This window comes from Gobius niger (genome assembly GCF_951799975.1).
Source record: "Gobius niger genome assembly, chromosome: 5".
NCBI lineage: Eukaryota > Metazoa > Chordata > Actinopteri > Gobiiformes > Gobiidae > Gobius > Gobius niger.
In genome coordinates, this window is record NC_136856.1 from 40776615 (window position 1) to 40848703 (window position 72089).

Genomic DNA, 72089 nt, shown 5'->3' on the forward strand with positions numbered 1-72089 from the left:
CCCAGACACAAAGCAGAGGGTTTTGTTTCGCCCTGAAGGAGCTTATTTTCCCGATAATGACCAGCGTTCTTTACATTATCCGCTTATTATTCGGCCATTTTCTAACTGAACACACAACATAAACTTCGTACACTTTTATGAAGGTCCAAAGGTTTATTTAAGGTTAGCGCTGGATCGTCTGCTCCGGAGGGACGGTCTGCTGTGAGTTTGTACAGATCTATGAGTTGGTTTGTCTAAAAATACAAATTATCCTAATCCTTAAGGTTAACCCCTTAACTCCCGCCTGAACCGAGCACAGTTTCTCCAGTTTGGCTTTACCCCAATCCAAAAGCTGCTGGAAAAAAGCTGTGAAAATAGCGACAAAACTGAGACGAAAACAATGATGGAAATGTGACAAAAAAGCGACGAAAAATTGATGAAAAAGTGGCAAAAATGTCACAAGAAATTGACGAAAAAATGACAACAATGTGATAAAAAAGTGACAAAAATGTAACAAAAAATTGATAAATAAATGACGAAAAAATGACAAAAGAATTGATGAAAAAATGACAAAAATGTGACAAAACATGGATTCAAAATTGACGAAAAAATGACAAAAATGTGATTAAAATGTGACAAAAATTGGACAAAAAAATGACAAAAATGTGATAAAAAATTACAAAAAAGTTACAAAAATGAGCTGAACACCCAAAAAAAAATGTTGGAAAAAAAATGTGATGACGTGAGGAAAAAGATCCTCTCGGTTCAGGCGGGAGTTAAGAGGTGAACCATTTCCCTGCCCTAAACTTAATTTGTGTCATGATATCTCACGTTTTCACAGCAGACCATTTAGCACTAACCCTTATTTAATGACTTCCGCGACAAATAGTTCCCAAAAGTTTGCGTATGTTTTGCTAGGCTAGAAGCAGCAAGGCTAGCAGCTAGCCTAGCTACTTAGCTGAAGGTGCAGTTGGAGGAGGTGGTGAATCTCTGGGTAAGTTGAAAGTCAGACTCACGATTCCCCGACTTCTCTCTCAGTGACGGGACAGATAGTGTCGCTGCTACGTACGAGCGGAGTGATATGAAAGCACCAACTCAGAGGAACTTTATCAGGAAATAATGAAATCCCATTCAAATCAACGGAGCTTCTACTTACGCTGTGAAGAGCTGGATAATAAGGACAATTAACATGTAACAAACTACATTTCTGAAGGTTCTTGAGTCGTCTTCTGTTCGTGACATCACAGCATCGTGAAGAGCCGATAGTTTAAACTGAGGTGGTTTTGTAACGGTCAAAGTGCACTTTTCTCTGTCATTCCTGGACTAATTCACACAAAACAAAAACCGTCACAAAGTTGAAAGTCACGTCTCCAGCTCATGTGAACTACGGCACCTGCTCCGACCAGTGTTCATTTTGACGACATATTTTAATTTAGTTTTAGTTTTAGTCTTTTGACGAAAATGTAATTCGATTTTAGTCTAGTTTTAGTCGACTAAATTTAAGACTAATGTAGTGGACTTTGCATTGATAATATTGATTCTAATCATGTTTAATGTTGTTCCTCTGCTTCATGTTTCTGCTCCACATGAACAAAGCTCAGAGCTGATCCTTTAAACATGATCTGAGGCTCTTTCAGACGCTCAATACAAGTTTGGATGATTTTAGTCTCTCCTTTTCATTTTTATTTAGTCTGATTTTAGTCGACTCAAATATCTGGACATTTTAGTCTCAGTTTTAGTCTCATGAGAAACTTTTCATTTAGTTTTAGTCCAATTTTAGTCACAAAAATATCACTTTGACTAAAATTAAGACTAAATATTTTAGTCGACGACATTAACACTGGCTCCGACTGAAATGTGATTCTAGAACATGAGTGAGACCTGTTGTCCGTCCCAAGAAAGGCTTTGAAACAACCAGAAAATGCATATACATTAAAATGATTTTGACATTGTTGTTTGACACAAAGGCAGTGCATTTTGAAAGTAAAAAGTGTTTTGCACATTTGGTCCCTTTTATTAAAGCAGTGAGTAACGTGTTTACCTTAATAAATCCTTCCCGTGTTCCCTGTGGGGGTAATACAAGTGTTAATGGGATGATCGAGGTCTTTCATCTGAAGAAGAAGCTAACAGGCAAACGGGCGAAGCTAACTGCGGGCTAGCGTCACTTAAACAGTATTTACAGCCAAGTTTAAGTGAAAAATATGATCTCCATTGTGTAATTGGATGAACCATATCCCTCTGTCCCTTTGTCTTTTCTGTCAGCGTAGTGTTTACTTAACACTTAACACACCTGCAGTGGCGCTTATGGCCTCTAGGGGCAGGAGTTACCTAGTTCTGCTGTAAAACATGCAACACAAAGTTCAGCTCCGGGACAGTAAAGGCCGACTGCCCAGAGGTTGTTCTTCTGGGACACTTTGTTCACAATGTTTGCTCTAAACTTGCCCCTTCTTTCTAATTTGCTTTTTCCATATGAAATGTGATTATAATATTTGATGCTACGTCACGTGTATAAACCATGAGCTTTTCTCTGGATTAAACCTGCTGAGCTCTGACCTTTGTACCCGAAACTTTCTAAACCTGGTTTTAATCTGTGTCTGGAGCAGGAATCCCCGAACTGCACTAGCCCTACAATGGGCCCCCCCACTGTGAAACATGATTTCAGGGGCGAAACATTTAAAATCTGGTTTAGTGATGCTCGTTCGGACACTATATTGTGATTTTTTTTTTTTTAATAATTTGTATTTTTTTATTGAATTTATACATGGCACATAAATCACTGCAGTATAATACAAAACAAAAGAAAAAAAAGAAAAAGAAAGAAGAGGGAAAATAATAATAATAATAAAAATATTGAAAAAATGTAGATGAGAGAAAGATGAAAGAAGAAAAAAATAAATAAAAATAAATAAATAAATAAAAATAAGTAAAGAAAAAAAAAAAAAAGATTAAATAACTAAAGAAAAAGGTGGTAGGCAGTGGGGCTAATCCAAATACATAGTATTTAGTCAAGGCTTCTCACTGGACAAGTCATCACCTGAGAGTATTTGTTAACAATAATAATAACAGTAATATCGTTGTTGTTGTTATTATTATTGTAGTTGTTATCATTATTACTTATCTTTTTATCTTTTTCCTAAATGCTAGGCTGTTAGCATATTAATTGTCCTTAGTGCCTTGTTTTAATTCTATTGGGTTCTGCTATAGTGTGGCCTGGGGGCCTCACAGGGCTAGATATAGAGTTGGTCTATTGTGCCTTTTTGAGAAGCGTTGACGTGTACATTATGATACAGTTACTCCATTACTGGTTGTTTTAATGTATTCCAGGTAGTCCTTCCATTTTTCAGTGTAGCTCATATTCCGGTCCATAATATTAAATGACATGTGTTCATATGAGGCCACCTTGGTAAGTTCTGTAAACCATTCTGCAAAAGGGGGTTCATCCGCATCTTTCCAGTGACGCATTATTACTTGTTTCCCAATCATATTGGGATTTTTGACCTCATTCCACTAAAATATGCAGTACTTGCTATGCCACAATCAATATCACATCATATTCAACATCATAACTATAGAAAGTATTGTCTTGATATTAATCGTTTCATGCTGAGCCCCTTTTCTCTGCACGTCAGTAAAACCCGGTGTTGGGGCTCCGAGTCCGCACACTCCAGTAAAACCCGGTGATGAGGCTCCGAGTCCGCACGCTCCAGTAAAACCCGGTGATGAGGCTCCGAGTCCGCACGCTCCAGTAAAACCCGGTGATGAGGCTCCGAGTCCGCACGCTCCAGTAAAACCCGGTGATGAGGCTCCGAGTCCGCACGCTCCAGTAAAACCCGGTGATGAGGCTCCGAGTCCGCACGCTCCAGTAAAACCCGGTGATGAGGCTCCGAGTCCGCACGCTCCAGTAAAACCCGGTGATGAGGCTCCGAGTCCGCACACTCCAGTAAAACCCGGTGGTAATCCAGTGGACTCCGCACACTCCAGTAAAACCCGGCCGTAGTCCAATGGGCTCCACACACGTCAGTAAAACCCGGTGGTAGTCCAGTGGGCTCCACACGCTTCCGTCCGACGCTCGGGCCTGTTTTTTCTGCTAAATGACGGTGATTATGTGAAAAACACCTGGAGACAGGAAGCGGCTCAGCCCGTTATTACTGTCATTATTATTATAGGCCCGCAGGTGTGGTGGGGGCGGGGCCTGGGGGTGACGAGGGCGGGACTTAGGGCCAGAGGAGGCGGGGTCACTCGGGTTTAAAGTCAAAGCTGCAGGACGGTGGTAATTATGAGAGAGATGGAAAACCTGCTGCTTTACTGTGTCTGTGTCTCTGAGCCGGGAAACTAAACCAAAGCTAAACTAATATTAATCACAGAATAAAGATCAGCAGTTTACGATTAAGGGTTTCCTCGTCTCAAACTTATGAAGCGTGTGTTGTGTTACGACGGCTCTGAGTGAATGATTTGTTTCTGTGTTCCAGGTGTTGACCGGCTCCGACGGCGCCCGGAAACTTCCCGTGACCTTCAAAACCGACAGTGAGTGAAAACTCTGCCAGAGAGTTCGTTTGTTTATGATTCTTTCTCTTCACAGTAAAAGTCTGAGGCAAAACACGACACGGCAGCTACGCCTCTAACAATAATAAGTATTGATTTGATTTGATTTCTTTATTAAAACCTCTGATACATCGATCAAACATCACACCTATGAAAGTAGACGTTGCTCGGTCACATTTTTCACCAAAGTATTTGCTGTTGGAAGAAGTATTCAAACTTGTTTAAATGTGCTATACAAATAAAGTGGATTGGATTGAAATTAAAAAGCACAAATCCACAGAAATGGGTCTGAATATGAACTTCTTTATCAACAACATGAAGATTTCCCGCCTTCACAGAAACATGACGGGACAAACCTCTGCTGTGGTGAGACACTGACAGGTCTGCACAGCGCCCCCTACTGTTCCACTGTGTGCATTATAAGCACACAAGTACCAAAGTACATGCACTTGAGTAACTTTTAGTAGTTTTCCTTGAGTAGTTTTTTCATGCAGTACTTTTTACGTCTACGTGAGTAATATTAAAGTGAAGTGTTTGTACTTTTACTTGAGTAAAAGAAATAGTAACTCGTGAGTAAAACTGACGAATCTTCATTTGACGCAAAAAATACATTTATTTAGTGTTTTCTTTACTTAATTCATAATTTCAATTTATATGTTTTTATGATGTTTTCATTTATGGCACGACCGAAACATGAATCAGACTTTTATGCTCAGTTACTCAGTTACTCCGTTACTCAGTTTCTCAGTTACTCAGTTTCTCAGTTACTCAGTTACTCAGTTTCTCAGTTACTCAGTTACTCAGTTTCTCAGTTACTCAGTTACTCAGTTTCTCAGTTACTCAGTTTCTCAGTTACTCAGTTACTCAGTTTCTCAGTTACTCAGTTACTCAGTTTCTCAGTTTCTCAGTTTCTCAGTTTCTCAGTTTCTCAGTTACTCAGTTACTCAGTTACTCAGTTACTCAGTTACTCAGTTTCTCAGTTTCTCAGTTTCTCAGTTTCTCAGTTTCTCAGTTTCTCAGTTACTCAGTTTCTCAGTTACTCAGTTACTCAGTTACTCAGTTTCTCAGTTTCCCAGTTTCTCAGTTTCTCAGTTTCCCAGTTTCCCAGTTTCTCAGTTACTCAGTTTCTCAGTTTCTCAGTTTCTCAGTTTCTCAGTTGCTCAGTTACTCAGTTACTCAGTTACTCAGTTACTCAGTTACTCAGTTTCTCAGTTACTCAGTTACTCAGTTACTCAGTTACTCAGTTACTCAGTTTCTCAGTTACTCAGTTTCTCAGTTTCTCAGTTACTCAGTTACTCAGTTACTCAGTTACTCAGTTTCTCAGTTACTCAGTTACTCAGTTACTCAGTTACTCAGTTACTCAGTTACTCAGTTACTCAGTTACTCAGTTACTCAGTTACTCAGTTTCTCAGTTACTCAGTTACTCAGTTACTCAGTTACTCAGTTACTCAGTTACTCAGTTACTCAGTTTCTCAGTTTCTCAGTTTCTCAGTTACTCAGTTACTCAGTTACTCAGCTTCTCAGCTACTCAGCTACTCAGCTACTCAGTTACTCAGTTACTCAGTTTCTCAGTTACTCAGTTACTCAGTTACTCAGTTACTCAGTTACTCAGTTACTCAGTTTCTCAGTTTCTCAGTTTCTCAGTTACTCAGTTTCTCAGTTACTCAGCTTCTCAGCTACTCAGTTACTCAGTTACTCAGTTACTCAGTTACTCAGTTACTCAGTTACTCAGTTTCTCAGTTTCTCAGTTTCTCAGTTTCTCAGTTTCTCGGTTACTCGGTTACTCGGTTACTCGGTTTCTCGGTTTCTCGGTTTCTCGGTTTCTCGGTTTCTCGGTTTCTCGGTTTCTCGGTTTCTCGGTTTCTCGGTTACTCGGTTTCTCGGTTTCTCGGTTTCTCGGTTTCTCGGTTTCTCGGTTTCTCGGTTTCTCGGTTTCTCGGTTTCTCGGTTACTCGGTTACTCGGTTACTCGGTTACTCGGTTACTCGGTTACTCGGTTACTCGGTTACTCGGTTACTCGGTTTCTCGGTTTCTCGGTTTCTCGGTTTCTCGGTTTCTCGGTTTCTCGGTTTCTCGGTTTCTCGGTTTCTCGGTTTCTCGGTTTCTCGGTTTCTCGGTTTCTCGGTTTCTCGGTTACTCGGTTACTCGGTTACTCGGTTTCTCGGTTTCTCGGTTTCTCGGTTTCTCGGTTTCTCGGTTTCTCGGTTTCTCGGTTTCTCAGTTTCTCAGTTTCTCAGTTTCTCAGTTTCTCAGTTTCTCAGTTTCTCAGTTTCTCAGTTTCTCAGTTTCTCAGTTTCTCAGTTTCTCAGTTTCTCAGTTTCTCAGTTTCTCAGTTTCTCAGTTTCTCAGTTTCTCAGTTTCTCAGTTTCTCAGTTTCTCAGTTACTCAGTTACTCAGTTACTCAGTTACTCCGTTACTCAGTTACTCAGTTACTCAGCTACTCAGCTACTCAGTTTCTCAGTTTCTCAGTTACTCAGTTACTCAGTTACTCACAGTACTCAAGTAACACTGCTTTTTACTTCTACCTCAGTAAAATTATTTTAAAGTAAACTCTTACTTCAGAAAATGTTTGGCTGTTTGGGGTTGTTGTTATTTACTGTATATCCGCGGGTGGGGATGATTTTAATATTTTTTGTAAAGCACATTTTGTATGAAAAGCGCTTTATAAATAAAGTTTGATTTGATTTGTTTTACCCACCTCTGATTATACTCAATATTCTGCCAACTTTACACTTTTGACTAAACTCTACTTAAAGAGACTAGATGCAAGTTTGTCATTTTATGCTCACTGCTGCCCCCTCAGGTCATACGTGTAACTGCAGCTTCTATATTAAGCTCGTGCATGACGGCACTTCAGACCCGAAGTCACACCTTTCTGAGTGACAGGATTTCAGAGGCAGTTGTGGTGAACAGGTCTGGGCTCATCAGAACATGGAGGAACATGGAGGAACATGGAGGAACATGGAGGAACATGGAGGAACATGTGGAGGAGGAGCATTGTTAAACTGCGTATAGTCCCTTTAAGTCCTGTCCTGGAGCAGAGTGACTGACTGTGGAAGGTCATGTTAAAGACTCTGGAGCCGGAGCAGAATAAAGTGCACCTGAACCAACAATCATCTGTTTGATACTTTTAGGCTCAAATAACCATAAGAACCATAAGAACCATAAGAACCATAAGAACCATAAGAACCATAAGAACCATTAAACAGAAAAATAAAACCCTGAACTTCTGTGAAAGACTTGACTTGAGCAAAGCTTTTCTCCAGCTCTTCCTCCAGATCCACCGGGTGGAACTTGGCCTGTTGTGTTTGTGTTTAAAAGAGTGGAAAGATTAAAGAGTGTGACCCCGGGGTCAGAGGTCACGACCCGAACGATCCGGGTCAAAGACGGACAAAAGCCTTGAAGACCGGGGGCAGGAGGACCCAAGGAGGGCACAAAGGAGGAGGAAGGAAGCTGTGTGAACCGTGACCCCCGGCCTGACGTGAACCTGACAGGACTAAACCAGAGGCAAAGCTCAGGTGAAAAGAGTGAAACTTTGTGCCCAGAGCCTGAGATCAGCTGAACATCCTGAAGGACCAGGCTCTTCCAGGGCCGGACTGGGACTGAGAAACAGCCCTGGACTCAGACCAGCCGGGCCCAAATCAGCGTAAATGTGACACAAATACATGTTTTAACCTCTGACCCCCCGCCTAAACCGAATGCATTCTGTCCTCTTTTGGCTGTGTAACCTCATTTGAAAGCTAAGACCCACAAAACTGATTTTTTTCCTCGCGTTGTTGCTGTGTAGTGTCACCTTTTGTTTGTTTTTCATTTTTGTCACATTTTTGTTGAATTTTTGTTGAATTTTTGTCGCATTTTTGTGCCTGTTTTGGTGCTTTTTTCCCAGGAATCTTTTTGATTGGGGTAAAGCCACACTGGAGAAAATGTGCTCGTTCAGGTGGGAGGGGTTAACCTCTGACCCCCCGCCTTAACATTAACGAGTGCATTTTCCCCAGTTCGGCTTTTTATTATTATTGTTTTGATCGGCATCTTCAGCAAAAAGAGCGGGAAATGCGGTCGTAGAAACAGAAGCAAAATCATTCATATAAGTAATAAATAATAATGGTCCCAAAATCAAACCTTGTGATGCACCATACTCCACGGAATCCCTTTTAGATTCATGTTTTTTATACTGGGCTTTACCCAAATCTAAAAGCTGATATAGTCCTGGTTTGGTCCTGGTTTGGTCCTGACAGGACTGAGTTCTGTCCCTCGTGGTGCCCTGTGGGGGGTGCTCCGGGAGTATGGGGTCCGGGCTCACCTATGGTCATGTGATCCTCACCTATGGTCATCAACAGCTGGAGGAGGTGTGGCCTCGGGGTCAGAACAGCTGGAGGAGGTGTGGCCTCGGGGTCAGAACAGCTGGAGGAGGTGTGTGTGGATCGGGAAGTTTGGGCATTGGGATAAAAGAGAAAAAAAATGGCCGCTTCAACTCAATGCAGTTTATTTTTGTGAAATTAATGCTAATTGGCCACTATTCAAAAATAAAAAAAATCTCCCACCTCTCTCCCTCTCTCTCTCTCCTCTCTCCCCCTCTCTCTCCCTCTCTCCCCTCCCCTCCTCTCCCTCCCCCTCTCTCCTCCCTCTCCCTCTCTCTCCTCTCTCTCCTCCTCCCCCTCCCTCCCTCCCCCTCACTCCTCCCTCTCCCTCTCTCTCCTCTCTCTCTCCCCTCCCTCTCTCTCTCCCCTCCCTCTCTCTCTCCCTCCCTCCCTCTCTCTCCTCCCTCTCCCTCTCTCTCTCCCTCCCCCTCCTCCCTCCCTCCCTCTCTCTCTCCCCCTCCTTCTCTCTCCCCCTCCCCTCCTCTCCCTCTCTCTCCCCCTCTCTCCTCCCTCTCCCTCTCTCTCCCCTCCCTCTCTCTCTCCCCTCTCTCTCTCTCTCCCCTCCCTCTCTCTCTCCCCTCCCTCTCTCTCTCCCTCCCTCCCTCTCTCTCCTCTCTCTCTCCCTCTCCCTCTCTCTCTCCCTCCCTCTCTCTCCTCTCTCTCTCCCCTCCCTCTCTCTCTCCCCTCCCTCTCTCCTCTCTCTCCCTCCCCCTCCTCCCTCCCTCCCTCTCTCCCCTCCCTCTCTCTCTCCCCTCCCTCTCTCTCTCCCTCCCTCCCTCTCTCTCCTCTCTCTCTCCCTCTCCCTCTCTCTCTCCCTCCCTCTCTCTCCTCTCTCTCTCCCCTCCCTCTCTCTCTCCCCTCCCTCTCTCTCTCCCCTCCCTCTCTCTCTCCCCTCCCTCTCTCTCTCCCCTCCCTCTCTCTCTCCCTCCCTCCCTCTCTCTCCTCTCTCTCTCCCTCTCCCTCTCTCTCTCCCTCCCTCTCTCTCCTCTCTCTCTCCCCTCCCTCTCTCTCTCCCCTCCCTCTCTCCTCTCTCTCCCTCCCCCTCCTCCCTCCCTCCCTCTCTCCCCTCCCTCTCTCTCCTCTCTCTCCTCTCTCTCTCCCCTCCCTCCCTCCCTCTCTCTCCTCTCTCTCTCCCCTCCCTCTCTCTCTCCCTCCCCCTCCTCCCTCCCTCCCTCTCTCCCCTCCCTCTCTCTCTCCCCTCCCTCTCTCTCTCCTCTCTCCCCCTCCCCTCCTCTCCCTCCCTCCCTCCCTCCCCCTCTCTCCTCCCTCTCCCTCTCTCTCCCCTCCCTCTCTCTCCTCTCTCTCCCTCTCTCTCCCTCCCCCTCTCTCCTCCCTCCCTCTCTCCTCCCTCTCCCTCTCTCTCTCCCCTCCCTCTCTCTCTCCCTCCCTCCCTCTCTCTCCTCTCTCTCTCCCTCTCCCTCTCTCTCTCCCTCCCTCCCTCTCTCTCCTCTCTCTCTCCCCTCCCTCTCTCTCTCCCCTCCCTCTCTCTCTCCCTCCCCTCCCTCTCTCTCCTCTCTCTCTCCCTCTCCCTCTCTCTCTCCCTCCCTCCCTCTCTCTCCTCTCTCTCTCCCCTCCCTCTCTCTCTCCCCTCCCTCTCTCCTCTCTCTCCCTCCCTCTCTCTCCTCCCTCTCCCTCTCTCTCTCTCCCCTCCCTCTCTCTCTCCCCTCCCTCTCTCTCTCCCTCCCTCCCTCTCCCTCCCTCTCTCTCTCCCTCCCTCCCTCTCTCTCCCTCTCTCTCTCCTCTCTCTCCCTCCCTCTCTCTCCTCCCTCTCCCTCTCTCTCTCTCCCCTCCCTCTCTCTCTCCCCTCCCTCTCTCTCTCCCCTCCCTCTCTCTCTCCCTCCCTCCCTCTCCCTCCCTCTCTCTCTCCCTCCCTCCCTCTCTCTCCCTCTCTCTCTCCTCTCTCTCCCTCCCTCTCTCTCCTCCCTCTCCCTCTCTCTCTCTCCCCTCCCTCTCTCTCTCCCCTCCCTCTCTCTCTCCCTCCCTCCCTCTCTCTCCTCTCTCTCTCCCTCTCCCTCTCTCTCTCCCTCCCTCTCTCTCCTCTCTCTCTCCCCTCCCTCTCTCTCTCCCCTCCCTCTCTCCTCTCTCTCCCTCCCCCTCCTCCCTCCCTCCCTCTCTCCCCTCCCTCTCTCTCCTCTCTCTCCTCTCTCTCTCCCCTCCCTCCCTCCCTCTCTCTCCTCTCTCTCTCCCCTCCCTCTCTCTCTCCCTCCCCCTCCTCCCTCCCTCCCTCTCTCCCCTCCCTCTCTCTCTCCCCTCCCTCTCTCTCTCCTCTCTCCCCCTCCCCTCCTCTCCCTCCCTCCCTCCCTCCCCCTCTCTCCTCCCTCTCCCTCTCTCTCCCCTCCCTCTCTCTCCTCTCTCTCCCTCTCTCTCCCTCCCCCTCTCTCCTCCCTCCCTCTCTCCTCCCTCTCCCTCTCTCTCTCCCCTCCCTCTCTCTCTCCCCTCCCTCTCTCTCTCCCTCCCTCCCTCTCTCTCCTCTCTCTCTCCCTCTCCCTCTCTCTCTCCCTCCCTCCCTCTCTCTCCTCTCTCTCTCCCCTCCCTCTCTCTCTCCCCTCCCTCTCTCTCTCCCTCCCTCCCTCTCTCTCCTCTCTCTCTCCCTCTCCCTCTCTCTCTCCCTCCCTCCCTCTCTCTCCTCTCTCTCTCCCCTCCCTCTCTCTCTCCCCTCCCTCTCTCCTCTCTCTCCCTCCCTCTCTCTCCTCCCTCTCCCTCTCTCTCTCTCCCCTCCCTCTCTCTCTCCCCTCCCTCTCTCTCTCCCTCCCTCCCTCTCCCTCCCTCTCTCTCTCCCTCCCTCCCTCTCTCTCCCTCTCTCTCTCCTCTCTCTCCCTCCCTCTCTCTCCTCCCTCTCCCTCTCTCTCTCTCCCCTCCCTCTCTCTCTCCCCTCCCTCTCTCTCTCCCTCCCTCCCTCCCTCCCCCTCTCTCCTCCCTCTCCCTCTCTCTCTCCCTCCCTCCCTCTCTCTCTCCCCTCCCTCTCTCTCTCCCTCCCTCCCTCTCTCTCCTCTCTCTCTCTCTCTCTCTCTCTCCTCTCTCCCCCTCCCCTCCTCTCTCTCTCTCTCCCCTCCCTCTCTCTCTCCCCTCCCTCTCTCTCTCCCTCCCTCCCTCTCTCTCCTCTCTCTCCCTCTCTCTCCCTCCCCCTCTCTCCTCCCTCTCTCTCTCTCCCTCCTCTCTCTCCCTCCCTCTCCCCTCGTGACCTCTCTCTCCTCTGATTCTTGACCTTCTGTTTTGAACCTGACCCGTCTTTACGAAGGCAGAGGAGCGCTCACTCGTGTCTGCGCTCCGCCCCCCCCCCTCCCCTTTAACACCCCCCCTCCCCTTTAACACCCCCCCTCCCCTTTAACCCCCCCCCTCCCCTTTAACACCCCCCTCCTCCCCTTTAACCCCCCATTGTCCCCATTCAACACGGCCTTTTCTCACCACCGGGGGAAGAAAAAGTCACAAATTTCCCTTTATAATTTTTTCTGCCGGACTTTAAACCGTATTGTTCTGGTATTTTTGGTCGTGACGGAAACAAAGGCTGAGTTTTGAAATGATGCCGAGTCATCGGAGGAGAAAGTGCTTTGTCCGAGGTCAGACGAGCAGAGACGGCAGGATGTTCCGCACCAGTGGACCGAAGCCAACTCCCCAACCAGAACCTTTCTCACCTGAATGCATTTAGGCTCGTTTATGCAAATGAACTTTTATACTTTATAGCTGATTTGGTTTTATTGTAAAGTTTCATTTGTTTAAAGTTCTCCACAGTTGAGCGCTGCATAAGTTGAGTCCATTTACCATCTATACCAGGGGTGCAAAGTCAGCGGAACAGTTGTGTTGTCCCGCCAGAGGGGGACCGACTAAATACCAACTCTGTCCCGTTCATTCTCAATGGTAAATGTGGATGCAGTACACTTTATGGCCACCAGCGTCAAATTGGGGGCGCTGTTTCACTCCTTTCGCAAAGTTAAGGAAACTGTTGTGGTGTCTTGGTGTTTTTTTGTTTTTTTTATTGTTGAAATTCCATAAAAAACACGAGGTCATTTGTGAAAAATACATCAAACTCTCCAGGGGGAAACTTACAAAAAAAACTCTACATATATTGTGACCAGATTTCAATGGTTTTCGCAGCCTTTCTCTTAGTACATGGCACTTTTTATATACATATCAAGTTCTTTTTGAAAAACATGAAATACAGGGGCTTTGTTTGCAAATTTACACTTATGAATATAATATTTTGCCAAAATAATGGTTAGTTTAAAACAATAAACATGTTGTCAGGACTCATTAAGTCACTTGTAAAGAACCCAAAATGAACAGGTCCAAAATAATCGAGAAACAGATTCTGGATTCACAAAACGTGCAACTAACGTCCGAGTCTTTCTTGAATCTTCTTAAAAACTGTTTTACCGGGTAAAACCTGTGAACAATTTTGAAGGAGATTTCTTTTATTTTATTGGTGAGATAAAACTTGCCGGGCAAAGTCCATCTCAGAGCTGCAACATCAACTTTCACAGTTTTCTAACTGTTATTGCAAAGGAACATGTTAAACATTGACTTATAAAAGAATTTACTGACACTTTCAAAAAGATCTAATGTTTTCTTTGCGTTAACAAATGAATGAGGTTAAAGTCACTGTAGGAGCTGCAGATACAGGTGGTGGTGTTTATATTTTACACTATATCACTACAAGGATTGATTTTGTTCCACTAAAACTTGCACAGGTTAAATGAATCAAAGCCCTGAGCGACTCACCACAAACACCCCCCCCCCCCCCCCCCCAACCCCCCCCCCAGCCCAGAGCGGCTTCAAACACTGGGGAACTCCCTCACGTTTGTTGGTGCAGCTCATGTTCAGCTGCGCTCAGTCAGAAAATACATTATTCTGAATGTGAAAACAGGGGTCAGAGTTTGACTGTTTGTTTGTCTCTGTCCTCAGACTGTTCGCTGCTTTATCCTGCTGGTAAAAATGTGATCCACGAGGTGATGGAGGTGACCTTCTCTCATCTGTCCTGTGAAGACCAGGCCGCGGTGGTGGTTCACTGGGCGGCCAGTCCCCTGGGTAAGTCCCCGACAAGACAGTCCCCGACAAGACAGTCCCCGACAAGACAGTCCCCGACAAGACAGTCCCCGACAAGACAGTCCCCGACAAGACAGTCCCCGACAAGACAGTCCCCGACAAGACGGTCCCCGACAAGACGGTCCCCGACAAGACAGTCCCCGACAAGACAGTCCCCGACAAGACAGTCCCCGACAAGACAGTCCCCGACAAGACAGTCCCCGACAAGACAGTCCCCGACAAGACAGTCCCCGACAAGACAGTCCCCGACAAGACAGTCCCCGACAAGACGGTCCCCGACAAGACGGTCCCCGACAAGACAGTCCCCGACAAGACAGTCCCCGACAAGACAGTCCCCGACAAGACGGTCCTCAAGCAGGCTCTGGAGACAGACTCTGGAGACAGACTCTGGAGACAGACTCTGGAGACAGACTCAGACTCTGGAGACTCTGGAGACAGACTCTGGAGACAGACTCAGACTCTGGAGACTCTGGAGACAGACTCTGGAGACAGACTCAGACTCTGGAGACTCTGGAGACAGACTCTGGATAAACAGATGTCCAGATCTCAGACAGACGGCCGGTGTTTGAGGATCAGATCTCCTCTATTCTTCACTACATCAGTATCTTTCCACTAAAAGCGTCGTTTCTGCCATAAAATCTGTGGATCACCTTTGTGCCGGCCTCAGCTTTACCCAAATCTAAAAGCTTCCTGACTTTACAGCCTGTCGGCCAGTGTGATGCCTCATTTCAAAGTTACAGAACATCTGTTTCTTTCTTTTATCAAACTGTTTTATTGCTTTTTTTGTGCTTTTTTCACTCTTGTTTTGCTTTTTTTGTCAATTATTTGTGTCTTTTTTTCATTGCCTTTCATTTTTTGGCCACTGTTTTTCTTACGTTTTGTCGCTCTTGTGTTGCTTTTTTTGGTTGACTTTTTTTAAACACTTTTTTGTTGCTTTTTTCTTTGTTCTTTATCACATTTTTGTCACTTTTTTATTTATTTTCTATTATTTTTTATACTTTTTGACTTTTTTTCATGGCTTTTTTGTTGCTCTTTTGTCACTTGTTTTTTTTTTTTTTAAAAGTGACATTTTTGTCACTTTTTTCCTGTGTTTTTGTCCCTCTTGTGTTGTTTTTTGCCACAGTGTTGCCTTTTTGTCTCTATTTCGACCCTTTCTTCACGATGCTTTAAGATGAACAATGATAGACCTGGAGGTGCTCGGATCAGGTGGGGGATGAGAAGTCCACACGTACCTCACATTTACGCTGTTTTCTGGCCTTGTTTCTCTGCTGAGCGGCTCCGGTCCCGTCCCACACTGCAAAAAGTATTTAACTAGATCAGTATAAACATCTCAGTTTGAGCACAATAATCCACATTTTAGTTGTTCTGACGAGTTAAGAAGTTGTTGGGCATTTGTCCTGGATTATTTCACTTGTTCTGAGATGTTTCTGACTCGTTTCGATACATTTCGTCCTTATTTCAGGTCATTTTCTTTGCCAATGGGGAAAGAAAACTGGTCTTTGGTATTTCAAGCGAGATTTACCCTCGAACTGGTCTGAAATGTCCTCAAACAAGCAAAGCAAACTCGGTCCGATCAGGAAAAGTGTCTGAATGAGTGAAAACCGCTCAAAACAAGAAACATTTCCTCAATGACAAAAATATGACAAAAAAATGACAAAAAATTGATAAAAAATTGACAAAAAATTGACAAAAAAAATACAAAAAAATGACAAAAAAATGACAAAAATTTGATAAAAAAATGGACGAAAAAATGACAAAAAACTGACAAAAAAATTTAAAAAAATGACAAAAAAAGGACAAAAATTTGATTAAAAAATGGACGAAAAAATGACAAAAAAATGACAAAAAAATTGACAAAAAAATTGACCAAAAAAATACAAAAAATGACAAAAAAATGACACAAATATGACAAAAATTTGATTAAAAAATGACGAAAAAATTACAAAAAACGGACAAAAAAATACAAAAAAGGACAACAAAATGACCAAAAGTTAAGAAGTTGTTGGTCATTTGTCCCAGATTATTTCACTTGTTCTGAGATGTTTCTGACTCGTTTCGATACATTTCGTCCTTATTTCAGGTCATTTTCTTTGCCAATGGGGAAAGAAAATTGGTCTTATCTCATTGGCAATTTTACTTTCTTATTTCAAGCGAGATTTACCCTAGAACTGGTCTGAAATGTCCTCAAACAAGCAAAGCAAACTCGGTCTGATCAGGAAAAGTGTCTAAATGAGTGAAAACCGCTCAAAACAAGAAACATTTCCTCAATGACAAAAATATGACAAAAAAATGACAAAAAATTGATAAAAAATTGACAAAAAATTGACAAAAAAAATACAAAAAAATGACAAAAAAATGACAAAAATTTGATAAAAAAATGGACGAAAAAATGACAAAAAAATGACAAAAAATTGACAAAAAAATTGACAAAAAAAATACAAAAAATGACAAAAAAATGACAAAATATGACAAAAATTTGATTAAAAACGGACGAAAAAATGACAAAAAACTGACAAAAAAATTAAAAAAAATGACAAAAATATGACAAAAATTTGATAAAAAACTGGACGAAAAAATGACAAAAAACTGACAAAAAAATTTAAAAAAATGACAAAAAAAAGGACAAAAATTTGATTAAAAAATGGACGAAAAAATGACAAAAAAATGACAAAAAAATTGACAAAAAAATTGACCAAAAAAATACAAAAAATGACAAAAAAATGACACAAATATGACAAAAATTTGATTAAAAAATGACGAAAAAATTACAAAAAACGGACAAAAAAATACAAAAAAGGACAACAAAATGACCAAAAGTTAAGAAGTTGTTGGTCATTTGTCCCAGATTATTTCACTTGTTCTGAGATGTTTCTGACTCGTTTCGATACATTTCGTCCTTATTTCAGGTCATTTTCTTTGCCAATGGGGAAAGAAAATTGGTCTTATCTCATTGGCAATTTTACTTTCTTATTTCAAGCGAGATTTACCCTAGAACTGGTCTGAAATGTCCTCAAACAAGCAAAGCAAACTCGGTCTGATCAGGAAAAGTGTCTAAATGAGTGAAAACCGCTCAAAACAAGAAACATTTCCTCAATGACAAAAATATGACAAAAAAATGACAAAAAATTGATTAAAAAATGACAAAAATGTGACAAAAAAATTGATAAAAAATGGACGAAAAAATGACAAAAAAATACAAAAAATGACAAAAAAATGACAAAAATTTGATTAAAATTTGACAAAAAAAAGGACAAAAAATTGACAAAAAAATTGACAAAAAAAATACAAAAAATGACAAAAAAAATGAAAAAAAAATACAAAAAAGGACAACAAAATGACCAAAAGTTAAGAAGTTGTTGGGCATTTGTCCCAGATTATTTCACTTGTTCTGAGATGTTTCTGACTCGTTTCGATACATTTCGTCCTTATTTCAGGTCATTTTCTTTGCCAATGGGGAAAGAACATTGGTCTTATCTCATTGGCAATTTTACTTTCTTATTTCAAGCGAGATTTACCCTAGAACTGGTCTGAAATGTCCTCAAACAAGCAAAGTAAACTCGGTCCGATCAGGAAAAGTGTCTGAATGAGTGAAAACCGACAAAAACAAGAAACATTTCCTCAATGACAAAAATATGACAAAAAAATGACAAAAAATTGATTAAAAAATGACAAAAATGTGACAAAAAAATTGATAAAAAATGGACGAAAAAATGACAAAAAAATACAAAAAATGACAAAAAAATGACAAAAATTTGATTAAAATTTGACAAAAAAAAGGACAAAAAATTGACAAAAAAATTGACAAAAAAAATACAAAAAATGACAAAAAAAATGAAAAAAAAATACAAAAAAGGACAACAAAATGACCAAAAGTTAAGAAGTTGTTGGGCATTTGTCCCAGATTATTTCACTTGTTCTGAGATGTTTCTGACTCGTTTCGATACATTTCGTCCTTATTTCAGGTCATTTTCTTTGCCAATGGGGAAAGAACATTGGTCTTATCTCATTGGCAATTTTACTTTCTTATTTCAAGCGAGATTTACCCTAGAACTGGTCTGAAATGTCCTCAAATTAGCAAAATAATCTTGGTCCGATCAGGAAAAGTGTCTAAATGAGTGAAAACCGCTCAAAACAAGAAACATTTCCTAAAGTCAAGTCATTTAAGACAATGCTTGATATATTTTGTAGTGTGGCTCAGAGCGTCTCCCGTCCTGGCTCAGAGCGGCTCCTGTCCCGTCCTGGCTCAGAGCGGCTCCTGTCCCGTCCTGGCTCAGAGCGGGCTCAGACTCCAGTGTCCTGTTTCCAAAGCAGGAGGGGTCTCTGAGATCCCGTCCTGGCTCAGAGCGGCTCCTGTCCCGTCCTGGCTCAGAGCGGGCTCAGACTCCAGTGTCCTGTTTCAAAAGCAGGACGGGTCTCTGAGATCCCGTCCTGGCTCAGAGCGGCTCCTGTCCCGTCCTCAGAGCGGCTCCCGTCCTCAGAGCGGCTCCCGTACTGGCTCAGAGCGGGCTCAGACTCCAGTGTCCTGTTTCCAAAGCAGGAGGGGTCTCTGAGATCCCGGTCAGGGTAACTTTAGCCGCGCTCGCTCTTTGATTTCGATCAGACTCTTCCTTGTTTCTCGTCGACCTGGACGAGGCTCGGATTCTTCCCGGGATGTTTATTCCCGTTTGTAGCTGAATGTTGCTCTTTCCCTTTGAGAGAAACCGAACAGATAAAGAACTGTAGCAGGACATGATCCAACAAACTGTTTTCCAAAGCTGAACTTCAACGATTTTGGAATCAAGATCAAAAATATATGTGTATGAAAGTAGCTTGTTTACCTTTACCTTCCCGTGGTCCCTGTGGGGGAAATACAAGTGTTAGTGGGATGAATGGAGGGTCTTTCATCTCCCCCCGGTGTCTCTGGCCAGAAAACCATGTTTGCAACTTGACTGCCACCGGACCGGAGTCACCAATACACACTAGTGGAATCAGGAAGAAGTTAACAGGCTAATGGGCAAAGCTAACTGCGGGCTAGCGCTGCTTAACCTCTTAACTCCCGCCTGAACCGAGAGGATCTTTTTCCTCACGTCAGCAGATTTGTTTTTTCCATCATTTTTTTGTTGGGTTTTCAACTCATTTTTGTCTTTTTTCGTCACATTTCTGTCATTTTTTGGTCATTTTTTTGTCACATTTTTGTAAATTTTTTGTCACATTTTTTTTAATTTTTTCGTCACATTTTTGTCATTTTTTTGTCATTTTTTGTCACATTTTTGTCTTTTTTTTGTCACATTTTTGTCATTTTTTTATTAAAATTTTTGTAATTTTTTTGTCATATTTTTGTCTTTTTTCGTCATATTTTTGTCTTTTTTTTTCATTTTTTTTTCATATTTTTTTCATATTTTTGTCATATTTTTGTCATATTTTTGTCATATTTTGTCATTTTTTTGTCACATTTTTGTCATTTTTTTTTCTCATTTTTGTCATTTTTTTGTCATTTTTTGTCACATTTTTGTCATTTTTTTTGTCACTTTTTTGTCACATTTCCATCATTGTTCCAACATTTTTGTCATTGTTTTGTCACATTTTTGTCATTTTTTGTCACATTTTTGTCATTTTTTTGTCACTTTTTTGTCATTTCTTTGTCACATTTTTGTCATTTTTTTGTCACTTTTTTGTCATATTTTAGCCAAATTTTTGTCATTTTTTTGTCACATTTGTGTCATTTTTTTTCGTCATTTTTTCGTCACATTTTTGTCATTTTTCGTCATTTTTCCGTCACATTTTTGTCATTTTTTCGTCACTTTTTTGTCATTTTTTCGTCACATTTCCATCCTTGTTTTCATCTCAGTTCTGTCGTTTTTTTCTCACCTTTTTTCCAGAAGCTTTTGGATTGGGGTAAAGCCAAACTGGAGAGAATGTGCTCGGTTCAGGTGGGAGTTAAGGGGTTAAACAGTATTTACAGCAAAGTTTGAGTGAAAATCTCTCCATTGTGTAATCGGATGAACAAACATCCCTCTGTCCTTTGTCTTTTCTGTCAGCGTCGGATTTACTCTCACGGACGATTAATGAGTAAAAAAACACAACATGCTACGACACCTGCAGTGGCGCTTATGGCCTCTAGGGGCAGGAGTTACTTAGTGCTGCTTTAAGCTGATTGGCTGTCACGATTATTACTATAGACAATACATTCTTGGGCTCAGTATTTATTGCCTGTACATGTATTTACATTTTCTGTCACATTTTTCTAATACTATACTTATATTCATCTACAATATCGGGTTCATCTCCAATGGCAAGAAATGGGAGTGAATTTGGGGGGAAATGGTGCAAAAATAGGGGTAAAAATGGGAAATAAAAAGGGTGGAAATAGGGTAAATGTTAGTCATAAAGAATGAGCAAAAATGAGGGGGAAAAAATGGGAAAACGAGAAACAATTGGGCAAAAATAGAAAGAAATGCGCTAAAAAATGTGAAAAAATTGGGCAAAAAAAATGGCAAAAATGGGGGAAAATCGGAAAAAACAAGTTACTCCCTTTTATGTTGTCCCTGGACCAAAAGCGTCAAAACTTGGATCTAAAGATTTTTTTTCAGTACCTGCTTTCGATACAATACTAATACTAATACTGCTAAAATTTTTGTCATTTTTTTGTCACATTTTTGTCATTTTTGTCACATTTTTGTCTTTTTTTTTATCAAATTTTTGTCATTTTTTTGTCACATTTTTGTCATTTTTTTGTCATTTTTTTGTCACATTTTTTGTCATTTTTTGTCAGATTTTTTGTCATTTTTTGATCAAATTTTTGTCATTTTTTGTCACATTTTTTGTCATTTTTTGTCACATTTTTGTCACATTTTTTGTCATTTTTTCGTCACATTTTTGTCATTTTTTTTTGTCATTTTTGTCATTTTTTCATCACATTTTTGTCATTTTGGGGAAATGGTGCAAAAATAGGGGTAAAAATGGGAAAACGAGAAACAATTGGGGCAAAAATAGAAAGAAATGTGCTAAAAAATGTGAAAAAATTGGGCAAAAAAAATGGCAAAAAATGGGGGGAAATCGGAAAAACCAAGTCACTCCCTTTTAATGTTGTCCCTGGACCAAAAGCGTCAAAACTTGGATCTAAAGATTTTTTTTCAGTACCTGCTTTCGATACAATACTAATACTAATACTGCTAAAATTTTTGTCATTTTTTTGTCACATTTTTGTCATTTTTTGTCACATTTTTTGTCACATTTTTGTCATTTTTGTCATTTTTTGTCACATTTTTGTCTTTTTTTTGTCACATTTTTCGTCATTTTTTTGTCACATTTTTTGTCATTTTTTGTTACATTTTTGTCATTTTTTTGTCACATTTTTGTCACATTTTTTTGTCACATTTTTTGTCATTTTTTGTTACATTTTTGTCATTTTTTTGTCACATTTTCGTCACATTTTTGTCATTTTGGGGGAAATGGTGCAAAAATAGGGGTAAAAATGGGAAAACGAGAAACAATTGGGGCAAAAATAGAAAGAAATGTGCTAAAAAATGTGAAAAAATTGGGCAAAAAAATGGAAAAAAATGGGGGAAAATCGGAAAAACCAAGTCACTCCCTTTTAATGTTGTCCCTGGACCAAAAGCGTCAAAACTTGGATCTAAAGATTTTTTTTCAGTACCTGCTTTCGATACAATACTAATACTAATACAGCTCAAATTTTTGTCATTTTTTTGTCACATTTTTGTCATTTTTTGTCACATTTTTGTCTTTTTTTTGTCACATTTTTGTCATTTTTTTGTCACATTTTTGTCATTTTTTTGTCATTTTTTTGTCACATTTTTTGTCATTTTTTGTCACATTTTTGTCATTTTTTTTATCAAATTTTTGTCATTTTTTGTCATTTTTTTGTCATTTTTTCGTCACATTTTTGTCATTTTTTTTTTCTCATTTTTGTCATTTTTTCATCACATTTTTGTCATTTTGGGGGAAATGGTGCAAAAATAGGGGTAAAAATGGGAAAACGAGAAACAATTGGGGCAAAAATAGAAAGAAATGTGCTAAAAAATGTGAAAAAATTGGGCAAAAAAATGGCAAAAATGGGGGAAAATCGGAAAAAACAAGTTACTCCCTTTTTATGTTGTCCCTGGACCAAAAGCGTCAAAACTTGGATCTAAAGATTTTTTTTCAGTACCTGCTTTCGATACAATACTAATACTAATACTGCTCAAATTTTTGTCATTTTTTTGTCACATTTTTGTCATTTTTTTGTCATTTTTTTGTCATTTTTTGTCACATTTTTTGTCATTTTTTGTCACATTTTTGTCATTTTTTCCCCTCATTTTTGTCATTTTTTGTCACATTTTTGTCATTTTTTGGTCACATTTTTTAAATTTTTTCGTCACATTTTTGTCATTTTTTTGATCAAATTTTTGTCATTTTTTTGTCACATTTTTGTCATTTTTTTTTGTCACATTTTTGTCATTTTTTTGTCAAATTTTTGTCATTTTTTTCCCTCATTTTTGTCATTTTGGGGGAAATGGAGCAAAAATAGGGGTAAAAATGGGAAAACGAGAAACAATTGGGGCAAAAATAGAAAGAAATGTGCTAAAAAATGTGAAAAAATTGGGCAAAAAAATGGGGGAAAATCGGAAAAACCAAGTCACTCCCTTTTAATGTTGTCCCTGGACCAAAAGCGTCAAAACTTGGATCTAAAGTTTTTTTTTCAGTACCTGCTTTCGATACCATACTAATACTAATACAGCTCAAATTTTTGTCATTTTTTAGTCACATTTTTGTCATTTTTTTGTCATATTTTTGTCATTTTTTGTCACATTTTTTGTCATTTTTTGTCCCATTTTTGTCATTTTTTTCCCTCATTTTTGTCATTTTTTGTCACATTTTTGTCTTTTTTTTGTCACATTTTTCGTCATTTTTTTGTCACATTTTTTGTCATTTTTTGTTACATTTTTGTCATTTTTTGTCATATTTTTGTCATTTTTTGTCACATTTTTTGTCACATTTTTGTCATTTTTTTCCCTCATTTTTGTCATTTTTTGTCACATTTTTGTCTTTTTTTTGTCACATTTTTCGTCATTTTTTTGTCACATTTTTGTCATTTTTTTGTCATATTTTTGTCATTTTTTGTCACATTTTTTGTCATTTTTTGTCACATTTTTCCCTCATTTTTGTCATTTTTTGTCACATTTTTGTCTTTTTTTTGTCACATTTTTCGTCATTTTTTTGTCACATTTTTTGTCATTTTTTGTTACATTTTTGTCATATTTTTGTCATTTTTTGTCACATTTTTTGTCACATTTTTTGTCACATTTTTTGTCACATTTTTTGTCACATTTTTGTCATTTTTTTCCCTCATTTTTGTCATTTTTTGTCACATTTTTGTCTTTTTTTTGTCACATTTTTTGTCATTTTTTTGTCATTTTTTTGTCATTTTTTCATCACATTTTTGTCATTTTGGGGGAAATGGTGCAAAAATAGGGGTAAAAATGGGAAAACGAGAAACAATTGGGGGCAAAAATAGAAAGAAATGTGCTAAAAAATGTGAAAAAATTGGGCAAAAAAATGGGGGAAAATCGGAAAAACCAAGTCACTCCCTTTTAATGTTGTCCCTGGACCAAAAGCGTCAAAACTTGGATCTAAAGATTTTGTTTCAGTACCTGCTTTCGATACAATACTAATACTAATACTGCTTATCAGGGGGATAGTTTACGGATTAAGTTTTCGAACAAAGTCTGTCTATCTATTTAGTGATCGTGACTGTTTCCCTAGTTTGTTTTTTTAGAACAAGTCGAGAGAAAAATGTGATTTAATGTCTTGATCTACCGGCCTCCTGGCCCTGCTGCTGCCTTTTTAAAGGATTTCAGTGACTTTTTATCCTCTATAATAAAGTTGGAATCTGTCTTAATCCTTGGGGATTTTAACCTTCATGTTGATGACTGCTCATCTTCCCCCGCAATGGAACTGTTAACGTTGACCGAAGCTTTTAATTTTGAGCAGCATGTTTCCGAGCCCACTCACCAAAAAGGCCATATTTTAGACCTAGTTTTTACGCTTGGTTTAAACATTTTAAACATGTCTGTGATTGATGTCCATATGAGTGATCATAGTCTTGTTCTATTTGATCTGCACTTTAGTCCTGAGCCTAAGCCTTCAGCTGTCAGGTCTCAGAGACGTGTCATCTCCCCAAATACTGCAGATAGTTTTTCTGAGATGTTTGACCCGCTTTTAGTCATGGACTGTCTCAATGTGGACGATCTCATTCACTGTTTTAACAATCACTGTGTAACAATTTTGGATCAGGTGGCTCCTGTTAAATCTAACTTGTCACAGAAAAAAGCGTGTCCTTGGACAAATGAAAATATCTTAGGACTCAAGAGACTGTGTCGTAAGACTGAACGCCTGTGGAAATCCACTAAACTTGAGGTGCACAGACTCTATCTCAGGGATCTTGTGTCATCATACAATGTGATGGTTGACAATGCCAGATCTGAATATATCCGTCAGCTGGTAACATTGAATAAGAAAAATCCCAAAGTGTTGTTTGACACAATAAATTCTTTGGTTTGTCCTGCTGCTCCAGCTACCCCTGTCTTTTGTGAAGCTGACAGTAATGCCTTTTTGAGATTTTTCACTAACAAAATTAAGATGATTAAGGATAAAATCCCGCCCCTCCTGTGTGGTACCCCTGCTGAGTTTGAGCCTGTGTCCAGCATGTGGTCCTCATTTAAGACTGTGACGTTTGCTGATGTTTCGGCACTGGTGTCCAAGATGAAGCCGTCCTCTTGTTCTTCTGACGCTCTTCCTTGCAGGCTCTTTCAAAAAGTGTTTGAGGTAATTGGCCCTTGTGTTACCAAAATGGTTAATGTGTCTTTGTCAACTGGCGTGTTTCCTAGTGCCTTTAAACATGCCATAGTGGAGCCACTACTAAAAAGAGCAGGTTTAGATCCGACGGATCTTAATAGTTTTAGGCCTATCTCAAAACTCCCGTTCCTGTCCAAGATCCTTGAGAAGGTGGTCTGTGAACAGCTTACATTCTTCCTGGATCAAAACAACATCCACGAGCCATTTCAGTCAGGCTTCCGTAAACAACACTCTACGGAAACGGCCTTACTGAAAGTGTCCAGCGACATTATGATGTCTGCTGACTCTGGAAAACACACTGTTCTAGTTCTCTTGGATCTGTCCTCAGCCTTCGACACAGTTGACCATCAGGTTCTCCTGAAAAGACTGAGGGATCAAGTAGGTCTGTCGGGGTCAGTTCTACAGTGGTTCTCCTCATATTTATCGGGGCGTAGCTTTAGTGTTACAGCTAACCAAAAAATGTCTGAGTCTGTGGGTTTGTTGTGTGGAGTGCCTCAAGGGTCCGTTTTAGGTCCCGTCTTATTTTTGTTGTACTTGATCCCTTTGGGAAAGATCATCAAAAGGTTCAGTGATGTTTCTTTCCACCTATTTGCTGACGATATCCAGCTTTACTGTTCCTTTAAACCGTCCGAAATCCAGAAGTTGAACTCTCTGCTCCATTGTCTAGTGGAAATAAAACAGTGGCTCAGCGAAAACTCTTTGCAGCTAAATGCAGACAAAACGGAAACCCTGGTAATCGCACCTGATGATTCAATTCCAGGGATTAAACAGTTCCTGGGTGACTTAGGCCAGTCTGCGAAACCAAGCCTTCGTAACTTGGGAGTTATTTTTGACAAAGACATGTCATTAGTGCAGCACTGTAAGCAGCTAACCAGGAACTGCTTCTTTCAACTAAGGAACATTTCTAAACTTAGGAATATGGTCTCACGTAATGATTTGGAGCTGATCATCCATGCATTTGTGTCTTCACGTTTAGATTATTGTAACGGTTTGTTTTCATGTCTTAACAAGAAGGAGCTCTCTCGACTGCAATTAGTGCAAAACTCTGCAGCGAGAATTCTGACCCGCACAAACAGGAGGACCCACATATCCCCTATTTTAAAACAGCTTCATTGGCTGCCAGTGTCTTTTAGGATCGAGTTTAAAGTTCTGGTTCTAGCCTTCAGAGCCATGCATGGTCAGGCTCCTTCCTATATCAGTGCTCTGGTTCAGCCTTACACCCCTGCGCGGGCTCTGAGGTCTGTGGATCAGAACCTGCTAAAGGTTCCACGTACAAGTTTTCGTACCAGAGGTGACCGATCCTTCCAGGCTGTTGCTCCCAGGCTCTGGAATGGTCTTCCGCCCTCTTTGCGCTGTATTGACTCTGTTGTTTCTTTCAAATGCAAACTTAAGACACATTTATTTGTCCAAGCTTTTAATTAGCTACTTTTGGGCTGCTGTGATTTCTGTGTTGTTTTGACCCCTTTTTTATATTGTATGTAACTTCTGTTTTTAACTGTGTTGTGAAGCACTTTGTGGCCTTTGCCTGTGAAAGGTGCTATATAAATAAAGATTACTTACTTACTTACTCTTGAAACCGGCTGCTGCTGAGTGACACACACACTCTGGCCGGGGGAGCATAAAAAAACCCCTCTTAGTGACTTTATCAGATGAATCCCTCGTCATCGCGTCCTGGACGAGATCCTGGCCTCGTCCCGGATCCAGACTGAGCCTGTTTGAGTCGTAAACATGAAAAACACAGAGAGGAATCCGCCCCGGGACCCAAAACCTGCTCCTCCGCTTCGCCGCGTAATCACTCCAGCATGAGCGGCGGCGCAGGGGGGAGGGGCTTAGGAGGACGGGCCGGCTTTAGTCCCAGCTTAGTCCGGGATCCAGACCTGGTTTAGTCTGGGTTTGATCGTGAATCTGCTGCCGGTTCGTCGGGTTTTTGTCTGTATCACGTTTAAGTGTTGCTTCTGCCGTGACGAGAAGACACAAAGAGGAACAAATAAAGAGGCTTTGTTTAGTCTTGGTCTCGTCACTGGTCTTTTGAACCGGTTGTTTTTAAAGCCTTGTTGTTCAATAGTTTTCATACTTCGTCATCTTAATGTACTTATACTTTCATTATGCTTTTTTTTGCATCTCATCTTTAACACTTTGTTGGTTAGAAAATGTAATATTGACCTAAAAGGGCTGAAACAGGAATACAGGTTATTTTACTTCCTGGTTTTCAAACGATCGACGGGTAAACGATGCATTCTGGGATCAGTATTTATCATCACTGCATTTATTTTCATCTTCACACCATTTTTCTAATGTAATGCAGGCTAGCGCTGCTTAACCTCTTAACTCCCGCCTGAACCGAGAGGATCTTTTTCCTCACGTCAGCAGATTTGTTTTCCATCATTTTTTTGTTGGGTGTTCAACTCATTTTTGTAACTTTTTTTCATCACATTTCTGTCATTTTTTTGGTCATTTTTTTGGTCATTTTTTGGTCATTTTTGTCATTTTTTGATCACATTTTTGTCATTTTTTTGTCACATTTTTGTCATTTTTTTGGTCATTTTTGTCATTTTTTGATCAAATTCTTGTCATTTTTTGTCACATTTTTGTCATTTTTTCGTCACATTTTTGTCATTTTTTTTTATCAAATTCTTGTCATTTTTTATCAAATTCTTGTCATTTTTTCGTCACATTTTTGTCATTTTTTTGTCACATTTTTGTCATTTTTTTTGTCATTTTTGTCATTTTTTGATCACATTTTTGTCACATTGTCACATTTTTGTCATTTTTTGGTCATTTTTGTCATTTTTGTCATTTTTTTGGGTCATTTTTTTGATCAAATTCTTGTCATTTTTTCGTCACATTTTTGTCATTTTTTTGTCACATTTTTGTCATTTTTTTTGTCATTTTTGTCATTTTTTGATCACATTTTTGTCACATTGTCACATTTTCGTCACATTTTTGTCATTTTTTGGTCATTTTTGTCATTTTTTTTGGTCATTTTTTTATCAAATTCTTGTCATTTTTTCGTCACATTTTTTTAATTTTTCTAATATAATGCTTTATTTTTATCCTCAAAGTAAGGTAAAGCCTTGTTGTTCAATAGTTTTCATACTTCGTCATCTTAATGTACTTATACTTTAATTATGCTTTAGGTTCGAAAATGTAATATTGACTTAAAACGGCTGAAACAGGAACACCGGTTCTTTTACTTCCTGGTTTTCAAACGATCGACGGGTAAACGATGCATTCTGGGCTCAGTATTTATCATCACTGCATTTATTTGCATTCCATTTTTCTAATGTAATGCAGGCTAGCGCTGCTTAACCTCTTAACTCCCGCCTGAACCGAGAGGATCTTTTTCCTCACGTCAGCAGATTTGTTTTCCATCATTTTCTTGTTGGGTATTCAACTCATTTTTGTAACTTTTTCATCGTTTTTTTTTTGTCATTTTTTTGGTCATTTTTTGATCAAATTCTTGTCATTTTTTCGTCACATCTTTGTCACATTTTTGTCATTTTTTTGTCACATCTTTGTCATTTTTTGGTCATTTTTGTCTTTTTTTTGTCACATTTTTGTGATATACCATAATATACCATAACCTTATTCATCAGAGCACTTAAAGGGATACTTCAGGAGTTTTGACATAGGGCCTCATTTCCTTGTTATCCAGAGTGTTGTTGAATTCTGGAGATATTTATGCAGTCTTTTATTTGAAGAGTTTCGTGGCGCTAGGCTAGTACAAGGCTAGCACATTTCTACGGTATCAGCTAACCTGCATTAAAAACAGTCCTCGCATCACATGAATGATTTTTGAGGGACTATTTTCTAGCAGATCACTCCGCCGCTGAGTCGTGGATTTATACTCTGAGTACCCCCTCCCTTGAGGATTTTGCCAATATTATTACAAAGTGACCAACTAAATTACTATTATACAGTATTTAACAGTGTGTTGTGTTCAAAATTAAGCTAAAATACTTTCAAAACCAAACCATTTACTGAAAAACATAATTACAACTAACTTTCCTTTGAAATTCATATTGAAATTCTATTCAGTTTCACCTTCTTTTTTAATCTGAAATAATTCCAAGTGCCCCCTGCTAAGTGCTCAAGAACCCCCAGGGGTCCCTGTACCCCCGGTTGGGAAACACTGGCTTTTACAATCATGAAGCTGATGCTGCTCAAATATAAGTTATTTTAAATGTAAAACGGTTAAAATGACTCTATGGACACAGACATGTATATGGTTAGTCTGGTGTTATCAGTGATTTGCCTCAGGTGCTCTGTGGAGCGGGTCACACTGTTTTTAGTGCAGGCTAGCTGATACCATAGACATGCACTAGCCTTGCACTAGCCTAGCGCCACGAAACTCTTCAAATACAAGGATTTACTTTTTTTTTTATATCTCCAGAAATCAGCAACACTCTGGGTAACTAGGAAATGAAGCCCTATAGATACAGACGCATCTCAGGAATCGCCCATATATGGTCATTTTTGAAAACAGTCAAGGGGGAAAACAATTTTGAAAAAATGTAAATTTTCTCTAATTATTCAAAAACTACTTTAACAAATGCTGAAATATGAATATAGTTTCTACTAAATAAAGATACAAAGACATGGGGAGGAGCAAAGAGGTTCAACAGCCCATAAATACATGAATAACAGAGAATGCTAACCTGATGCTACATGTTAGCATCGGGCTAATGCTAACGGTTAGCTAGCGCTAGCTACAACTGCCGTTTTTTCACTTCTACTGAACAATCTGCTGTGAGAAAATATCCATATGGACCCGATTTACACCTGACTTTATTTGTATGTGATGAATAAGTTCATATTCCACCAGAAAATGGCTAAAAAGAGGGAAAATTGTGTTTCTCTAAAGATTCTATTTTCCCCCTCGGCGAAGCCACGCCCCCTTCTATGACGAGATGCGTCTGTATCTATGGCAAAAATCCTGAAATATCCCTTTAATATTCTTGAAATACTTTTAACTTTGGCAAAAGGAACCAGAACACAGAATGTACAGTTTCTCTTGGAAGAACAGAGGCCAGGAACTTTTAAAGATGCAAACATTTTAGTCATAATTTTCCTGATTTAGTTCCATTCTTAGCATCCTTTTTCCTCTGGTTACATGTAAATCACACCAGTGTTTGACCCACTTGCACATCTTTGAGTCATCTTTGAATCTAAGCACCTCTCGATCTTTTGCTTAATCCTTTCATCGTGAAGTCAAAGCCTCAGCTTCACGGCCGCCACAGGAGCCGCAGAGACTGTTTTTTACCTCTTTATTGAAACAGCTGCACAGCAAGGGGAGCTGGAGGAGGGGATGGTGGGAGGGGCTTACAGTTAGATCAGGAAGTGAAACTACTCTATATTTTGTTATATTGTAGATCAATATTGCACCCTTTTTAAACAAACCGAGCGTCTCTTTAAACTAAACGTGTTGTTTTGTTTCAGGAATCGAGCACATCAAAGGGTTCAGGGTTTACCTGGAGGACAAGAACCCGGAGAGGAAACAGTGTCAGAGCCTGGTCCTGAAGGAGCCGCGGCAGCTCAACTACTCCTACAAGAGCACGGTACAAATACTCAAATACAAGTACACAAATACTCTACTACTCCTACAAGAGCACGGTACGAATACACAAATACAAGTACACAACTACTCCTACAAGAACCCGGAGAGGAAACAGTGTCAGAGCCTCGTCCTGAAGGAGCCGCGGCAGCTCAACTACTCCTACAAGAGCATGGTACAAATACTCAACTACTCCTACAAGAGCACGGTACAAATACTCAACTACTCCTACAAGAGCACGGTACAAATACACAACTACAAGAGCACGGTACGAATACACAAATACTTTACTACAAGAACCCGGAGAGGAAACAGTGTCAGAGCCTGGTCCTGAAGGAGCCGCGGCAGCTCAACTACTCCTACAAGAGCACGGTACGAATACTTTACTACAAGTACACAACTACTCCTACAAGAGCACGGTACAAATACACAAATACACAAATACTTTACTACAAGAACCCTGAGAGGAAACAGTGTCAGAGCCTGGTCCTCAAGGAGCCGCGGCAGCTCAACTACTCCTACAAGAGCACGGTACAAATACTCAACTACTCCTACAAGAGCACGGTACAAATACTCAACTACTCCTACAAGAGCACGGTACAAATACTCAACTACTCCTACAAGAGCACGGTACAAATACTCAACTACTCCTACAAGAGCACGGTACAAATACACAACTACAAGAGCACGGTACGAATACACAAATACAAGTACACAAATACTCCTACAAGAACCCGGAGAGGAAACAGTGTCAGAGCCTCGTCCTGAAGGAGCCGCGGCAGCTCAACTACTCCTACAAGAGCACGGTACAAATACTCAACTACTCCTACAAGAGCATGGTACAAATACTCAACTACTCCTACAAGAGCACGGTACAAATACTCAACTACTCCTACAAGAGCACGGTACGAATACTCAAATACAAGTACACAAATACTCCTACAAGAGCACGGTACAAATACTCAACTACTCCTACAAGAGCACGGTACAAATACTCAAATACAAGTACACAACTACTCCTACAAGAGCACGGTACAAATACTCAAATACAAGTACACAAATACTCCTACAAGAGCACGGTACAAATACTTTACTACAAGAGTACACACATACTCAACTACTCCTACAAGAGCACGGTACAAATACTTTACTACAAATACTCAACTACTCCTACAAGAGCACGGTACGAATACTCAAATACAAGAGTACACACATACTCAACTACTCCTACAAGAGCACGGTACGAATACTTTACTACAAATACTCAACTACTCCTACAAGAGCACGGTACGAATACACAAATACAAGTACACAACTACTCCTACAAGAGCACGGTACAAATACTCAAATACAAGAGTACACACATACTCAACTACTCCTACAAGAGCATGGTACAAATACTTTACTACAAATACTCAACTACTCCTACAAGAGCACGGTACGAATACTCAAATACAAGTACACAAATACTCCTACAAGAGCACGGTACAAATACTCAACTACTCCTACAAGAGCACAGTACAAATACTTTACTACTCCTACAAGAGCACGGTACAAATACTCAACTACAAGTACACAACTACTCCTACAAGAGCACGGTACAAATACTCAACTACTCCTACAAGAGCACGGTACAAATACTCAACTACTCCTACAAGAGCACGGTACAAATACACAAATACTCCTACAAGAGCACGGTACAAATACACAAATACTCCTACAAGAGCACGGTACAAATACTCAAATACTTTACTACAAGAGCACGGTACGAATACTCAAATACAAGTACACAAATACTCCTACAAGAGCACGGTACAAATACTCAAATACTTTACTACAAGAGCACGGTACGAATACTCAAATACAAGTACACAAATACTCCTACAAGAGCACGGTACAAATACTCAACTGCTCCTACAAGAGCACGGTACAAATACTTTACTACAAGTACACAAATACTCCTACAAGAGCACGGTACAAATACTCAAATACAAGAGTACACAAATACTCAACTACTCCTACAAGAGCACGGTACAAATACTCAAATACAAGAGTACACAAATACTCAACTACTCCTACAAGAGCACGGTACGAATACTCAACTACAAGTACTCAAATACTCCTACAAGAGCACGGTACAAATACACAACTACAAGTACTCAACTACTCCTACAAGAGCATGGTACAAATACTCAACTACTCCTACAAGAGCACGGTACAAATACTCAAATACTCAACTACTCCTACAAGAGCACGGTACGAATACACAACTACAAATACACAAATACTCCTACAAGAGCATGGTACAAATACACAAATACTTTACTACAAGAACCCGGAGAGGAAACAGTGTCAGAGCCTGGTCCTCAAGGAGCCGAGGCAGCTCAACTACTCCTACAAGAGCACGGTACAAATACTTTACTACAAATACTCAACTACCCCTACAAGAGCACGGTACGAATACACAACTACAAATACACAAATACTCCTACAAGAGCACGGTACGAATACTCAAATACAAGTACACAAATACTCCTACAAGAGCACGGTACAAATACACAAATACTTTACTACAAGAACCCGGAGAGGAAACAGTGTCAGAGCCTGGTCCTCAAGGAGCCGAGGCAGCTCAACTACTCCTACAAGAGCACGGTACAAATACTTTACTACAAGAGTACCCAAATACTCTCCTCCTACAGGTGTGACTTTTCAGGCTGTGTATTTAAACATATACTTGTGTTTTGAGCTGATTTAGGACAGTTTTGTTGATGAAATGATTGTCTTAGTTGTAGATTAAGACATTTTGTGTCTTTGAACATGTACTTTTCTCAGGCTTCAGTTTGACTCCAGGTCCGGCGTCTGAGAGAATGACCTGACTGTGTGTAGAATGACCTGACTGTGTGTAGAATGACCTGACTGTTTGTAGAATAACCTTGATATTCCCATGTGTTGCAGAAGCTGAGCAGTCACCCGTTCTCCGGCCTCTCCTTCGACACCGACTACATGATCCGAGTGGTGCCGTTTCCGTCTCTGATGAACGAGAGCTTCTTCCCTCCGTCCTTCCTACGAACCAACTGTGAGTCTGAGACGTGGTCCACCCGGTGCTCCTCAGTCTGAGACCTGGTCCACCCGGTGCTCCTCAGTCTGAGCGAGACCTGGTCCACCCGGTGCTCCTCAGTCTGAGCGAGACCTGGTCCACCCGGTGCTCCTCAGTCTGAGACCTGGTCCACCCGGTGCTCCTCAGTCTGAGTCTGAGACCTGGTTCACCTCGTGCTCCTCAGTCTGAGTCTGAGACCTGGTTCACCTCGTGCTCCTCAGTCTGAGTCTGAGACCTGGTTCACCTCGTGCTCCTCAGTCTGAGTCTGAGACCTGGTTCACCCCGTGCTCCTCAGTCTGAGCGAGACCTGGTTCACCTCGTGCTCCTCAGTCTGAGACCTGGTCCACCCGGTGCTCCTCGCTCGTCCCCTCATGTGCTTTAATGCTTTTCTCGTCTGTTTGCAGCGTGTGAGGTGCTGCTGGGGTCGGAGAGCCTCGTGTGTAAACCCTGTGAGTCCCAGAACTTCCCTTTTTACTTGATTCTGGTGACGGCGAGTGAAGCCTTGTTACACTTTGAGGCTTTCCTGCAAAAAAGTGTCGTAGCTTCGAAGTCTCTGAGCTGCTTCATTCTGTCTGAACACTGACCTCTTGTGGACAAACTTTATTTTTGTGACTTCTCATAAACACGACTGAAGCACCGACACAATCATGTGGAAGAGAAGTTTTAAACAGACGTTTGGCAGTTTTATTATTTACAGCCTGATGTTGATGTTTGATCAAATCAATCATTGGCCGATAAATAAGAGTCATTTTCTTTGTAACTTGGCTCTTAAGCTCTCAGTGTCTGGATCTCGCCTACATTTGGTTATTTGCAGCACATAGTTAAAGTTATTATGTTTTACTTTAAAGGAGACTCTGTAGAAAATCAATCTTTTTGAGCTGTTAAAATGTTCTAACCAGTGTTCTGAGGAGTGGATTTCTGAAGGTGTCCACTACTGAGTAATGTCTGTGCAGGCTCTCAGTCATACCTCGTAGCAACAAAATTGCGAGTGAAATGCCCGACAGTAACGTTAGCAAAAAGTACATTTAACCAGAGGTGGGAGTGAGTCACTAAATGCAAGTCCCAAGTAAGTCCAAGTCAATCGGTCATGGGGTCAAGTCAAGTCTTGCTTTAGCCGGCAAGTCACCTCAAGTCACAAACGCCAGCGTGTCGACTTTTCATGTGTTTAATCTTGAAAATAAAATAAAATAAGTGCTTTCTCAAGATATAGCCATTTTGAACATTTAGGCTAAAATCAAACTTTAAAAAACTCATGGATTTGGATTTAAAGTTTAATTAAACGCCACAACATTGAAAATATATGTATTATAAATAAACAGTCTATGTACAAAGTTGCTGGGACAGCATTTTAAGGAAGGGGGCCCGGGGGGGGAATATAGTATTTCAAACATGAGCTGCTTTTCCTGCAGTCTGAAACATAAATATAAAATAATATTTTTAGTTTTGTTTCTGGCAGTTTTTCTGTCAGTGGTTCCCCTGTGCTGCCCCAGCCCCTGTATACTCGGATTCGCCTCTGCTCAAAATGCGGATGTGTAAAATAACCTCTAAATGCTGTAAACTTTGTGTGAACGAATTAAAACATGGAAAAGCCCCAAGATTCCTGTTGATGAATCAGCTCTGACATGGTGGTTCTGGAGGCTCCGTCTGCGCTGTAGGTCCAGAACATTGTTTCAAACGTTTTCCTGTCCGTAAATCTCCTCCTCTTCACTGTCTTTACAAAACTTTTAATGCATCCAAAGAAATATTTCCTCCGGCCTTTTCGTGCTGTGTTGATCAGACGCTCCGTGGGGAAACCGAACACGCATGTGGATAATCACCATAATGTAAACAAAGATGCGCCGCTTTTACAAAATGAATCCTGATCTTTCGACAGTTTCACTCAAATAAATAATAACTATAAAGTCACAGCGAGTCATTGAGAGTCACTGGCCTCAAGTCCAAGTTAAGTCTCGAGTCACAAACAGCAAGTCCCAAGTCAAGTCTTTTTTTCAAGTCAGTCTCAAGTCCCGAAAATTGCGATATTGTGATTGTGATATTTCTTTTAAAACAAACTAATGTTTAGCTTTTGAGATGCTAACACATTTAAACGATAAGCTCAGCTAAGCACTAATCAGTGATAAAAGACCGTTTTTATTTGATGACATCAAAATCCCCACTTTCCCACATAAAAACAAACCAAACAAACAAACCAACTGGAGACAATGACATCACATCTCGGGAAAACCAGCTCCACAGTGCACATGAACGCACCATGAGCCACGCCTCCCAGTGGTCGTTTTCAAGTCTGTGTAATATTGTAAGATTCTGTCGGCTGAAAATGCTGAAAAACAAACAAAAGCTGTGAAGTCTGGGAGAAACATAGACATTATTAATAGTTTATCTCATCGAGAGCAAAGAATATTGTGGTCCACGTTCTCAACTCGACTAGTAATCCATTATCGGATTCCTTTTGAAATAAAGTAAACAGAGAAGTAACTAGAAGGTACTTTTAGAAGGAGTAGTATTTCACTTCATTCACGCAGAGTTCTCCTCTGGTAATCCTGTTCAGTTTGAGGGTTTCTTCTCCTGCTGTGGCGCTCCAAACTCTACTGGGTTATAATATGTCATTGGTTGAATCAGTTCAGAGACGTTCTGTGCTTCGAAGTGTGTTTATCAGACCGTCATTCCCACTGCCGCCTGAAGAGGGAGCTCCAGATATCCACGTCACTATCTTACTACAGAAACATGCGTTCAGGTCATGGCTTCATCATTAACGTCTCTCTCTCTCTTCAGTCTGGAAGCCCAAGTGGCTGAACGTGTCTCAGTTCGGGTCTAACCTCCACGTGAGCTTTGACCCTGCGCCGCTGACCTTTCACCTCAGCGTTTATTACGTGTTCTACAAACTGCGGCAGGACGGGCCCTTCAGGACGCAGCGCTGCAAACCGGTACAGACCCACCCCCTGTGCTTTGTGTTTAATGTGAATGTGGAGAGTGAACCCTGTTTGTTTGTGCAGGACCTGAACCAGCCCAGAACCACCTGCGTCCTGAAGAACGTCACCCCCGGGACCTACACCATCGAGGTGCGGCTCCTGACGAACAACAGAAACCAGTAGATCCAGGATGATGTTTGATTTTGGGCTTTGTTTGTCCACAGCTCCGAGACGACAACAACACGACCCGGAGGCAGACGCAGTTCCACGTCAGCCAAGGTAACGCTCACGATCAGCCAAGGTAACGCTCACCATCAGCCAAGGTAACGCTCACGATCAGCCAAGGTAACGCTCCATCAACAGGTTTCCTTTAAGTCATGTGTGCGACTGAAGGACAAAGGAACAGCCGCCACATCTGGAGCAGAACATCAGGCAGCTTTACACATCAGAGCATCTCACGTTTCTCTTTCTCAGGATCAAATATTCCAACCAGTGCCAGTTTATGGATTACAACTGTCTGTCAAGGCTCATTATTGGGGAACAGCTCCACCCAGTGGCCGTGTATCAGCCCTACGTCAGTGTTGGGCGACCGATAGCAGTAATGTTTAGCTGCAGACCCGGAGACGAGACAAATCCAAAAGCGAATCCGCCGTGATGGTGCGCCCTCTGCTGGCAAAGACAGATATACGATGGTTTTTAGCTCATGTTTTACAGTTGTATCGTTGGGATTATTTTGTGTAATTTAGTGTTGACATGTAACTTAGTTTAAATGTACTATTATTTGGGTTATTTTATGAAATTAAAACTGTATGTTTTACTCCAATATTTCATTGTATTTTGTAGGACAGAGCCTTCATTTGTTCATTTGTTCAACAAGGGACAGAGACAATATTTTGGAACAAAATCACATGTTTATTGTGGTGACGGCCATTACTGTATCAGTAAAGAAAGGAGAGAAATCATAGGGTTAATGTTAGTTTGCAGATGCAAAAACAAAGTAAAAAAATATAATTTGTGCCGTCAGGATTTTCCCTGTTTCCTAAACTCAGCAGCAAAACAAAAGATCAACACTGACGTCATTAATGTGGAAAAATCAAATGTTGTAATTCTGACCTAATGATAATAATAATAATAATATGGTCAAAACTAGTCTGGAATGACACATAAATGCAACAATGTGCCATTAATAATGGTGCCATAACTTTTTTTTTTTAATTATATTTGTCCTTTATTTATCCAGGATAAAACTTGTTGAGATTAAAACTCGTGTCCAGGCCAAGATTCTTTAAAACTTAAATATGCAATAATTTGCCACAGAAAGTAAACTTTACAGCCTTGGGTATCATGTAACTGGGATTATTTATTGATTTTACTCATTTACAACGAGCATAAACGCATAAGCAGAAAATGAATGTGTCATCTTATCAAACAACATTAATGTGTCATGTTTTCTTTATCAAACAACAGAAGCATCTACGATTTCAAAATCATAAGAAATCAAAAATGAAATAACTCGGTAAAAGTCTCAACCTTGTCAGTCTTGATCAAATCAATCTTCCTTAGACCTGATACCGCCGTGTACCCGTGTTTACCAGCAGAGGGCGCTCTCTCACGGTGGATTCGCTTCACAGTGTTTCTGTCTCGGCTCCGGGTCTGCAGCTTCCCCGACTCACCTATAGGGGTACTTTGTATTTTGAACGCAACATAGTCTTTTAGGTAGGGGGTACATGGACGACTACTGAAAGGTCCAAGGCAGGGGTGTCCAAATGCGGCCCTATTATTGGTGGCCCTCGGCCTTTTTGCTGAATCAGGACACATCATCAGAGATCGCCTCTTTATTTTACATGTAATAATTCTACACAATTCTAACCAAACAACTAACCTTGTACTGAGAGACTGAGCTGCATGAAGGTTTTAAGCATAAATAAAGGTGTGGCACAATTTAAACCTCTGCTAGTCAAAGGTTTTGCGGCACTAACTACTGATCTATGGCCCTTCACCCTGTCTACGCTTCAACATGCAGCCCCCCCATGAAAAAAAAAGTTTGGACACCCCTGGTCCAAGGGGTCCGCGAGACAAAGGAGGTTGAGAATCACTGCCCTATGTGGCTTCTTCACTTGGTAAATATTCAGCCTCATCAAAGCTGGTTCTGGGGTTGAAGACTTAACCAGGATGTTTCTCAGCCGATATAAAACTCAGAGAAACGATCTTTCCGTGGGAATCCGCTCTGCTTTGTCAAACGCACTGCAGAGAGCGAGAAAGAAGGATCTGAAAAACACTTTGCTTTGTCTGGTTCCAGTTCACTCTCCGTGGGCCGGTCCCATCAGAGCCATGGCCATCACGGTTCCTCTGGTCATTCTGTCCGCCTTCGCCACGCTCTTCACCGTCATGTGCCGCAAGAAGCAACAAGGTTTGTGTCCAACTCACATGAGCAGCCAGTTTTAGTCAGACTTTATGTGTAATGAGGAAATAAAGATGATGATTTAACCTCTTAACTCCCACCTGAACCGAGCTCATGTTCTCCAGTTTGGCTTCACCCAAATCTAAAAGCTTCTTGGAAAAAGGGTCAAAATAGCGACAGAAATGAGGATAAAAAAGCAACAAAGAAGTAATAAAACAGTGGGGGAAAAAAACTAAAGAGTGACAAATAAGTGACATAAATGTGGCGAAACCACGACAAAAAAAACAATGAAAAAGCAACAAAAACACGACAAAAAAGCTACAAAAATGAGACACAAATGCAGTGACAGCGCGACAGAAAAGTTTAGTTTCAAATGAGGTGTTGCTCTCAAATCGAGAAGCTTTTAGATCTGGGCTCCATGAATCCATGAGGTCCCACAGCCTGTAGGCCAGTGTAACGTCCCATTTGAAAGCTAAGACCAAAAAAGCTCATCAGAATGGAGCTTTTTCCTCACATTGTTGTCACTTTTTTGACATTTTTTGATGCACTTTTGAGGATTTTTTTGGTCATTTTTTCATCTCCGGTTGCTCTTTTTTTGCGTCACATTGATGTCACTTGTTCATCACACTTTTCTTGCTTTTTTTTTACTATAAAATGCAGTTTTTCTCAAATGTTTTGCTGATTTTCTGAAACAAAGATGGCTTCCTCTTTTATAATCATGATCTAAAACAAAATCCTATCCCTGTAACAGTCGCCGTAGTAGTTTTATTTAGTACAAGTGATAAAAAATAACAGAAAAGTGAGGTGTGGTGAAAAAGCATCAGAAACGCCATGAAAAGAAACGTTAAATAAGGTTTCGACAGAACTGCAAAAACGTGAGGAAAAAGATCCGTTTTGTAGGTCTTAGCTTTTAAATAAGGCATTGCAGTGGCCTGTAGGCTGTAAACTTTTAGATTTGGGTAAAGCTGAACTGGAGAAAATGCGCTCGGTTAACCTCTTACCTCCCGCCTGAACCGAGAGCATTTTCTCCAGTTCAGCTTTACCCAAATCCTGTAGGCCAGTGTAACGCCTCATTTGAAAGCTAAGATCTACAAAACTCATCTAAATGGATCTTTTTTCTCACGTCATCAGATTTTTTTCCCATCATTTTTTGGGAGGTTTTCTACTCATTTTGTACAATTTGTGTCACTTTTTGTCACGTGTTCATCATTTTTTTGTCGATTTTTTCATCATTTTTTTTGGTCAATTTTTTGTCACAATTTTGCCACTTTTTCGTCATTTTTTTTCACTTTCTGTTATTTTTTTGTCAATTTTCTGAGACATTTTTGCCACTTTTTCATATTTTTTTTGTACATTTTTTGTCACTTTTTTGTTTTTTTTTCCGCCTTTTTCTTCCGTCATTTTTTTTTTCATTTTTTTTTCATTTTTTCGTCATTTTTTGCCACTTTTTCATATTTTCTTTTGTCAAATTTTTGTCCACTTTTTGTCCGTTTTTTCACTTTTTTTCATCTTCATCATTGTTTTCGTCTCTTTTTTGTCTTTTTTTGTAATTTTTTGGTGACATTTTTGCCACTTTTTCATCATTTTTTTGGTACATTTTTCGCAATTTTTTTGTCACTTTCTGTCATTTTTTTTCATTTTTTTGTCACATTTTTGTCATTTTTTGTACATTTTTCGTCCGTTTTTTGTACATTTTTTGTCATTTTTTGTCATTTTTTTGTCATTTTTTTGTCATTTTTTTCTTCATTTTTTTGTCAAATTTTCTTCTGTTTTTTGTCTAAGTTTTCTCACTTTTTTGTCACATCTTCATCATTGTTTTCGTCTCAGTTCTGTCTCTATTTTCTCACCTTTGAAGCTTTTGGACTGGGGTGAAGCTCGGTTCAGGCGGGAGTTACGGGGTTTAAGGCGTCTTCTTGTACTTTAGACCGTTCTCCAGAGTAAGAGCCCCTCACCCTGGACCTGCATCCCCAAATCCACCCTCTTGTATCTTCCTTCCCCACAGAGAACATCTACAGCCACCTGGACGAGGAGAGCAGCGAATCGTCCAATCAGAGCGCGGCGCTGATCTCGGAGCGGCCCTGGCCCCGCCCCAAGGTGTTCCTGTGCTACTCGAGCCGGGACTGCCCCAAACACAGCAGCGTGGTGCAGGCGTTCGCGTACTTCCTGCAGGACTTCTGCGGCTGCGAGGTACGAAACCGAAACCGAAACACAAGCAGCTTCACCCCGGTGTTCCTGAACGCCTCGCGCTGTGTTCAGGTGGTGCTGGACCTGTGGGAGCATCTGGACATGTGCAGAGAGGGCCAGATGTCGTGGCTGAGTCGGCAGCTGGACGAAGCGGATTTCATCATCACCATCTGCTCCAAAGGGCTTCGGTGAGAAACAGAAACAGCAGCCGTTGTTCCCTCAGAGACAAAGCTGTTAAATGTTTCTTCTTCTACGGCGTCAGCGCCTCGTTCTGTACAAAAACTGTCCTCCACGTTTTTAACCTCTTACCACCCGCCAACACCAAATGCATTCCCTCCTCTTTGCCATTGTCCTCACTTTTTATTTCCCTTATGTGTTTTTGTCACTTTTTAATGGCACTTTTGTTACTTTTTTTGATGCATTTTGTCAATTTTTTTGCTGATTTTCTGTTATTTTATTTTCCTGGATTTTTGTCATTTTTTCCTGGATTTTTCTAAAAAAAATTGCTGGATTTTTGTCATTTTTTTGCTGTTTTTTGTAATTTTTTTGCTGAATTTTTGTCACTTTTTTTTACTGGATTTGGTCATTTTTTTCCTGGATTTTTGTAAAAAAAAATTGCTGGATTTTAGTATTTTTTTTGCTGGATTTTTGTCACTTTTTTGTTGGATTTTTGTCTTTTTTTGCTGGATTTTTGTCTTTTTTTGCTGGATTTTTGTCACTTTTTTGTTGGATTTTTGTCATTTTTTTGCTGGATTTTTGTCACTTTTTTGCTGGATTTTTGTCTTTTTTTGCTGGATTTTTGTCACTTTTTTGTTGGATTTTTGTCATTTTTTTGCTGGATTTTTGTCGTTTTTTTGCTGGATTTTTGTCGTTTTTTTGCTGGATTTTTGTCGTTTTTTTGCTGGATTTTTGTCATTTTTTTGTTGGATTTTTGTCATTTTTTTGTTGGATTTTTGTCGTTTTTTTGCTGGATTTTTGTCTTTTTTTTGTTGGATTTTTGTCACTTTTTTGCTGGATTTTTGTCGTTTTTTTGCTGGATTTTTGTCTTTTTTTGCTGGATTTTTGTCACTTTTTTGTTGGATTTTTGTCATTTTTTGCTGTTTTATTGTCACTTTTTTGCTGGATTTTTGTCTTTTTTTGCTGGATTTTTGTCTTTTTTTGCTGGATTTTTGTCACTTTTTTGCTGGATTTTTGTCACTTTTTTGCTGGATTTTTGTCACTTTTTTGCTGGATTTTTGTCACTTTTTTGCTGGATTTTTGTCACTTTTTTGCTGGATTTTTGTCACTTTTTTGCTGGATTTTTGTCACTTTTTTTGGTGGATTTTTGTCATTTTTTTGCTGAATTTTTGTCTTTTTTTACTGGATTTTTGTCACTTTTTTGGTGGATTTTTGTCTTTTTTTGATGGATTTTTGTAATTTTTTTGCTGGATTTTTGTCATTTTTTGTCAATTTACATCCTCATTTTCTTCTGTTTTTTGTCGCCATTTTGAAGAAGCTTTTAGATTTGGAGAATTTGGAGAACAGGAGAAAACATGTTCAGGTGGGAGTTTTTGCTGGATTTTTGTCATTTTTTTGCTGGATTTTTGTCTTTTTTTTGCTGGATTTTTGTCATTTTTTTGCTGGATTTTTGTCATTTTTTGCTGATTTTTTGTCACTTTTTTGCTGGATTTTTGTCATTTTTTTGCTGGATTTTTGTCTTTTTTTTGCTGGATTTTTGTCATTTTTTTGCTGGATTTTTGTCATTTTTTGCTGAATTTTTGTCATTTTTTTGTTGGATTTTTGTCATTTTTTGCTGGATTTTTGTCATTTTTTGCTGGATTTTTGTCTTTTTTTTTGATGGATTTTTGTTATTTTTTTACTGGATTTTTGTAATTTTTTTGCTGTATTTTTGTCATTTTTTTGTTGGATTTTTGTCATTTTTTGCTGGATTTTTGTCGGTTTTTTTGCTGGATTTTTGTCATTTTTTGCTGGATTTTTGTCGTTTTTTTTGCTGGATTTTTGTCATTTTTTTGCTGGATTTTTGTCTTTTTTTGCTGGATTTTTGTCGGTTTTTTTGCCGGATTTTTGTCGGTTTTTTGTCGGATTTTTGTCACTTTTTTGCTGGATTTTTGTCATTTTTTTGCTGGATTTTTGTCTTTTTTTTGCTGGATTTTTGTCATTTTTTTGCTGGATTTTTGTCATTTTTTGCTGAATTTTTGTCATTTTTTTGTTGGATTTTTGTCATTTTTTGCTGGATTTTTGTCATTTTTTGCTGGATTTTTGTCTTTTTTTTTGCTGGATTTTTGTCACTTTTTTGTTGGATTTTTGTCACTTTTTTGCTGGATTTTTGTCATTTTTTTGTTGGATTTTTGTCACTTTTTTGTTGGATTTTTGTCACTTTTTTGTTGGATTTTTGTCTTTTTTTGTTGGATTTTTGTCTTTTTTTTTGCTGGATTTTTGTCATTTTTTTGTTGGATTTTTGTCTTTTTTTGCTGGATTTTTGTCACTTTTTTGCTGGATTTTTGTCACTTTTTTGTTGGATTTTTGTCACTTTTTTGTTGGATTTTTGTCACTTTTTTGCTGGATTTTTGTCATTTTTTTGTTGGATTTTTGTCATTTTTTTGTTGAATTTTTGTCTTTTTTTTGCTGGATTTTTGTCACTTTTTTGTTGGATTTTTGTCACTTTTTTGCTGGATTTTTGTCATTTTTTGTTGGATTTTAGTCTTTTTTTGTTGGATTTTTGTCTTTTTTTTGCTGGATTTTTGTCATTTTTTTGTTGGATTTGTGTCATTTTTTTGCTGGATTTTTGTCATTTTTTTGCTGGATTTTTGTCATTTTTTTGTTGGATTTTTGTCTTTTTTTGTTGGATTTTTGTCTTTTTTTGCTGGATTTTTGTCATTTTTTTTGTTGGATTTATGTCTTTTTTTGCTGGATTTTTGTCATTTTTTTTGCTGGATTTTTGTCTTTTTTTGCTGGATTTTTGTCATTTTTTTGTTGGATTTTTGTCTTTTTTTGTTGGATTTTTGTCTTTTTTTGCTGGATTTTTGTCATTTTTTTGTTGGATTTTTGTCTTTTTTTTGCTGGATTTTTGTCATTTTTTTGCTGGATTTATGTCTTTTTTTGCTGGATTTTTGTCATTTTTTTTGCTGGATTTTTGTCTTTTTTTTGCCGGATTTTTGTCATTTTTTGCTGGATTTTTATCATTTTTGTCAATTTACATCCTCATTTTCTTCTTGTTTTTTGTCGCCATTTTGAAGAAGCTTTTAGATTTGGAGAGTGTTGTAAAATATCAAAGCTGAGGCTCCAAAATAAGGTTTTTAAGTCTATTTTAGGCTCTATATGAACGGCACTTTTAGACGCTAATTTGTATCTAAAGCAAAATCTCAAAAGAAACAACTAGTTCTCGTTCATAATTTACGATGTTTGATAGCTAATGCTAACAGCTATAGGAAAAATACCAAGGCCGTGGGAACCCAGGGTGCTGAGGGCGCTGCAGCACGCCCTGGTGGATAGTTTGTGAACTGCAGGCAATATTAACCCCTTAAATCCCACCTGAACCGAGCACATTTTCTCCAGCTTTACCCCAATCCAAAAGCTTCTGGGAAAACAAGGTGTGAAAATAGCAACAAAACTGAGACGAAAACAATGATGGAAATGTGAAAAAAGTGAGAAAACATTGACGAAAAAGTGACAAAAGTTTTTGAAAAAATGACAAAAATGGACAAAAATTTGACAAAAAATTTAGGGAAAAATGGACAAAAAAGTGATGAGAATTTAACAAAAAAATGCAAATAATTTGACGAAAAAGTGACAATTTTTTTGCTGGATTTTTGTAATTTTTTTGCTGGATTTTTGTAATTTTTTTACTGGATTTTTGTCACTTTTTTCTGGATTTTTGTCTTTTTTTGCTGGATTTTTGTCACTTTTTTCTGGATTTTTGTCTTTTTTTGCTGGATTTTTGTCACTTTTTTGCTGGATTTTTGTCACTTTTTTGCTGGATTTTTGTCACTTTTTTGCTGGATTTTTGTCACTTTTTTGCTGGATTTTTGTCATTTTTTACTGGATTTTTGTCATTTTTTTGCTGGATTTTTGTCTTTTTTTTGCTGGATTTTTGTCTTTTTTTGCTGGATTTTTGTCAATTTACATCCTCATTTTCTTCTCGTTTTTTGTCGCCATTTTGAAGAAGCTTTTCGATTTGGAGAATTTGGAGAACAGGAGAAAACATGTGGTATTTTTAGGCTCTATATGAACGGCACAGACGCTAATTTGTATCTAAAGTAAAATCTCAAAAGAAACAATAAGTTCTTGTTCATAATTTGCGATGTTTGGTAGCTAATGCTAACAGCTATAGGAAGAGGCTAACAGACTGTAGCTTACTTGCTAACTGTTCACATGTTAGGATCGAGCTGTGTCTCCTTTACATTTCTATGAGGTTCAAACTTTCAGCAGATGTTTCAGATCAATATTTTATTTTCTAACAAAGTGTAAGATGATGATGATGATGATGATGATGATGATGATGATGATGATGATGATGATGATGATGATGATGATGATGAAGTGTTTTTCTCTGATCTTTTAATCCCTCCTGATCTGTAGACTCTGTAGCGTTTAAACACATGTAAACATTACCGTGACTGAATCGTTCTCTTGTCGGCGACAGTTACTTCACGGAAAAGAAGAGTCGCCGTGGAAAGACTCCGGTCAGTCGTCGTGGCAACAGCGGCGCTAACCCCGCCCCCAAAGACGGCGGGCCACACGGGAGCGACCTCTTCCTGGTCGCCGTGGCGATGATCGCGGAGCAGCTGCGCTCGACCAGGCAGAGCGAGAAGGAGCTGAGCCGCTTCATGGCCGTTTACTTCGACTATTCCACCGAGAACGACATCCCCACCGCGCTCAGCCTGGCCCCGAGGTAACGCCCGCTCAGAGGTCACTCAGAGGTCACTCAGCCTGGCCCCGAGGTAACGCCCACTCAGAGGTCAGAGGTCACTCAGCCTGGCCCCGAGGTAAAGGTCGCTCAGAGGTCACTCAGAGGTCACTCAGAGGTCAGAGGGCGCTCAGCCTGGCCCCGAGGTAACGCCCACTCAGAGGTCACTCAGAGGTCACTCAGAGGTCACTCAGAGGTCACTCAGAGGTCACTCAGCCTGGCCCCGAGGTAACGCTCACTCAGAGGTCACTCAGAGGTCACTCAGAGGGCGCTGTGGCAGGCATATCGGGGACAGGAAGAGAATTGGAGACAGGAAGTGAATCGGAGCTAGCGAACGCTGGAGAATCGGGGCTACGGTGTTTAGCGCATGCGCAGCCTCGCTTGTTTACGGCGGCTCTTTGATACTTTATTGATCTCACAGATGGAGAAAGTGTTAATTAGGCAATGTGTAAATTATGTCGGCGATATTTATGTAAAATACATTGAAATAAATAATTGTAATGATGATAGAAATGATAATAACAATTATGAAAGATTTGACAAAGCAACAGAACAACAAGTTGTAAATTGTGTATATTTATAGAAAATACAAATGAACAAAATAATGATGTTGATGATGATATAAATTATAATAACAATTATAAACGATCAGATTTGACTAAACAAAAACACAACAATTGACTATTAAAAAATGTACAATCTATGATAATATGTATAGGCCTATATATATACACACACAAGGCAGCCAAATATAAGATTTAAATAGGTTAGGTCCTCATAAAGCTGCTTTGCTTTGTCAAATCTTTCATAATTGTTATTATCATTTCTATCATCATTACAATTATTTATTTCAATGTATTTTATATAAATATGGCCGACATAATTTACACATTGCCTAATTAACACTTTCTCCATCTGTGAGATCAATAAAGTATCAAAGAGCTGCGTAAACATGCCAGGCCTGCGCATGCGCTAAACACCGTAGCCCCGATTCTCCAGCGTTCGCTAGCTCCGATTCTCTTCCTCACTCACTCAGAGGTCAGAGGTCACTCAGAGGTCAGTCAGAGGTTTTATCACATGTTGGTTTGAGGCAATGACTGTTAAAGGGTCTGACAGGAGAAACATACTGTGCATCTACTCATGAAGCATTTGTATGATTTTCATAAACTCTCAGGTCAGTTTTTCCCTGAAAGTGACTCATTGTTGTGAAACATTCTTTCCAGCGGGAAATTTCTATTGATTTTCCCACAATGGCACTCACACACCCTCATTCATTCATCGTCAGGGACCCTATCGTGCATGTTTTAGTTATAGAGGAGGGGAAATACCATAGATATATTATATAGAAGAGACAGCCGGTTATCTATTCAGGCCCATTCATCGTAAAGATCCCGAGCAGTCTGTGAAATTATCATGGCTGCTCAATCTCCTCCTACAAAGCCTGCAGGAGATAGATTTACACTTTTTCGTGCTGATGCACAAACACCAGCCTGGTTAAAGATATTACACCGTGTCAGCAGTGTCACATGGGTCGCAGACATTTTTAGAAAAAATAAAACTCTTTGCAGCCGAGCTCTTACGCAGCACAAACAAGGTCCAAAGTGACTGAAGAATCCTGTTTTGTGTCTTTTGGAGTCTGGCCACCAGGGGGAGGTATTACAACAATGTCTGCTCCCGCCATGAGGACCAAAGAGAAGCACTTTCCTCGCCCATTGGGAAAAACCTAGATTTAGATACAGGTTTAGTTGTTTTCTGATTTGAAGACGTTTCACTTTCACGATACCAGTATGTTTTCAGAAAAAAAAGTTTAGATACTACTGGTATTGAAAACAGATGTGGCAAATAAAAACTAGATAAATAAATGTTGGGTCCAGGGAGAGATTAAAGAAACCACTCGGTTTGTTTCAGTTCAAATAAATGATACAAATTTAAAAGAAATTGTCTTTTATACAATTGATTAATATTATTGTTTTCTGGTTCTGGATGACAAATATTTTAGTGTTGGTAGAAAAGAGGATCGTTCAGGGATCTGGATCCGAAACCAAACCACAGATCAGAAAACTGGAGCATTTCTTTTGGTGTCCTTCACAAAGACAATGTGTCTGTGAAACTTCTCTCCAACTATGTTCTCGGTGCAGCTTCAGCAGTGACAAAGAATAGAATCGATTTTATTGTTTACATCTTTTTCTCACCCACACATAAAAACACAAAACTAGGGTAACATAGGCCAACATGGGCCTAGCAGAAAAATACAATAGAAATATTACAGAACAGGTGGTGATTGTGTTTAAGTCGCTTCTTCATTCATAATTCCCACAGCACGAGCGAGAGAGATTTCTGAACCTCAGCCTTTGTAGCCGGTGGAAGCTCTGGATCCTGGAGTTTAGAAGCTCAAACAAACACGACGACATGAACAAAGACATAATTCCAGAAATGCCCAAAAAAACAGCTTCAGGCCTCTGGGGGAGTCGCTGCGAGGGAGTCACTGTGAGGGAGTCACTGTGAGGGAGTCACTGTGGGGGAGTCACTGTGAGGGAGTCACTCTGGGGGTCTGTAAATAAAACCTTGTTGTGTTGTTTTCAGGCTGAAGCTGATGGACCAGCTGCCGCAGCTCTTCTCGCTCCTTCACTCCTCTCACGCCTCGCTGTGGGACGGAGCGCCCCCTAACGTGTCGCGCCGGAACTACTTCAGGAGCAAATCCGGCCGCTCGCTTTACGTCTCCATCTGCAACATGCACCAGTTCATCTCCCAGAGCCCCGACTGGTTCGACCAACAGCTGCACGGTCCGCAAACAGCAGGCCCCGCCCACTCCGCGCCGCCCGTTTCCTGTGAGGCTGCTGCCACGGCGACGGCGGCCACGGCGACGGCGGCCACGGCGAAGCCACAGTCCGGTCTGGTCTTGAACGAAGTCACGGCGAAGACGCTGGACTCGGCGCCCAAGAGGAACCTGGTGCTGCTGGCGCCCGGGTCGAGGCCCGAGTCCGAAGCGGGTTCGAGTTTAAGTCCGAGCTACAGCCCCGGCTACGATCCCGGGCCGCACTGTTCCCGGTCCCTGCCCCGAGGCTCCTCCAGGTAAAAACCTTCACTCATCCACAAACGGCATCATCAGGTTCTTGGGAATATCCGTGGAGTGAAGCTTAATACTGTTATTTATTATAATATAACACACATTTAACCTCTTAACTCCCGCCTGAACCCAGAGGATCCTTTTCCTCACCGCATCAGATTTATTTGTTGGGTATTCAACTCATTTTTGTAACTTTTTTGTAATTTTTTTGTCATATTTTGTAATTTTTTTGACATTTTTTTTGTCAATTTCTTGTGACATTTTTGTGACATTTTTGCCACTTTTTCATCCATTTTTTGTCATTTTTTAATCAATTTTTTGTCATATTTTTGTCACATTTTTATAATTTTTTTGTCATATTTTTGTAAATTTTTTGTCATTTTTTTGTCACATTTTTATCATTTTTTTGTCATTTTTTTGTCATTTTTTTGTCACATTTTTGTCATTTTTTTGTCAATTTCTTGGCAAAAATGTCACAAAAATGTCACAAGAAATTGACACTTTTTCATCAATTTTTTTTAAAATTTTTTGTAATTTTTGGACATTTTTTGTCAATTTCTTGTGACATTTTTGCCACTTTTTCATCAATTTTTAATCATATTTTTGGCATTTTTTTTTTTTTTTTTTAATCATTTTTATTTATTTTTTTCATCAATTTTTTGTCATTTTTTTATCACATTTTTGTCACATTTTCATCATTTTTTTTATCAATTTCTTGTGTCATTTTTGCCACTTTTTCATCAATGTTTTCTCACTTTTTTGTCACATTTCCGTCATTGTTTCCGTCTCAGTTCTGTCTTACTTTCTCACCTTTTTCCCAGAGCTTTTGGATTGTGGTAAAGCCGGACTGGAGCTCCTGTGCTCGGTTCAGGTGGGGGTTAACTCAGTCTTGTCTCTCCTGTTCTGTCCCAGGTGCAGCTCCGGCCGGTCCGCCCCCTCCTCCCCGTCCTGCTCCTCTGCCCTCTCGTCAGTGAACGTCCCGTGCCTGAAGGTCCCGTCGTTCTCTGGGCCCCCGTCCTCCCTGGACAAACTCAGACCCCCCCAGGACCCGGAGCAGGGGGGTCTGGGGCTGGACCGCGGGGCGGGCGCGGCAGCAGAGCCCTCCCCCCCTGAACCCCCGCCCCGAGACTCCGGGATCTACGACTCGTCTGTGCCCTCGTCGGAGCTGTCCATCCCGCTCATGGACGGACTGTCACATGACCACGTAGACTCGTCCTCATTGGCCGACAGCGAGTCGTCGTCCTCTGGACTCGGTACGAAGTCTCCTCTTCTTAAGTCTAGGGTTTCCACGGAGCATTAACATGTACTAAAGGTCACTATACCCTTAAAGTACATGAAAAGTATTTGGAAAGTAGCATTTCTTCTAGAATATTGACATTGCTGAACTATTTTTATTGCAGAAGTTCATTTAACCAAAAAGTGGCAAAAATTCAACAAAAAAGACAAAAATTCAACAAAAATGTGACAAAAATGTGACAAAAATTCAACCAAAAAGTGACAAAAATTCAACAAAAAAGACAAAAATTCAACAAAAATGTGACAAAAATGTGACAAAAATTCAACCAAAAAATGACAAAAATTCAACAAAAAAGTGACAAAAATTCAACAAAAAAATGACAAAAATTCAACAAAAAATGACAAAAATTCAACAAAAAAAAGACAAAAATTCAACAAAAATGTGACAAAAATTCAACAAAAATGTGACAAAAATTCAACAAAAATATGACAAAAATTCAACAAAAAATGACAAATTCAACAAAAAATGACAAAAAATCAACAAAAAATGACAAATTCAACAAAAAATGACAAAAAATCAACAAAAAAATGACAAATTCAACAAAAAATGACAAAAATTCAACAAAAATGTGACAAAAATTCAACAAAAAAAGACAAAAAAAGACAAAAAAAGACAAAAAATCAACAAAAAAAAGACAAAAATTCAACAAAAAAGTGACAAAAATTCAACAAAAAATGACAAAAATTCAACAAAAAATGACAAAAATTCAACAAAAATGTGACAAAAATTCAACAAAAAAGTGACAAAAATTCAACAAAAATGTGACAAAAATTCAACAAAAAAAGACAAAAAAAGACAAAAAAAGACAAAAAATCAACAACAAAAAAAGACAAAAATTCAACAAAAAAGTGACAAAAAATCAACAAAAAATGACAAATTCAACAAAAAATGACAAAAAATCAACAAAAATGTGACAAAAATGTGACAAAAATTAACCAGAAATTAACCAAAAATATGACAAAAATTCACCAAAAATATGACAAAAATTCACCAAAAATATGACAAAAATTCACCAAAAATATGACAAAAATTCAACAAAAATGTGACAAAAATTCAACAAAAAAAGACAAAAAATCAACAACAAAAGGCAAAAATTCAACAAAAAAGTGACAAAAATTCAACAAAAAATGACAAAAAATCAACAAAAAATGACAAAAATTCAACAAAAATGTGACAAAAAATCGGGTCCAAAATACATTCACCCTCACCATCCAGGGGCCCGGACCCTCCTCTGGGACTCACTGCCCTATACAAATGTAATGGAGTAGGAAGTAAAGGTCTTTTTAATGTAGTGAAGTAATTCTTCTATAAAAATACTACTAAATAAAGTAGTGATTCTTAAAAACATTTTACTTTACGTTAGTGTTACTGACAGTGCAACGTATTACAGAAGATACAGAAATACATGACTTTTTATCAGCAACTCGGGAATATAACATTACTTAAAGGGTCATTTTATACTCACTACTGCCACCTCAGGTCATACGTGTAACTGCAGCTTCTATATTAAGCTCGTGTTTCTGAGTGACAGTGCAGGAGGCAGTTGTGGTGAACAGGTCTGAGCTCAGTCTACACAGTAGGACATGGAGGAACATGTGGGGGGAGGAAAATACTTAATTATAACATTTTTAAACCCTGTATAGTCCCTTTAAACAAAACACAGTAATGTATCAGTCACTACAATTCGAGTGACCAATGAAGTTGTGTAAGATCTGCAGTTACGTGTAGTTAATGTCGTCAAAACTTGATGCTCGATGGCATTATTTACTATGATAGTTTATAGTAACTCAGAGTGGTGAAACTCGGCTATATTTCTGAAACAGTAGTACAGTATTCAAGCAAACATCCATCCATTTTCTTCCGCTTGTCCGTTGCTGGATCGTGGGGGCAGCAGTTGGAGCCCAGATCACACTGCACCAGCCCCTTATGGCGCCCCCTGCAGGTGGTGGGTCCACAAAAGGACGGCCTCATGGTTCTAGCCGGGCCTGTTGGTCTCTCATGAGGAGCTTCTGACCCGCTCTCTGTCTGACCCGTCACCTATAGGACCTGTTCGCCCTGGGAGACCCTACAGGGGCACGAAGCCCCGACAGCAGAGCTCCAGGATTGGTTTATTTTTGGTTTATTTCAGTTTGGTCATTTACAAAAAATTCAAAATATTCAAAACATACAAGTCAAGTAATGAACAGAATAACTGAGCCGGCGCAGCAGAAGCTAAAGCTCACTGTGCTGCCCCTCACTTTAAATCATAAGTGCAGCACGTTAATGGTAATAACCATCCGGTCACTGGATTAACACAGGTGGACCATTGTCCGCTCCAGACGCATATTTAATTCATTTTCATTCTGTCAAATATTTTTCCATTATTATTCTCTTGTTTTAACTCATTGCAGCAGCTGTTCCATAATGTAACTCCTCTGCTTGATAAACAGTGTTTTCTTCATGTACTTGCGGTTGATTAAATATACATGTTCCTCTGAGCTCATAGTTACTTTCTCGCTGGGTTAACAATATTTGCATTTAGGGATTTTATTTTGTTTAACTTGGTCAATGAGCTTTGCAGTGTACAAAGCGATTAAGTCATAGAACTTCAGGAGGATCAAACATACGACGACTAATATAGAATATATTCCGATTTGAAAGAAACTTGCCCAACACTGGTCACTGACCACAGGAGGTCGACCGATGTGGGGTTTTCTGAGGCCGATGACGATTTGCACCACTGTCTCATAGTAATCCTGTGTATGATGTTTCTAAACTGCCTTTATCGGGGCCACAGGGCTTTATTCAGGACATGTGTGTTTAGTAGATTCTTCAGAGGGGCAAGAAAATGAGCAGATTGCAAAACAAAAAACGGTTTCTATCACTTTGAAATTATAAGCAAAAGTCTGCAACATAAATAAATAAAACACAGTCCGATCATATGAAGTATTTAAACCTGTGACCGTGATGTTTCTCAGCTCCCCTCAGAGCTCGGAAATGCAGGAGACTTATTTTAAAGCTCTGACTGAGCTGTCGATGCAGTTTAGTTCACTTCCAAATGCTTCACATTGATAAAGAACCGCCTCATTGGCCTCGTCAGGGAGATTCTGACTCTCGTTTGTCCTGTCGGCGATTTTACAGGAAATATTAGCGCTCTAATTTACACAAGATCTGACACCATAAGATAGGGCTGTGCAATTAATCAAAATCCGATTATGATTTCGATTACAACAGTAAACAATTACAAAATAAGCATAATCGCAAAAAAACGATTATAATTATTATTATTTATTTTTTTCATTGTTTTTTTTTTCAAATTTTTGGATTTGGGGATTTTTGTCACTTTTTTAATGGATTTTTGTCTTTTTCTGCTGGATTTTTGTCACTTTTTTTGATGGATTTTTGTCACTTTTTTTATGGATTTTTGTCACTTTTCTGCTGGATTTTTGTCACTTTTTTTGATGGATTTTTGTCACTTTTTTGATCGATTTTTGTCACTTTTTTGATCGATTTTTGTCTTTTTTTTTATGGATTTTTGTCACTTTTTTGATGGATTTTTGTCATTTTTTTGATGGATTTTTGACACTTTTTTAATGGATTTTTGTCTTTTTTCTGCTGGATTTTTGTCACTTTTTTTGATGGATTTTTGTCACTTTTTTGATCGATTTTTGTCACTTTTTTGATCGATTTTTGTCTTTTTTTTTATGGATTTTTGTCACTTTTTTGATGGATTTTTGTCATTTTTTTGATGGATTTTTGACACTTTTTTGATGGATTTTTGTCACTTTTTTGATCGATTTTTGTCTTTTTTTTAATGGATTTTTGTCACTTTTTTGATGGATTTTTGTCATTTTTTTGATGGATTTTTGACACTTTTTTGATGGATTTTTGTCACTTTTTTGATGGATTTTTGTCTTTTTTTTTGATGGATTTTTGTCACTTTTTTGATGGATTTTTGTCATTTTTTTGATGGATTTTTGACACTTTTTTGATGGATTTTTGTCACTTTTTTGATGGATTTTTGTCTTTTTTTTTGATGGATTTTTGTCACTTTTTTGATGGATTTTTGTCACTTTTTTGATGGATTTTTGTCACTTTTTTGATGGATTTTTGTCACTTTTTTGATGGATTTTTGTCACTTTTTTGATGGATTTTTGTCACTTTTTTGATGGATTTTTGTCACTTTTTTGATAGATTTTTGTCACTTTTTTGATGGATTTTTGTCACTTTTTTGATGGATTTTTGTCACTTTTTATCTGGATTTTTGTCATTTTTTTTGATGGATTTTTGTAATTTTCTTGATGGATTTTTTTAAAGGCAACAAATAATCGTTTGAATAATCGTGATTTCAATTATGACACAAATAATCGTGATTACTATTTTTTCAATAATCGAGCAGCCCTACCATAAGATCAATTTAAACACAGTTAAACAGTTAAGTTTAAAGTTTTAAAGTATCAAAAAGGTCTCGCCAGCGTGTTCGTTGATCCCAAGGTCTGAGGAGAAACCACCAGAATTCAGCAGCTTTAGTCAAAGAAGATTTATTCCCTATAACATTTACAATTTCTAAACACAGGTTATCTGAACGCTAAAGTCCCGAACAATATACACACGGTGCTCGAGCGGGGCGTCCCAGGAAACGCCACCGTCTAACTGCGCTCTTACAATATATATCAGAGAAAATGTGACGTTCACGAAGAGACAGGAGATGAGTTGAGCTTAGGCCAAGGTCACCAAGCTTTTCTCTCAGTAGTTTTCCACTAGAAGTGTCTTCCTGATGCCTTATTTGGAGTTATCTTTGCCCAGACTGGTGTGGGCACCTGGACGTCTCCACAAGTTTGAGCAAAAGAATGCAAGAGCGAGAAATGGGGTATTGTTGCAGCGATGTGCGTGTGAAAAGATTGGTTCCAAGTGAAACTTAAAGCACATAGATTAAACTCATAAAAAAAAACATTCAACAGCATTATAAAATATAACATTAGCTAAAAATGTGGCTTGAACCTGAACTGTAAAGTGGACAGAAACCAGTAGTAATGAGTATAACTGCATCCGGCTTTAAGGTCTGACTCTGTCCTTCCCTCCTTCAGGCGACGAGGAGCCTCCCACCGTCTCCTCCCTCAGCTGCAGCGCCACCACCGTCTGTAAGGCTGAACTGCACCGCCAGGACGCCCCGGTGATGTCACTCTAGACGACCAATCAGAGCAGTGGACTCTCGTGACATCATCATCAGCAAAGAACCTTTTTAATGAACGGACGAAAAGGAAACGGAAAGAGGATTGAGCTAACCTTTGTAACCACTGCTTTGGGAAATGTGAAGGACTCTGCGATGGACATTTGAGCCTTTTCTGTTCTATAAATATTTACTGTTGTTGTTATGACATAGCACTTTGACGCCACACGTGAGACTGTCACTGACGGAACACACGGTACATGATCGGGCATCTGATACTTTTACTGTAAACCTTTTTCTTTTATGGCTGTGGTGTAAGGCCGAACCTTTATGTTACATCTTTTTAAAGCCACACTGCGGAACATTTCCCTCAATCGAAAGAAATACAGATCATAAAAAACCAGAGTGATTAAAAATATGTCGCTGCCTTCTCGGAGCTGTCACGGGAGGAAACTATGAAGGTTTTTGGAGACGGGCTTTTAAAGAGGGGGTGTTCTGCTTTAAAGAGGGGGTGTTCTGCTTTAAAGAGGGGGTGTTCTGCTTTAAAGAGGGGGTGTTCTGCTTTAAAGAGGGGGTGTTCTGCTTTTGTCAGTCCCATAGCACCAGTCTATATCCCACTACAATGATGACAAACCTTCTGTTGGTCTGTAAATGCAGTAAATTAGAATAACTGCCTTGTATAAAATGTCTCTCTCAAAATGGCTGTAGTGAATGTCTTGAAATAGGCCTCTGTCTCTTTAAGAACCTCTGAGCCTTTAGACACGCCCCCTCCACACGCTGTCTGTGGCATCAGTGGGGAGGGGGTTCTGCTGAGGAGCAGTGGTTGGTTACTCGGCTGGTGACCAAAGCTCGGAGGCGTCTCCAGGAGGTGGGGGCGTTCCTAGGAGGACTCAGGCAAACCTATCCCTAAAATGGCCGCCATCAGAGTTTTTACAGATTACTCAGAAATACGTGAATGTGCCAAGGCAACACTTCAGCCATGTTTTTAATGAGGGAGTGACAGATTAACAGGATGGAAAGCTTGAAAAAGTCAATTTTGCAGAATAACCCCCCTTTAAGTTGTTTTTGACTCGTGCAAAGTCCCCGTTGGTTTCATGTTGATAATAATGCTGGCTCGTGCAGTGGTCCCTCGCTATAACGCGGTTCACCTTTCTCGGCCTCGCTGTTTATTTTTAGTACAATTTTGCATCTTTTTTACAGTGTATGTGTGTTCTGCGTCCTGATTGGCTCGTCGCAGAGTGAGCCCTCGTCTCGCTCCAGAGAGGATCTCTGTGAATCGTCAGCACATAGATGCTAGGGAATCGATACGATACCGATACAACACTAATGTGAAATTAATACTTAAATGACAAACAGAACCTAAACCAGAATGATCAGCCCGGCTCAGTTCAAGCCTTTGCTGTTGTGGCTGTTTTGTTTCAGAACAAATAAATAAATCATCCTTTGTGATAATCGCTGCCCCGCCTTCTTTTTAAATATGCAAATTAGTATCGATACTTTTTGCCCAATATCGATACTTAAAAAGTAGCCGTATGGTATCGATATATCGATACTTTGGTATCGATCCGCCCATCCCTAACAGATACAGGCGGCATCTCGTCATAGAAGGGGGCGTGGCTTCACCAAGGGGGAAACAGAATCTTTAGGGAAACACAATTTCCCTCTTTTAAGCCATTTTCTGGTGGAATATGAACTTATTTATCACATAAATAAAGTCAAGTGTAAATCGGGCCCATATGGATATTTTCTCACAGCAGATTGTTCAGTAGAAGCGAAAAAACGGCAGTTGTAGCAAGCGCTAGCTAACGGTTAGCATTAGCCCGATGCTAACATGTAGCATTATGTTAGCATTCTCCGTTTTTTATGTATTTATGGGCTGTTCAACCACTTTGCTCCTCCCCATGTCTTTGTATCTTTATTTAGTAGAAACTATATTTATCAATCAGCGTTTGTTAAAGTAGTTTTTGAATAATTAAAGGTTTTTCTCCACATTTTTTACCCCCTTAACTGTTTGCAAACATGACCATATATGGGTGATTCCAGAGACGCCAGTCACAGGCCGGGCATGAGCGGATCCGGCGCCGCCTTCACTTTCTCTGCACTTTAGATAAATAATAAACAGTGCTAGCATGTGGCGCTCGCCTCAGCTAAACACTCGCCTTCTGAAGCCTGAAGCTGCTACCATAACACGTCGTAGCTATGATTGTCTCTTAGTTTGAACAGGCGAAAACGAGAGCAGCTCACGATGTTTCCATCCCCACGTCTGTAATGTCAATCTGAAACTCTGAAAAGATGCAGCTGAAATCCTCCTGTTTATTAATGCAGTATCTACAGGAGCCTCAGGTCTTTTTCCTCACAAAGCAGGAAAGAGAGGCTGAGGCGTTCAAGGGCTGCAGGAAACAACAGTACTGCGCTGTAAACCTAGTTCTAAATGGAAATATTATGTTCTAAATGTCCCAAAAACAAGTGCAGTTTAGCAAATAAATGTAAATGTAAAACCCCCTCCGATGGGGTTCTGAATCGCTCTCACAAACTCGTGTTCATGAATCGGGCGCTTTTCTCATTGAGCTAAACAAGCGGATCAAAGCATGGCTGCCGCTATATTAAAGGGACCGTCTGTAGGTTTGCAAAGCGAGGACACATTTGAAGGTAAACAGTGAAATTCCTCGCCCACTCCTAGGCTCAATCCGAAACCATCAAATTGTCTCCTCTAAGCACTAACACTAGCAACTAACTCCTTAACCTTTCATGGGGTCAACTGTTAGATCTATGCAGTTAGTGAACTAAACCTTCAGCAGAATTTGAACAATCCGTCCGTCCTTAAACAGGGGAAAGGGAAGTGACATCACCAACAGCTGCTTTTCTTCTTCTTTAAAGTTATTGGTGGAGTGCAGGCCAAACAAAAGTGCATGTCGCCCCCTAGTGTCCAACAACAACATAGTGTCCAAACAAAAACATTTAAGGAGAGAAATAAATCCAAATGATCCAAACATTTCCCTTTAGTGTTATTTTATTTCAGCAGCTGTTTCATAAAGCTACATTATGCAAAAGATCCAAGTGGCTTAAGTTTCTACTAAATGAAAACAAAAGCGTTTAATCCGTTTACTGAGTTTCCTCTTTAACACTGACATGTGACTGAGCTGTGGGGACGACAACATGGATTTGTCACTTTATAAAGTTTGGCTTGTGCAGAATCTTACTTTTATTATTATTATTTTTATTATTAAATGTGCTCCTGTCAATCAACAGTGGTTGCGCATGAATCACTCGAGGGTGGGGGCGAGGGGGGGGGGGCGAGGGGGGGGGGGGGATTTGGCGCAGTGGCTAATGGGACGGCACATAGCTCAGAGGTCCCTATGCTAAAGTGGCTATGATAGTTAGCACCAGAGGTCCCTATGCTAAAGTGGCTATGATAGTTAGCACCAGAGGTCCCTATGCTAAAGTGGCTATGATAGTTAGCACCAGAGGTCCCTATGCTAAAGTGGCTATGATAGTTAGCATCAGAGGTCCCTATGCTAAAGTGGCTATGATAGTTAGCACCAGAGGTCCCTATGCTAAAGTGGCTATGATAGTTAGCATCAGAGGTCCCTATGCTAAAGTGGCTATGATAGTTAGCATCAAGGCTCCTTTTCCTAACCACTTCCTAACTGACTTACCAATTCGGAGGCAACTTGCCATGGCGGACGCTGACGCACATCCGGTTTGGCGTAAGAGCTCTTAGCAATCTGCCCGTTTCGGACGCAGCACTAGTTTGCAAAATGACGAGAGCAGGAACAGGAAGTAAGCAATGAAGCTCCTCCCCCTCCTCCTGATTGGACCTGGAAGGCGCTCGTCTCATTGGTCACAGTGGTGTCCCATGGAGTCTGATTAGCTGCTGAAATCAGCAAAGGGACAGACTTTGGTTTGGAATCCCAGGTCCTGAAGGTGCACACTGTTGTCGTGTCCTTGGGCAAGACACTTCCCCCGCCTTTGCCTCCAGTGTCTCTGTCGGTGCATGAATGAGGGCGTGAACGGGCGACTGGTTCCTTGGTTTAAAGCGCTTTGGGCCTGATAACGGTGGAAAATCGCTACATACTGTTAGTTAAGACCGTTTATTCACAATCTAATGCATTTGTAAAACATTTAAACTTACAGACCATCACTTTAATGCAATAGAGCGCCCGTGATCACATGTTCAGAGATGAGGAAGTGGCAGTGTGGCTTTAAGGAATCGGCCTGTTGCACAATGTGGCTACGCTAGTTCCTCTGAGCTGAAGCTGTGGGCGCGAGTACTTCCTGTTCGTGTTCATTTCCATTAAGATGAGCTCAGACCAGTGAGTTCCTGGTGGAAATAGACGTTTATGTTTGTGAGGATCAGGGAGTTTGTCTTGAAGCTAAAGGCTAATTTAACCTCTTAACTCCCGCCTAAACCGAGAGGATCTTTTTCCTCACGTCACATTTTTTTTCCATCATTTTTGTCACTTTTTTGTCATTTTTTGGTCACATTTTTTTTTTTTTTTCATTTTTTCGTCAATTTTTTATCACATTTTTGTCCATTTTTTATCACATTTTTGTCACATTTTTGTCACATTTTTGTCACATTTTTGTCACATTTTTGTCATTTTTTTGTCACTTTTTTGTCATTTTTTGGTCATTTTTTGTCACATTTTTGTCATTTTTTTGGTCATTTTTTTGTCGATTTCTTGTCACATTTTATCACATTTTTGTAATTATTTTGTCATATTTTTATCAATTTTGTGTCATTTTTGTGTCAATTTCTTGTGACATTTTTGCCACTTTTCCATCATTGTTTTCGTCGAGAAAATGTGCTCTGTTCAGGCGGGAGTTAAGGGGTTAATGCTTTACACAACTTGAAATAGTGCCTTTATATATATTTTTATAGCATGTTAGCCTTTAGCTTCAAGACAAACTCTCGATCCTTCATGATCACAGGCGTCTCTGATCTGAACTTCATGATTTGAACACAGTAAATGATCGTCTACCGGGAACTCACCGCCCACAACGTAATCTTTAGAAAATATGATTATTATTCCAGGAAAAGAAAACAGACAGGAAGTCCAGGCGCGCACAGCTTCAGGTCAGAGGAGCTAGCATAGCCACACCGTGCAACAAGCCAATTGTGTAAAAACATATCGTCTGCATTCGACCCATCCTTCAAAGCCAGTGCGGGGAGAAGTGACCCGAAAAGTGACCCTGACCCGGACCTGACCCGGACCTTCTCGCTGTGAGGCAGGGTTGTCACTGAGAAACGACTGACTGGGGCATTTTAGTTTTGCATTTGTGGCATTATAACTTTATTTTCTATGGCTATATCTGTGGAACTTGTTTTATTTGATAAAAGGGAATTTCTACTTGTTCAGGCTTTTACTCTGAAGGGACGACTCGGTGTTTCCTGTTTGTACAGTTTTTATTTTGGAAATGCTTGTTTCTCATGTTTTATAGTTATTAATATTGTCATTATTTTTCTACGTGTTATAGACCTGTACTGTTTTATAGTACCGTCCTGTAATAAACGACTGGACATGACCGGGAAATGTGTCAAAGCTTTTTATATTTTGATTTTCTATTTGAGCATTTTAAGAATCATTTGAGAAAAGACATTATGCTGCTTTAATGGCATCGACTTTGTTAAGTACACAGGCGTTTCCAATGACATCACGCATAGTTACAGCCGCTTATTTTAAATACCGAAGTAGAATCTACTGAGTGGCATTTTTATGAACTCATTATCATTGTTCAAGAGACGTTTATGTGATAAAACCAGCAAACGCAGCTCAGTCAGACTAAACTAACACATTAGAGGAGTTTGTCATGTCAACAGAGTCTCAGTCCATGTTTAAGCTGCTCAAGAAGTTAGCATGCTACCGGTTAGCAACTGTCAATGGCTTCAACATGTGTGTCTCACATGTCTGACACTGAGGATACAGTAACAGCTCTGACCTCTGACCTCTGTCATAGATACAGACACATCTGGTCATAGAAGGGGGCGTGGCTTCACCGAGGGGGAAAATAGAATCTTTAGAGAAACACAATTTTCCCTCTTTTTTTGCCATTTTCTGGTGGAAAATGAACTTATCACGTAAATAAAGTCAAGTCTAAATCAGGTCCATATGGATATTTTCTCACAGTAGATTGTTTTGTAGAAGTGAAAAAACGGCAGTTGTAGCTAGCGCTAGCTAACCTTTAGCATTAGCCCGATGCTAACATGTAGCATCAAGTTAGCATTCTCCGTTATTCATGTATTTATGGGCTGTGGAACCACTTTGCTTCTCCCCATGTCTTTGTTTCTTTATTTAGTAGAAACTATATCAATAATTCAGCGTTTGTTAAAGACGTTTTTGAATAATTAGAGAAAGTTTAGATTTTTTCAAAATGGTTTTCCCCCTAAACTGTTTTCAAACATGACCATATATGGGCGATTCCAGAGATGCGTCTGTATCTATGTGTTGTATCCAAGGCTAAATGTTCGGAGTGTCGTTCAGGGCTTTCTCTCGTCAGAGCTGTTGAAGCTAAATGCTAACCGGTAGCATGTTGGCGTCTTGAGGCCTAAACACTGACTCTGGTTTCTTCACATAAACGTTTGTCTCTGAGGCCGTTTTTACTCTGATCTTCTTCAGCAATGATTACGAGTTCAATCCGGTGTCTTTCATTCACATCCTGAGTACAGATGTTGTTGCTGCATAATTCTATAAGTCTATTGTAATATTACTTTTCATATTTTTAAAAAACAAACATGTTAGATAAAGCACTAACCGATGGTCCTTTGTCTGCTTTTGGAAAAATAAGAGCTTTAAAACCTGAGAGACTCTTGTGTCCCGGAGTCAGCGCTGAAGGCTTTAACCATTGCACTTTAGCGACATCTAGCGGTCACAAGAGGAACGGGATGCACCTTACACGTAACCGCGCGAACAGCCACCAGTGTCACGTGATCGAATTAAAAATAATGATGATGATGATGATGAAACAGTTCAGTGAAAAATAACAGAAATAGTTATTTTGTTTTTATCATTCAGTCACAGTGATGTTCGGCTTCTACAAGTCATTAAAAAAATAAATGTTCACGTGATTTAGGCTTTACAACCTTCATAAGGCTCTCAAGGCCAGTGTTTAAGTTACTTTAAAACTGTAATTCATGTTCATGTTGTATTTTCTGTTCAGTTGGAGCCAAAACAACTCTTCAGGAGAGAAAAGGTTTTTGACAGAAATGTTGAAAAAGTAAATGTTCAAACATTCCTGGATCATTATTTGATTAGAATCTCGAACCTGCTACATTATTCTCATGGCTGAAAGTCTTTTCTGACCAACATCTCGCTCATGGTTTTGAATATTGGCTCCACCTTTATGAAGAATCAGACCATAGTTCAGGCAACGTGAGGCCCGGGGGCCAAATCCGGCCCTCTAGCACAGAACCTCTGGCCCCCAGGATGATTTTGAGAAACATTATTGGAGATAAGAGATCACATACCTGTTAAGTATGTCAGTATATGAAAACTGTCCTGTCAGAACATCCTGCTTGGTCGTAATGATCAACACTGATTCTCTACTGGGGGGTCACGGAACCATTGTCAGTGGGTCGTGAGTCTAACGGGAACTTTTATTCAGTATTTTCCATCTGAAACTGCAGAAACACTAACTGTGTTAAAGTGAATGTTATTGGGTTGTTTTGATCATAACTTCAGTCTTAAAGGGAAATCTACGGCTTGTTCAACAAAAACTTGTGGAAAATTCTATATTTGATACGATCTAAGACAAATGACAGTTTTATTCTGGTCCTCGGCTCGTCGTCCCAGGGTAACGGTGGATCCCAAAGACACTCGGGAACCACTGATGTAAAACACTGGCATTTGCAGAAAACAGTTCTTTACTTTAGGGACAGTGTTGAGCTTCGGCCCTCGGGTGTTTTGGCGATGATGAAACTTGCCGACCCCCCCTGACAGAGTTCATATGAGCTGGAAGAGAGGACTTTCAACTTGGTGACAGTTTTTGTTTCATGTGAATTGGCCCAGGACTGACAGAGAAACTAGCATTAAACTAAACCTGCTCTTTAAGTGACCGGTATCCCTCAGCACCGTCCCCTCTCCCCTTGAGCACCGGGACACAGTGGACACAGAGCCCGGAGCCTCGGACCTCAGCTCTGTCTCTCTGGTTTATAGTTGGTACAAACTCCTCTGTTCCGCTTTGAACCCAGTGAGCTCCGTCTCCACCTGCAGCTCCCACGACTGAGCTGAGACAGGACTCCCTGCTCCACCATGACTCAGGCTTCAGGCTCCTTCTTCAGCAAAGAAATGGAGACAAGTATTTATATTTATCGAGGTTCGAGAGCCGGACCACACCTCCTATACGCCTCTTCCGCCCGCCGGCCTATTTAACCCCCCCGACTACTAACCTCGTCCTCTCGTTCGGAGTTTCCGGCCCCTCCCTCCCTCCCTTCTAATATTTTTCTGCTATTTCTACAGGTAGGGGACGAGAGCCCGTGAGCTTCCCCATCTGAAGCCCCAAAACGACTACGCTACGTTCTAAAATAAACATATTTTTCATCACATCATACCTGAGGTTGTGGTTCTTGTGAGCGAACAGAGTAATGGGCCACAAAGCACTGATATTTGTGAATCTCTTTCCCGTTTTGTACAGCAAATGTTCATAGTTCATAGTTATAAAGAGATCCAGTATAATTAAGAGGTAACAGGGAGGCCTTCTTGCTTCTTGCAGGTCAAAACATCTGCACTAATGGCAGATTGTACCATGTGTATCCCCTCAGTTTGAATGCAGGGCGTTTGTTCAGATCATGAACCCGCAGCGTCTCTGCAGATAAATGGCCTTTTCCTGATAAAACATGTCGTTAAAGATAAAGAGCTGAAAGTGCCCGAGGCTGAGTCAGGCTCAGTGAAGCAGAGACTGAAGGGATTTAAGCCTGAAACACCAAACACAGAGCGGGAGGTGGCCCTTCACAATAAAAGCACCAGGGAGGAGGAGGGACGAGGAGTTACAGACCTCAGAGAAACATGCAGGTGGCCCTTCACAATAAAAGCACCGGGGAGGAGGCGGGACGAGGAGTCACAGACCTCAGAGAAACATGCAGGTGGCCCTTCACAATAAAAGCACCGGGGAGGAGGAAACTACAGGACGAGGAGTCACAGACCTCAGAAACATGCAGATGGCCCTTCACAGTAAAAGCACCGGGGAGGAGGAGGACGAGGAGTTACAGACCTCAGAGAAACATGCAGATGGCCCTTCACAATAAAAGCACCGGGGAGGAGGAGGACGAGGAGTTACAGACCTCAGAGAAACATGCAGATGGCCCTTCACAATAAAAGCACCGGGGAGGAGGCGGGACGAGGAGTCACAGACCTCAGAAACATGCAGGTGACCCTTCACAATAAAAGCACCGGGGAGGAGGCGGGACGAGGAGTCACAGACCTCAGAGAAACATGCAGATGACCCTTCACAATAAAAGCACCAGGGAGGAGGAAACTACAGGACGAGGAGTCACAGACCTCAGAGAAACATGCACAGGGTTAAACCAGGGAGTCAGGTTTAAAATAACATTATCCACATTATAAAGACTCAGACGTATTGTAGCTCAGGGTTGGTTAAAACTTAGGGGTGCACTGATGCTGTGTCCTTGAGCAAGACACTTCCCCGCCCTCCCACAGGAGATGAGTGCAGTGAGTGCTCGGTGCTGGTCAGAGGAGCTGCAGTGATGAGTTACTCTGATCTGACCGTATTATCCGGACAGTTTGACAGGAGGTGCGTCTTATACTCCGGAGCGACTCATATGCCCCTTTTCTCTGTTAAAGGGGTGTATTCTGCAAAATGGACTTTTTCCAGCTTTCCATCATGTTATTCTGTCACTCCCTCATTAAAAACATGGCTGAAGTGTTGCCTTGGCACATTCACGTATTTCTGAGTAATCTGTAAAAACTCTGACGGCGGCCATTTTAGGGATAGGTTTGCCTGAGTCCTCCTAGGAACGCCCCCACCTCCTGGAGACGCCTCCGAGCTTTGGTCACCAGCCGAGTAACCAACCACTGCTCCTCAGCAGAACCCCCTCCCCACTGATGCCACAGACAGCGTGTGGAGGGGGCGTGTCTAAAGGCTCAGAGGTTCTTAAAGAGACAGAGGCCTATTTCAAGACATTCACTACAGCCATTTTGAGAGAGACATTTTATACAAGGCAGTTATTCTAATTTACTGCATTTACAGACCAACAGAAGGTTTGTCATCATTGTAGTGAGATATAGACTGGTGCTATGGGACTGACAAAAGCAGAACACCCCCTCTTTAAAGCAGAACACCCCCTCTTTAAAGCAGAACACCCCCTCTTTAAAGCAGAACACCCCCTCTTTAACACGGCACTGGAGAAGATAAAATCAGTCACTACAGGAAAACGAAGCCGTTTTTCGGCCGCACAGAGAAACGCTGCAGTGTCGACATGTCGGTGCAAATGAACATCGGACATTTTACACAAATCAATCGACTAAACATCAGATTTGAGCGTTTTCCCTCGTTCTCCGTTTAAATGAACGGCCTCGCGCTCGACCGGAAGTGTCAGGACAACGGAAGTGCCGAGACAAAGCAGAAAGAGGCAAAAGTGGGCGGGGCGGCGTGAGGTGATGTTCACCTGATCTGAACAGTTTATGTGACGTTAACCAGACACATATTTAGTCTGTTGTTGTTTATGCTCCCTGTAGCTAACCAACCATGTGTCAAGGCTACGTTAGCAAACCGTTAGCAAACCGTTAGCCTGTTCAGCCTGTTGCACTCCGGAGCGATTCATAGTCCAGAAAATACGGTACTTTTCTTCAGTAACGAGTAATCTAACGCGTTACCTTTTCCAGACAGTAATCAGATTACAGTTACTTTTCCAAGTCACTGTGAGTTACTTTGCTTTACAACAGCAGAACTGTGGATGTCGTTAAAATGCACTTTCAATAACACAAGTTTTGGCCAAAGGGAGGGGCTGATGAATGTAACCATAAAGTGCTTTGTAATCTAACTTTTTCAAATCAAGCAATCAGTGAAGTAACTAAATTACTTTCTAAAGGAGTAATTAGGAATCACCTTTACTGTTGTTTCTGTAAGTTCCAGAGGAGTCAGTGACACAGACTGGCCCCGGGTCGGCCCCGGGTCGGCCCCGGGTCGGCCCCGGGTCGGCCCCGGGTCGGCCGTGGTCACCACATGTAAGCAGCTTATCGCCCCCGCCTGAGTGAACAATGATCCAAACTGTACGACTGAGTGAGACTGATCAAGCTCAGGAAGCACAAAATCAAGTCGGACATTTTATATAAAGAACCTCAAGAATAGAAGCATTAATGTGATTAAAACATTAACGTCCTTCACAATAAAAGCCGAAAACAAAAAAATGTCTTAGAAAATACAAAAACTATCACAGAAAAACTCATTTTGAGGCAAAATAATGGCACAGCTGTTTTGATTTCAGAGCAAAATAAAATGTGATGTTTAAAACCCTTTACCCCCCACCTAAAGCCAACACATGTTCTTCAGTTCAGCTTTACCCAAATCTAAAAACTTCTTGAAAAAAAGCATCAAAAACAGCAACAACAATGTGACAAAAAAGCGATGAAACAGTGACAAAAGAGCGACAAAAAGTGACTAAAATGAGACAAAAAAGGATGAAACTGTGACAAACCCCGACACAAACGAGCCACAGAAATATGCCAAAAATGCAAAAGCTCTCTTTCAAGTGAAGCGTTGACCTGGCCTATTGTCCGTCAGCTCCAGAAGCTTTTAGATTTGGGTAAATGTTCTCGGTTAAGACGTAGAGAGGTTAAAGCTGGACGACACGACAGAAAAATAACTGCGAAATTTAGTAACTGTCTTGATTCTGCCACAATATTCATGGTACTGACAAGAACATGAATAAATCTAGACCAAAATGAGGCTGAAATTGAACCAAACTTCACTTTCTTCAGTTTAAATGTTCGTATTAGGCTGTGTTTGGCAGACCAGATGTGGTTATTGCACCTAAATAATGATAAATGGTGGTGTTTAGTCCACGATCCCTCACTTTTAAACCTTCTCCCAGCTCCATTCTGTGCATCTCTGACGTCTCGCGCTCTTATTTTGAAGGCAGGACTTGTTTGTTCAGGACGAGCCTCTTCACACAGTCCCAGCTCCAGCGTCTCCTCTGGATCTGAACAAACCGGCTCCGAGTTCATTCAAAAGGGCTTTTATTGCAGCGGGGGCTGGTTTTTATTGTTCATGTTTTGGTGGATTATTCCTGAGTCCGATGCAGAAAGATGACAACAGCAGCAGCAGCAGCGCTAAAAGATCCAGGTGAGATTCTTCAAACTCATGAGAAAAATGTGAGTTCTTTTTCTCCTTTTGTTGACAGTTTCAGGGCAGAGCTTGTGTGGTTTTGTCTGGGTTCGTCCTGATTCAGTTTGGAGTTCTGGGTTCCCGGTTTCAGACATGACAGCTGTGCAAACTCCAGTATCAACCGCAGAGTTTTTTTTGTCTTTTTTTGGAGGAAACTTGTAAATGAGCAGAGATTTGAGAGCAAAAGGAGTGGTTCTGTTCTGGAGCAGTGACTCAGAGCCTCCAGGAACAACCCATGACCGGCTGCTTCTAATAAACTCTGCTTTTTACAGCTCTGCAGAAAGACTTCACATGTAAACACAGAGAAAAGGAGCAAATATGAGGCTTATGTTAAAATACACAAAGGCATTGAACAGTCGGGCTGCACGATGTATGGAGCTGCTTTGACATTGTGTCCTCTTATGATGGTTCTGTCTGTTTTCTGAGCCGTCCTGAGATATTTAGGTTTAACCTCTTAACCCCCGCCTGAACCAAATGCATTCTGTCCTCTTGGGTTATTATATAGGCCTGTGTGACACCTCATTTGAAAGCTAAGACCCACAACACTGATCTTTTCCTCGAGTTGTTGCTGTGTGTTCTCACCTTTTTTGTGTGTTTTTTTCTTTTCTTTTTTTTTCATTTTTGTCACATTTTTGTTGAATTTTTGTTGAATTTTTGTTGAATTTTTGTTGAATTTTTGTTGAATTTTTGTCACATTTTTGTTGAATTTTTGTCACATTTTTGTCACATTTTTGTTGAATTTTTGTCATTTTTTGTTGAATTTTTGTTGAATTTTTTTAATTTTTTTGTTGAATTTTTGTCACATTTTTGTTGAATTTTTGTCACATTTTTGTCATATTTTTGTTGAATTTTTTTCATTTTTTGTTGAATTTTTGTTGAATTTTTGTTGAATTTTTTTCATTTTTTTGTTGAATTTTTGTTGAATTTTTGTCACATTTTTGTTGAGTTTTTGTTGAATTTTTTTAATTTTTTTGTTGAATTTTTGTTGAATTTTTGTCACATTTTTGTCACATTTTTGTCACATTTTTGTTGAATTTTTGTTGAATTTTTGTTGAATTTTTGTCACATTTTTGTCACATTTTTGTTGAATTTTTGTCATTTTTTGTTGAATTTTTGTTGAATTTTGTTAATTTTTTTGTTGAATTTTTGTCACATTTTTGTTGAATTTTTGTCACATTTTTGTCATATTTTTGTTGAATTTTTTTCATTTTTTGTTGAATTTTTGTTGAATTTTTGTTGAATTTTTTTAATTTTTTTGTTGAATTTTTGTTGAATTTTTGTCACATTTTTGTTGAGTTTTTGTTGAATTTTTTTAATTTTTTTGTTGAATTTTTGTTGAGTTTTTGTCACATTTTTGTCACATTTTTGTCACATTTTTGTTGAATTTTTTTCATTTTTTGTTGAATTTTTGTTGAATTTTTGTCACATTTTTGTTGAGTTTTTGTTGAATTTTTTTTAATTTTTTTGTTGAGTTTTTGTCACATTTTTGTTGAGTTTTTGTCACATTTTTGTTGAGTTTTTGTCACATTTTTGTTGAGTTTTTGTCACATTTTTGTCACATCTGTGTTGCGTTTACATCCTTGTTTTCTCATTTTTGTTGCTGTTTTGACGCTTTTTTCAAGAAGCTTCTAGATTTGGGTAAAGCCAAACTGGAGAAAATGTGTAACAAAAAAGAGACAAAAACCAGGATGAAAAAAGCAACAAAAGAGCGACAAAAACGTGACGGCAACGACACGAGGGAAAAGATCCGTTTTGTAGGTCTTAGCTTTCAAATGAGGCGTTACTCTGGCCTATAGGCTGTCAGGTCCAGTCGAGAAGCTTTCAGATTTGGGTAAAGTCCAGGTGGTCGTCAAGGTAAAGGTGCTTTATTTGTCATTATACAACAACTGCACTGTGACATTTGTCCTCTGCATTTGACCTGCTCCAGATGTGGAGTCAGGCTGGTGCTCACAAACACCTGGCTGGAGGATTCACGTATTGGTGGGATGTAGGTTCTTCCTATTAGCTGCATTACACTTCACAAGCTGTATCTAAAAAAATAAATAAATAATGAATTACAAAAATGATCATTAATATCAGTCACAGGGTCCATGAACTCTGTACAAGACCTAAAGTGTCCTCAAAAACAAAATAATTTCACCTCTATATAACATTAAAGGCCTTTAGAACACTGGGACGTCATGTTTGAAAACAGTTAAGGGGGAAAACAATTCGGAGAAAAATCTAAACTTTCTCTAATTATTCAAAAACTACTTTAACAAATGCTGAATTATGAAAATAGTTTCTACTAAAAAAGATACAAAGACATGGGGAGGAGCAAAGTGGTTCATAAATTCATAAAAAACGGAGAATGCTAACATGATGCTACATGTTAGCACCGTGCTAATGCTAACGGTTAGCTAGCGCTTGCTATGACTGCCTTTTTTTCACTTCTACTGAACAATCTGCATTGAGAGAATATCCATATGGACCCGATTTACACTGGACTTTACTTATGTGATAAATAAGTTCATATTCCACCAGAAAATGCTAAAAAAAGAGAAAAAATGTGTTTCCCAAAAGATTTTTCACTCTTTTTAGCATTTTGTGGTGGAAAATGAACTAGAGCTGAAACAACTAATCGATTATCAAATCAAATCAAAACAACTTTATTCATCCCAATGGGCAATTATCGACAACTAATCGATTACTAAAATAGTTGTCAACTATTCCAGTAATTGATTCATCGTTTTCTAGTGAACACAGACTAAAGTAGAGCAAAAAAGAAATGACAATTATGTATTTTGGATGAAAACCTGCTTTGTTTTTAAAGTTTGGGTCTGCAGTGTTTTGTACATTGTAAAATTCATAAATATCTGTCTTTGTCTCGTCCAATCAGAGGCAGAATTAGCACAAAGAGCCTCCTACAAATGTTTACTTTAAGTTTACTCCATCAACACGTCCTCAAGCGGCGCCACTTCAGCTTATGTGATAAAAAAATGGAAAAAATACAATTTCCATGCACCTCACCAAAATAATCGTGAGTTGCAGCCCTAATATGAACCCCCTTCTATGACGAGCTGCCGTCTGTATCTATGGGGAAACCAGAGTACCTGGAGAGAACCTACACAGACACGGGGAGAACACGCAAACTCCACACAGAAAGGCCCCGTCCAGGTGGGAATCGAACCCGGGACCTTCTCTCTGTGAAGCACGAGCACTAACCACTGCGTTATCATCCCACATCGAAGGGTTAAAGTGCGTTACACAGTTTTAATGCACGACGTGGAGTCAGGAACGCCGCGGCGCAGCAGAGCTCTGTCCGGCTAATAAAAAATGATACGTTTTCCTTTATTAATCTCTGTAGAGAAATGTTCTCTGCATGTGACCCGTCCTCAATGTCGCTGTGGCACTTTCAGGGGGGGCAAGTGTCTTCCCCAAGGACACAACGACAGTGTGCATTTTGCGGGTGCTTGAATTCGAACCCCCGACCTTTCGAAAACGAGACGACCCGCTCTCCCACTGTCCCAGATGGGGCTCTATCCTTCAGTTCTCCTGAGGGTTCTCTTATGGGCCTGGAGACACTCTTAAACCCAGAGGGAGGGGGCACTCGGGGACACCTGGGGACACCTATGCCTCTGCTCAGTTTAGTTTAGTTTATTTATTTGACAGGGACATGTACAGGAGCTTTAATCAGCAGATGAAAAGATGTTTTGTACCAGACTTTAGCTCCATCTGCCGTCCCCGAGACAGACACTTACAAAACTCTACAAAAAACATAAAACAATACAGTTCATAATATTTACAGGCAGTATTTACATTTTATATACAATTTTTAAAAAAGTACATTTTATTAAAGGGAAAACTTGTTCCTCTATCGTCTATACCCACCATACCCTTCTCAGATGTCACATGTAGTTGTTGCTGTAGTTGTTTTCTTTAACGCTGACATGTTTGATTTCACAGAACATGTTGTTTCACACTCAGGCAAAATCGTTTTAAGTCTTTGCATAATTTTAGTGCAGTTGGAAGTTTGTTCAGAGATAGTTTTAAAAGAAAATGCTGATTGTCCTGATGCTGTTTCTCGTTCTGGTCCATTGGCCTCTGACTGTTGTTGTTCTGACTCTGATCAGACGTTACTTGGACAAACTCTTTCAGTGCTGGAGGAGCCACATTATTAACAATCTTGAACAGTAATTTTACATTGGCTGATTTAACTATATATTCAAAATTGAGCCTTTTATATTTGGTCAGTATTTGACAGTGATGATGCTGGTGATTTCCTCTAGAATCCTCAGTGCTGTTTATAAAGAGATTCTAAAGGTTTAATTGTGGATTTGTTGCTTGTGACCAGCCTGATCCACCACAGAGTCAGTGAGGTCACATCACTGCACTGAAGTACGTTTTAGCTCCTTGTATTGTCAATGAATTACTTATAGATTTTAATGTAAACAGA

At 40.3% G+C, this 72089-nt stretch overlaps 2 protein-coding genes across 4 annotated transcripts in view; both read left to right on the forward strand.

The window, feature by feature from the left end:
• Positions 1-30779: 30779 nt before the first annotated feature.
• Positions 30780-55374, forward strand: il17rd (interleukin 17 receptor D). 3 transcript variants are annotated; one of them, XM_079556005.1, is made up of 13 exons: positions 30780-30836; positions 33261-33381; positions 33807-33851; positions 36175-36326; positions 36396-36461; positions 36536-36590; positions 38611-38721; positions 40715-40899; positions 40969-41084; positions 45539-45787; positions 48386-48874; positions 49782-50122; positions 55233-55374. In XM_079556005.1, the coding sequence occupies exons 2-13, from the start codon at positions 33309-33311 to the stop codon at positions 55331-55333; spliced, it is 1983 nt and encodes a 660-aa protein (XP_079412131.1). In that variant the 5' UTR covers positions 30780-30836; positions 33261-33308; the 3' UTR covers positions 55334-55374. The 3 variants fall into 3 exon arrangements, with proteins under 3 accessions (XP_079412131.1, XP_079412132.1, XP_079412130.1); XM_079556006.1 differs by lacking the exon at positions 30780-30836 and adding an exon at positions 32543-32561; XM_079556004.1 differs by lacking the exon at positions 30780-30836 and adding an exon at positions 32940-32957.
• Positions 55375-67425: 12051 nt separating this feature from the next.
• The window catches only part of arhgef3 (Rho guanine nucleotide exchange factor (GEF) 3), a gene marked incomplete at its 3' end in the record, with an annotated part of 42315 nt that continues 37651 nt past the window's right edge, over positions 67426-72089 (forward strand). Inside the window, exon 1 of the mRNA XM_079556548.1 lies at positions 67426-67612. Coding sequence (XP_079412674.1) covers positions 67566-67612 — 47 coding nt within the window. The 5' untranslated portion in view covers positions 67426-67565. The remainder of the gene's footprint in view (positions 67613-72089) is intronic.

Coding starts and splice junctions, on each gene's coding strand:
- il17rd (XM_079556005.1), top strand. CDS start 33,309: ATGATCCGAGTGGTGCCGTTTCCGTCTCTGATGAACGAGAGCTTCTTC. Junction 33,382..33,806: donor GTCCTTCCTACGAACCAACT/GTGAGTCTGAGA, acceptor GTCTGTTTGCAG/CGTGTGAGGTGCTGCTGGGG. Junction 50,123..55,232: donor GTCGTCGTCCTCTGGACTCG/GTACGAAGTCTC, acceptor TCCCTCCTTCAG/GCGACGAGGAGCCTCCCACC.